This window comes from Impatiens glandulifera, chromosome 1, assembly GCF_907164915.1.
Source record: "Impatiens glandulifera chromosome 1, dImpGla2.1, whole genome shotgun sequence".
Classification (NCBI taxonomy): domain Eukaryota; kingdom Viridiplantae; phylum Streptophyta; class Magnoliopsida; order Ericales; family Balsaminaceae; genus Impatiens; species Impatiens glandulifera.
In genome coordinates, this window is record NC_061862.1 from 134,765,468 (window position 1) to 134,837,556 (window position 72,089).

Here is a 72,089-nt window from a genome sequence, read left to right on the forward strand (position 1 = left end):
ATTCTTCTTGTTCATGTTTAATCCTCTCGTTTCGCAAGTTGGATTATAGTTATTTAAAAAATTAAAACCTTAAATTAATTTTCTTATGAAACTTTAAAAAAATTATAATTTCAGTTTTAATAAAATATAAAACCATTATTTAAATTTTGTAAAAAATTCTAAACTAAATTTAAGAAAAAATCATAATTTAAATTATAAATTAAACATTTAAGCCTATTGGGTTAGAAGAACTGTACGATTAATATAAATATATTTTGATATATATTATATATTTATCCATTAACTAGTTAAAAATGTTATATGTTATTAAATTAGTGATATATATTTTATTTTATTTTATAAATAATGTCATAATAAACTAAAGGTATTAAAAATTGTTAAGATAAGAGGACAAAATTGTAAGGTTGAAAGAAAAATGTCTGAAATCCAAATTGGCCCAATAAGCAATCCATTATCAGACAATTTGACATATTAAAATTTCCACCAAATTTATATATATATAAAATGATGTTTAATTTTTAAAGTGTCCGGATTGCCGGGTCGAGAGTTGTGGTTAATTTGAATATTTATGTGAGAGTAAATGGATACTTGAGTCGGATTGTGGTTTGACCCGCCCATAAATTTAAAACGGTTAAAAATAAAATTAAAAATGCTATTTGTATGTTTCGAACTTGCAACCTAACAAAATAAGTACAACATTTTAACCAACTAGGGTAACAACATTTTATATTTAAGATTCAACACCAAATTTGATGAACGTGAGACATTTTAACAATAAAAGTTCAAATTTTTAACTAACTAATATATATATATATATATATATATATATATATATATATATATATATATATATATATATAATGATGCTTAATTTTTAAAGTGTCCGGATTGCCGGGTCGAGAGCTGTGGTTAATTTGAATATTTATGTGAGAGTAAATGAATACTTTAGTCGGATTATGGGTTGACCCGCCCATAAACTTAAAACTGTTAAAAATAAAATTAAAATTGTTATTTGTATGTTTCGAACTTACAACCTAACAAAACAAATATGATCTTTAACCAAGTATGATTGAGATGTTGTTTGCCTATGGATAATAGACCGGTATAATTTGAAAGTGGTTAAACAAATATAAATCAAATATTTGATTTACCAAAGTGTGAGGTCACGGTGCTAATTATTAAAAAATATGAATTAAATATTTGATTGACAAAGTGAAAATGTAAAATCGCGAAACGAGAGATTCATTCAGAAAAAATATGTGATGAAACATGTGAGAAAATAAGTTGTTTTATCGAAATGAATAAAATGTAGAATGAGAGCGTTATATTTTTATTTTAATAATTTTAAACATTGAATAAATATTATTATAATTTTTTAATTTATTTTATTTTTATTCTAATCAGTTTGAGAAAACTTTCTAGTACTTTCTAAAAATAAAATAAATAAAATAAATAATAATATTGAGTTAATAAAAATGAATATTAAATGATGATGTGTCATGTTTGGTTAATATATAAAACATTAGAGGTTAAATTATTGAAAATCAAACAAGAACTTGTAACTCTAGATTCTTTATCTTCATAATTCAAATAATTCAATATTTATCAACACTATACATGCTCTTAAATGAAAAAATTATCTTTTTATCAACACCAATACCAATCAATCAACATTATAATAATTCTCATATTTTTTTTATTTTCTGAAGGCATTTAACTTTTAACCCTTTCCAAAATTTCATTCCAAATAGTTTGCAACACCTCAAAAAGAATATAATCACAAAATTATTTTATTCATCTTAGTACTACCCAACACTGTCCAAACAATCTAATTATTTTTTATTTATTTAAATTCCTTACAAAGTTTGAATAACAAAAAGAAAATTGGCCCCATTTTTTGAAGTCTTTACATCTAAATAGAAAAGCCAAAGACAATCCTTTTGGGCATTATAATAACCAACCCAGCTGCAAAGGAGAACCCTATCAAGTCCTGTTTCAATGCTTATAAAACAAATCAACAAGAATTAAAACTAGCAAAATATCGTCAATATCAAAAAAAAAAAAAAATCACCGTTCATACTCAACCATAAAAAAAGTAGAAGTAAACTACAACCGAAATTTTCTTTTCAGGAAGCTAGCAATAATCCCCACATAATCATGAACCCAATTCAACTTGAGCGTTCTTAGTGGGAACCTGAGACTAAGCAAAAAAAAATGTCGTAGATGCATGATACAACACAAACAGCTTGAATCATGGAAAAATCTAACATATATAGTATGTTATGACGTGTGTAGTCATTACCATCTCTGCAAAGAAAATAACATCATACAAATTCATGAAACAACAACATAAAGATAAGATCTCAAACCTAACATCAAAGTGGCTAAAGAAGAAGCTTTAAAGTAAATATTAAACCAATAATGCCATTTTGACCAAACACAAAAACACTTTCCTTTAATCATAGAGCTTTTAGTGAGAATAGAACCTAAAACCTTTAGTTTAGTCTAAAAAGTAAGACCAGTTGGCATTGGCATTGCCAACTGATTTAGTGACAAACATAACTAAATATGTCATTTAGGGTCATGAATTTTTAATTGTGATTCAATGCCTACTATTTCATTGCTGCAAACCATACTACCATTACAGAAAACACTATCATCGTAATGGGATATCAGTATATCACTAAGCAATTAGCCCAAACAACCATAATTAAGATTATTACAACTATTATTAGACAGCTGCATCACATTGATTATGATGATAACCAGCAAAAAAGGTCTAGCATATGAGAGATAGATCAGATCATAATACATCCTGGACCATGTTTACTCTATACAAAGACAAATAACTGTGGACATGCCAGCCCTCTATACAAGGCTAACACAACATTCCACCAGTCATACCCCCACTTCAATAAAAACATGTTTTCAAAGAGAATCAAACACGAGTCTTAACATTTGAACTATACTGGGTGAGTTGGACCAACCTCATATCTCAAGAGCGAGTGGAAGTTACATCCCAAGTAATATTAGGTACAAGACCAATAGAAACACTAAAACTAAATGGAACCTATTTCTTGACTAAATTGATTCCTCTACATAAAATGATTTTAACAAATAAATTTGGTTGATATTGAAAATTAAAGAACTTAAATTAGCTGATTCTAATTCATTTTCTTAGACAGCCTCTACTTTTGAAGTTAGAAACAAATAAAGGAAAATAAAGTAAGTAGATGTCAGTTCAACAATGACGAAAAGAAGTACCAACTGCTGAAGGAGGAGGGATCTGGAAAAATACATAAATGTTTGACCTGCGAGGCTTCAACACATAAACTGTGGAAACTACAGCAAGCATGAGAATAAAAATATAAATCATTTTTTTCAAGAAAACAATACATTTAAAGGGATAAAGTCACCTTTAACATGCCTCTGTTTCAAGAGAATGTCATCTTGGATAAGGCAAGCCCCCATGCATTAAGCTTTGCTGCTACAAAGCATGATAACTAAGATACAACAAAGGTCATGTTGGGATGAGCAGTTCGTTAAATAAAATGATCCCCAAATCATTGTGTAATCAAGCAATAACAAAACAATAAATAGCAAATGACAAATAACAGTAATAACACATCCAGAAGGTTAAATAAAACATGACATCACATCAGGCTGCAAAACATCCCAGAAAACGTAAGTCCAAAAACATTAGCAATACTAAGAAGCTTTTGGCACCCCCACTCCGGCGTTGTACTAAATTATAACTGAATATTGAGCCCGATCTCTGCAAATGCAACAACACTACAGCAAGGTTAGAGAGGTGAGTCCAAACTTCAACCAAAGAGTCATTGCATGTGGTAAGAATTGCTCCAAGAAATCATGCCTGTCAAATGTTACAGTCATAACAAAGAAAGAAGTGTTAAGCATAGTTGAAACAACATATAAAATGTAATAAGATAGAAGTACATGTCTTCTACAAATAAAACAAATTATTATTCAGAATTTAATACAAGGAACACGTACATCCATATTCCATCCCCCAATTGCCACTAAGCTGATATTTGTATGACTTGATCTAAATAATTAAGTGCTTATTTGAATTAAGTTAGTTTGATACTAATATTTGAAATCACTTCTTTAGTATGATTCATCTCAAATTCTGCTAAAATATATGGCTTAATACGGTAAGTTATGAATGACTTAACACGGCAATATCTTTAATCCCTAAAATTAATTAAATTACATCACTATAAGAGAAAAATAGTCTAAAAATATTTTCGCAACATTCATTCCACATTTTATCAAATCAACTTACATACATTACTTAAATTTCCATTGGTTTTATTTAAGCATTTTTTAAATGACTTAACTTATTAGGCAGTTAAATTTAATATTTAACACTTAATTTCAGTTTTATCAAAAACACCCAAAGTGTCACCTACCTATGTACACATATGTAGACTATAGTTTTTCAAGTTACATATCCTTTCAAATGTAGGATAGAACACCCAAAAAGGAAAACAGGATTTTAGTGCCAATTTTGGATTAAGATTGCCTATCAGAAGAATAAATCAAAGAATGCCAGGTTACAAAAAAAAAGCCCATCAGAAAAGTATTTTCAATGGGATCACTTACTATTTAAGTACATCAAGAATGAATTGAATATACAAGCAAATATTTTCATCTAGAGTACAGACATATGTCAATGCAGAATATGTTGTATGGAGCAACTGTTGAAGGCAATACTAATCTTGAAAGGACCTGCAAGGTTCTTGAAAGGGATTGTTGTCAAATTGTTAATTACATTATATCCACCTATCTAAATATTCAAAACTATCCTCTACATCAAAATAAACACTCATCCATTTTTAAATGTTAAAGTTCGTATTAATATAGTTATCGTAAGAGCGACTTTCAATAATGGAAAAGGTGTTCATATGAAGTCCATTCAACAACTCAATCATCAAGTCATTTTTTTGTTAGAAAATATAGCTAAATGCAGCAAAAGGAAAAGTATTTTGTGCGCATACCTCTTTTATAGGGGAAGGTCATTAATAAATCCTCATTATTTAGTTTCCGACATAAATTTCTCATACTCAGCATCCGTACTATAATTCTTCGTTTCAGAACTTGCAGGCGGTGGAGCAATAGGACTTGGTGCCCACGGGACATTACCAACACCTTGTGCCATGTCAGCTGTCGGATGAGCAGCAGAAGGTAGTGATGGAGGTGGAGCTAGAGTATAATAAGATGGATAAGTATAAGGAGATGTTTGGTATGAAACTTGAATCAAAGGTGGTGGAGGTGTAGGGGCTACATTGTTTACACTACCAACATTTTGTAAAGATGTGCTAGTCTGAGATTGAACTCCAGGTGGATAACTTGGAGGTGCTTCACCAGAAGAAACCGCCGTCACTTGGGGAGGATACTGCACTCCATATTGAGGCATAGGTTGTGTAGGATACATGGTCAAACCGGGAGGAGGGGGTGGATAAGGAGCATAAGGAGGTGGAACGGGAACAGGTGGGCCCCATGGAACTGGATTACCAAAATAACCGCCTTGTGTAAACTGCTGAGATGGATAAATAGGAGGACCAGCCGGCTGATTGAAAGCAAGAGGAGGATATGCAGGTGTAGATGATGAAGTTGGTGGGCCTGGAGGAACACCAGCAACCGGCGGTTGAGGTGGTTTACCAGCAACTCGAACAGCAATAGTTCTTCCATCTAGACGATAGCCATTCATACCAGTAATAGCACTATTCGCCTGCTCCACACTAGAATACTTCACAAAACCGTAACCCTTGCTCAATCCAACAACACGGTCTTTGATAACCTTAGCCATCACAATCTCGCCAAAAGGTGAAAACAGTCTGATCAAGGCATCGTCATCAAAAGCAGGTGGCAAGTATCCAATGTATAAGTTTGTATCATCATATTCCTTTAAGAGCTTGACTCCATTAGAGCCCAAGCCAGATTGGGCAGCAGCTAAAGCAGTAGTGGTACCACTAGCCCAAGGAGGTGTAGTACCCACAGTAGTGCCTGGACCGAGTGCCAGAGTAGCTGAGCTTTGCTTAATAGAAGATTCAGGAGTATTCCCTCCCAACTCTGCTAAGAAGTTCTGATATTCATCATCCATCTTTTTACCTGTCGTTGCCTTCACTGGACAATCTATTGTTGGATGACCACCATCACCGCAAATTTTACACAAGACATCACTCTTAAAAGTTGTTAAACGGGAAGGACAAGCGAATTGTCGATGGCCTGGTTCACCACATAGTCTACAAAACTCTTCATCTCTAATGGTCCCATTTAATGTAGCAAGCTCTCTCAATTGTTGTCTTTTATGTTCATTAAGCACTTCATCAACTGGATGTAAGAGCTTTTCCACCATGCCAGCAGCAGCATCAAGTGATTCCTGATTCTCGGCTTCCACCAACACATGAAGATCCTCATTTTCAGATGGATCAGGTTTCAAGTCCCTTTTTTGCCCTAATCTACCTTCTTTCAATGACCCTTTACCCCTGATAACAATTTTAGCTCCAGTTTCTCTTTCCATTCTCTTTTGTGTATTCCCCCTAGGTCCAATAATTAACCCGATGAAATTGTAACCTGGGTATTCTTTCATTGGTATATACAACTTCTTCTGAAGCTTAGGGGGTCTGTAATCAGCTGGAGGCTTAAATGCAGGATTCCTTTTGATAATCTGCGATATAATTTCCTGTCTCTCCCTATTCAATCTTTCACGAGCACGGTACTCTCTAGTATTAATTCTAATCCCAAAGTTATCATAAACAGGCTCAGGCGAAGGTGATCTAGCACCTTCAGGTCGGTCATCTAATGGCAACCCAGATTGCAATTTTCTACTAATCTCAAGAAGTCTACTATTAAGTGCTTGAATTTCCGGATCAAATTCAATACCTCCAGTGAAATCTTTCATAAAATCGGGAAGTTGAATGGCTGGCTTCGGCTCGTCATCTGACCAACGCGATTTCCTCTTCTTAACACCTGTCCCAGACCCACCATCGCTACCAGCCCCATCGTTAGACTCGCTTGGCGGCGGATCCCACCTACTTCGTCGCTTCCTAGGTTTGCTGGTGTTATCATCGTCAGTGCCGCTATGGGTATTGGTTAAATTCTCGAACAAAAGAGGCCTTAGAGTCTCGGGTTTAGAACCGTTGGCATCATCATGATTATTTGAAATTTCAACTTTGGAAATGGAGTTATCCTGACCGTTTGCAGCTAGGGTTTCGAAATGAGCTTGTTCAGGTAAGTCGTGATTTATCAGGGGATGATGAAGATCAGAGACAGAAGATTCATATGAATAGCCGTGCTGGAGTTGAGTGTCGATTTCAGAGGAGGGCACGGATTCCATGTCCTCGCCAAGGTTGTTTCTTTGAGTAAGAAAGAGAAACGGAGAAGAAGGATTAGAAAAAAATTAAATTATCCAGAACCTTCTATTTTTTCTTTTTTTTTTTCTTTTTTTTCCATAAATTTAAAAATAATTAATATTATTTTTGAAATTAGGGATAACGAGAATTATTTAAAAAAAAAAACTCATAAAAGAAATTATCTTAACAATTAAGTTTGATTAACTCTATTCAAACTCGAGTTTATAAATTTGAGCTCAGGTTCGACTCGATTATTTACCTACAAACTCAACTTGACTCGAAAACTTGAACTAAAATTAAATTTTCAAATATTTGTGAAGAAAAAATATTTATTGTAAATTTTATGTTTTTATAATAAATTAAAATATATATATTATTTATTATCCGGCTCGAAAAAACTCGACAAGTTATTAAATAAGTATTATATGAGTTCGGGCTCGACTCGAACTAGGTCAAAGTCAAACTCCAGTCAAGTTTTAACCGAGCGGTTTGCGAGCGGCTCACGAGTAGCTTGACTCATTTGCAGCTCTATTACCAACTATACACATATCATCTTATTGATGATAAATGGATCAACAGTTGAGAGGTAGATGTTGAACAAAAGAAGATATAATTCCGATCATACTTCTAAAGCGAGGTGTTGTAAGTTTCATCTCAGCGTAGAAATCATCACCAACTTCTTTTCCATATTAGTCCTGAGGTTCGAACCTTCGTAGAAGAATTCGACGCTACAGTTTCTACAAAGTTATGACGGAGCACATGCATTGATGGCAGACACGGAGGACTGTCGAAGACATCGACGTAGTCAAGATCGAATCACCATGGTAAATAGAAAAGTAGAGGACTTCGTTTTTATTGTGGTACACAAAGATGTTGTCCCACCCTAGGACTGCACAGGGATGGATCCAGACATCTTAGTTGGGTGGGTTAGAAAAAAAATTATGATAAACTTTAAAAAAAAAATAACAAAAAAATTATGAATAAAAAATAGATAAATGTAAGTTTTATTATTTTTTTTTAAGAATTAGATAAACAAATATTGAGTTAGTCTCTACATAGAACTGCCCTTACAAGATAGCAAATTCAAACCCTTAACATGACACTTCACAATTATGATCATGCATTTACCCGTGACATTTTAGTCTCTTTTATCAAATTAAGAATGTACATTAATAGTCACCATAATCTCAAACTCATTTTGTATTTTTTTAAATTATAAATTAAGTTGATCAACATTCTTGTTATAGAAAAATGCCAAAACTTTGTATTTATTTAGGTGAACCGACCATAGATCATCGTTCAAGTGCAACTAACCAATCAGAAATACTTACCAAATCAAATAAAGTAAGTATTTATATTCTCAATTTTCATGTAATATTAGAGAATCTTGAGCTCCCCTCGTGATGTTTTAGCTAGAAGTTTAGGAATAGTTTGAGATTTGACAATTTATAGTATTGTAAACGAATTGTGATGTTTTGGGTGCATGTTATTTAATTCATACTCTTCCATTTACTTCTTAGGCATATTTTCTAGGATAATCAATTTATGCATTAACTTATTCTCTACTAATTATTTCTTCATTGACAATCATTCAAAGAAACTTGATTTAACATATTTAATTTATTGGAGAACCAATAATTTATTTTTTTCTCTTTATTAATGGTTGTCATTAGTCTCATTTGCATTTGGGCTGCAATGTGTTTCTTTATTCATCATATCCCTTTCGACCTCACATGTTCCTTCAAATTTGAGGAATAAATAAAGGATGAGGGTAGGGGCGGAACTAGGATGAAAAATTACCTGGGGCTGACTCCAACTCATCATGAAGGTATGAGGGTACTCTGAACAATGATTAAGTTGCAGTATCGATCTCATGTAACACTTTTTGGCGCCTACGCTATTGTCTACTTTTAACACTATATTTTGTTTATTTATATAAGTCTAACATTCGAGAAAAACATTATTAGACGAGGTGAGTCTTGCTTATAGCTCGATTCACTATTCATTAATTTTTATTAGACACACTTTCATAACTAATCTATACAACTTAGTCACACTAATCTATAGGAATGACAACGAGTACCCTACCCGTTGGGTAGTGAAGTACTCATCCCCGGACCCGGTTTTTATTTTATTACTCATTTCCGATCCTAAACCCGACGAGTATATCTATTTGTATCCACATCCCCGATTCGTTGGGTACTCGATACCCGACGGGTACCCCATTATCCGATTAAAATACGAATTTTTATTTATTATATTTTAAATATACTAAATATTAAATATTAAAAATACATATGAAAATATTACTTACTTATAATTATATTGTAGAAGTTGAACAATATACATATATGAATTTCAACACGAATTAAAGAAAAGTTCAACAAAAATCATAGAAAATGTTGAAACAAAAAAGAGATAAAAGATCTTGAAAATAAAAAATGAATAGAGATAGAAAATTTTTGTTATTAAAGAAAAGAAGATTAAGAGTTAATATGGAATATAAATTAAACTAATTATGGCTTAGGGAGTGGGTAGTTGAGTGTTGGTATAACTAATTAATTAATATATTTAATGTAAATTTATAATGATGCTATTGATTTGAAATTTGAAAAGTCAATTTAATTTTTAATATATATATATATATATTTAATATTAATATTTCGGGTATCGGGTATCGAGTTTGGGTTTTGCACACTCCCTATTCCCGAACCCGAACCCAATCGAATAATCATTTTCAGTCCTCATCCCCGATTTAAAATATCCGAACCCGACCATCGGGTACCTACGAATATCGAGTATACGGGTACCCATTACCATCCCTACTAATATGTATTTATAACCTAAGAAGTGATATATTCCCATTCAAAATCACACTCTCCCAAATTTAAAAGATACAGTAAAAATATTTATAAGCATTTAAGCTCACTTATAAAATTCTGTTTCAATTTAAAATAGATAACTATTTTTTTTATTTCAAAAATCACACTATTTTTTTTTTTCAAAAACTAAAACATAAATTTTCCACACCCTTGTGATAAAAATAAGATTAATTAACATTTAAAATTAAACCTAAATTTACAGACGATAAGATGGTATCACGTACTGTAATAATATACTAAACAAATAATCAAAACTTCATCCACAACTTAATTCACAATCCTTCTATCAACATTAAATTTTACTCTATTTACTCAAAACAAAAATTATATCATATAAATGCATGTGATTTTTAAGAATTAAATAGAAAAAATTGTTAACTATTTAAATTGAAACATAATTTTATAGAAAGAAAATGATAAAATATTTATAGAAAAATAAATACAATGAATAAATTTTATAGGCAAAGAACATAAAACAATATTAGTTAGTTATTCACACTGACTTTAATAATTAGTTTCTATACAATTTATCAAACTATGTGCTGAAAGGACCAGATGAAATTACATTAGGTGAAACAATCCTTATATTTATTTCAAGTTTCAACTAACTAATTAACTAATTCAAGGTTTTCTTGAATTTTGAAGTTATAGGTCTACTTGGATTTGGAGTCTGGATTCAGAGTCGTAGAGCAGCTAAAAAGAGATACACGACAAAGTAGTGAAAACCGATATTTTGGTGAAATATGATGTTCTTCCATTAATACTCTCCAATATCGGTTTAATGGAAGAGTAATTTGTTTTTAAGTTAATTTTGTATTGTTAGAATAGCTTGTTTACAATCCCACTCATTAGTAGTTGATCACCAGACATAGACTTTGGACTTGAGGTTGAGTTCTCAAAACACTTTTATTGAAAAACTTAGGATAATTATTTGGGTAGAATGAAATTAAACTAATCTCATTATTTCTTATTAGGTTTCTCAATTTGGGGAAAATATTTTTGAGGATCTAGGAATATTATGAAGTGGTCCTACTTGTTATGCAAAGAGATTTGTGTCGTGTCGAATTAATGGATACAAATTCAATATTGAGAGACACGATGGAGGTTTAACAACTCAAAATAGTGGTGTTGTTATATTGGGTAACAATGATACCAAAACATTGTCCTACTACGGAGTGTTGACGAAGATTATAGAAGTCGAATACTTTAGTGGAAGACGAGTGATTCTTTTTAAATGTAAATGGTTTGATGTTCATTCGGGAGATCGGGGAATAAAAATAGACAAACATAGTTTTATAAGTGTTAATGTGAACCACTCATGAGAAAATTGTAAGTGTACTTAATATTTCACTTACTTATTAATGTTATAATTATCTAATCAACTTTTGTTTTATTTTGTATAATGTGATGCACCAAACGCTTGAGATAAATCCTAATATGTCCGATTATGAGCTGACCGATAACGTTTTTGGACGACAATGGCACGGGAGGGTCATTGAAATGAGATCCAGGGTGAGACCCACCTAGTTTAGAGGAGATTTGCATTGGTGGAATTAATCGCAGCGGAGGGAGCAAGAGTATGAGCAATTGTGTACTAAATTACAAGAGGAGACTTCGAAAAAAGAAGAGCTGGAGTCTCTAGTACTTGAGTCAAAAAGACAAATGGAAATACAACAGAAAAAACAAAGACAGTTGAAAATACATTTGGCGGCGCTTATGGCGAGATTTCCTCCAACTCCACCTCTAGATCAGTCTAGTATATGATAGACTTATTTTTATCTTTCAATATTTTGACCGGTATTTTGGATGAATTGGGATTTAGGTTTATCTTTCAATACTTTGACTGTTATTGTGGATGAATTAAGATTTAGGTTGGATGATTGTATTTTGGATGAATTGGAATTTAGGTTGGATGATTGTATTTTGGATGAATTGGGATTTAGGTTGGATGAATGTATTTTGGATGAATTGGGATTTAGATTGTGGATAATTGTATATTAGATTAATGGGATTTTAGCATATGAAATGTGTGTATGATTGTTGTCTGAACTTGTTTGGTTGAAATATATATTATTTGGTTTAAATAAGGATTATTCAATTTTCAATCATATTATTTAAAAAATAATTAAATATAGCCGAGAGCAATAGGTTACTACTTTCGTTAATTATTTGAAATTATATCCGAGAGCCTTTGAAAGCTCTCGTTAATAAAAGAAAATAATCTCCGAGAGCAATGGGAAAGCTCTCGTTTATAATGTAAAATGATTTCCGAGAGCATTTGAATACTCTCGGTGACAATTATCTCCGAGAGATACTTATGCTTTCGCAAATATCCTTTTATTTTTCACCGACAGTTTCATCACCGAGAATCTGCGAGGGCATTTATCTTTCTCAGTGAGGTCTTTCACCGAAGGCAGATAGACTTTCTCCGAGAGTTTCTACCCTCACTTTTTTACTAGTACTGCAATTATAATAGAAAATTCGCCTGTAAAATAAACTAGAAGAAACCAAAATTAACAGTTTTAACTTACCTAACAATGTAATTTCCATCAATTGACCACAATCCAATTTGTGGACATTTTCTCAAGTTATGCATATTAAAAGTTCAGACAACATTATTAGAATTTGTATATCTAAAACAAAGCATATATCAACAACAAGAATAACATCTACTAAAAGTATGTTAAAAAAGATTTGCCCAAATTCTCCGATCATAGACTTGTATTCACTAATAGTAGCTACAATTTTATGATTTATCATGATAATCACAACTTTCACTTAAGAAACACATTAATTGTTTTTCGTGCATTGTAAGAACAATAAAATAAAACTTTTTTTTCAATTTCGCATATAATTGGAACTGCCAACAAAGATGTTTCAGAATCCGCAATTGCAAAACAACCAAATCTGCAAATGACTGATAAATGAATTCCATAATCATAAATGATATGTTCTACCTTTTTCTTTTTATCATCCCACCACCAATTTAAGAAATGAAAGATTCTTTTATCAATTACCGGAGAAAGTGCATAGATCACTGGTAAAAAATGGATCTTTACCAAAAGATTTTACCGAGGATTTTATAGAACTCTCGGTAATGGTCCCGAGAGGAAGAAAACTTTCGTTAATAAAAATAGATTCTGAGAGTCGTGTAAAACCTTCGAGTTTACTAATTAGTACCTAAATTTCTTCAAAGAACTTTCGGTTTTGACCTTCCCAAAAAAACCAAAATAATTCTAAGTGTTGGAAGTGGGGTAATTGCGAAGGTTATTCAAAAAACTTTCGGTTTTACCTTTCCTAAAAATTTTAATTGTGAAGGTTTTCCAATAAACCTTCGGTTTTGACTCATCCCAAAAAAAATAAAAAATATTCTAAGTTTGAGAATGATTAATTGCGAAGATTATTCAAAGAACCTTCGGTTTTTACCTTTCTTGAAATTGTTAATTGCGAAGATTTTCCAATAAACATTTGGTTTTGACTCATCCCAAAAAAATGAAAAATTTAATTTTCGTGATGCTTATTTCCGAAGGTTTATTGGAAAACCTTCGGTTTTAAGGAGGGGTCAAAACCAAAAGTTATATAAAGAACTTTCGGTAATGACCTTTATAAGAACAAAACCCTACCCCTTCTCTTCTTATTTTCACCTCTCTCTTTTTCCCTCTCTCTCTCTTCCTCCTGCGCCGTCGCCCACTCATTTTCTTCCTCTCTTCTCCTTTCTCTTCTCCTTTCTCGCCTTTGCCGTCGCCCATTCTCGTCTTCGCCGCCGCCACCATTTCCACGTTAGATTTAAATTATGTGGTTATGTTAATTAGATTTAGGTTTTTTATTTGTTAGTTTTAGGTTAGCTAGATTTAGGCTAGTTTAGATTGTTTTTTGTTTGATATGTTATATATTAGGTTAAATGTAAATATAATTTTGTTTGATATATATTTGGATTAAGTTATAATTTGGTTGTGTTAGATTATTTGTTTGGTAATTATATGTTAGATTTATATTCAGGATGAGTAGTTGGAAGCGTATTCAGAAAACACCAGAGAAACTGTTCCGATCATTCCCAAATTTGCTAGCACAATCAAGTTCTGACCGAGGGTCTGTCGCGGCTGACCCAATGACTACTGCGAATGTTAAACGTGAGGAGGATGCGAGACACCTAGCATCGACATTAGAGCAAATTCAATTAAGAGATGCGGAAAGAGCTCAATTGCTTACTGAAATCAAAGCGGACAGAGATGAAATTGCTCGAAAATTGGAGAATCTTGAACAAAAAATTGAATTCTTCATGAGGCAGAATCAACCACCACCTCCTCCCCCACCTATTAACTAGATTATAGTATTTGGATAATTATTTGTAATCGTTTTCGTTGATTGAAAACATGTTTTGGATAATTTGGTACGTTTTGACATTTGTTTAGATCTACTTATGAATTATAATTATCTTTTGGTTTATTAATATGGTTTATGAATGTTTTTTCTATATGTATTGGGTTGCCTTTATTTGAGAAATTTATTGAACATTTTCGATTACATTGTTGTCAAAAAATGGGGAAATATGGTAATTACGAAGGTTATTAAAAGAACCACCACTTTTAACTATCCAGAATTGGTAACTGCGAAAGTTTTGTAATAAACTTTTGCTTTTGACCCTTCATTAAGAAAATATGAGGAAGGGTATTTGCGAAAGTTTTATAATAAATTTTCGGTTTTGACCCTTCCTTAAAAAAAGCTGAGAAGGTTCAAAACCGAAAGTTTATTATAAAACTTTCGGTTTTGACCATTCCTTAAAAATAGCTGGAAAAATTCTAAGTGTAGGGAAGGGTCAAAACCAAAAGTTTTCTAATAAACTTTCGGTTTTGACCCTTCCTTAAAAATAGCTGAAAAAATTCTAAGTGTTGGGAAGGGTCAAAACCGAAAGTTTTTTAATAAACTTTTGGTTTTGACCATTCCTTAAAAATAGCTGAAAAAATTCTAAGTGTGTGAAGGTTTAAAACCAAAAGTTTATTAGTAAACTTTTGGTTTTGACCCTTCCTTAAAAAAACCTGAAAAAATTCTAAGTGTTGGGAAGAGTCAAAACCGAAAGTTTATTAGAAAACTTTCGCTTTTGATCCTTCCTTTAAAAATCCTAAAAATTTTATGTTGGGAAGGGGTATTTGCGAAAGTTTATTAGAAAACTTTCGCTTTTGACCCTTTTTTTAAAAATTCTGGAAGGGGTATTTGCGAAAGTTTTTTACTTTCCAATCTAGACTCCTAACTAATCTAATCAAGTGTGTGTTATATTTTAAAAATGAAGATTATGTTTAATGTTAAAATGTTTATGATTGTGTTTGATTATATAGAGAAGTGTATATATGTATGTTTTTGTTTGATGATCATATGAATGTGTGTAAAGTTTGATCACATGAATTGTGTAATGTTATAAGGATATCAAATGTGTTAAATTAATGTTGTTCAAAGTAATTAGAATGTGGAAAACCAATTAATTTAACAATTTATGAAGTGTTAATTCTGAAAGATAATGGTATATCTTTCGGTAATAATCATCAAAATCGAGAGATATACACAAATCTCTCGGAATTATAAAATTGATCAAAACCGAAAGGTGTATGAAAAACCTTCGAAATTAATTAATTGATCAAAACCGAAAATTTTCATATAACTTTCGGTTCTGACCTTATTTAAAAAACCATTTTCCTTTCTTATTTTCCCCGATTCCACTCTCTTTCCCCGATCGCCTCTCTCGCCTGCACCGCCTTCCTCCTTCGATCAGACGACGCCGTCGCCGCCGACTTGCTCCTCCGATTAGACAACGACGACGCCGACTTGCTCCTTCGATCAAACAACGACGCTGAAACCTTCCTCTTCGAAGACGCTCTGCCAACACAACACTCTAGAGTCCGCTGCCGCCGCTCCAGAGTCCTCTATCGCCGCTCCAGCCGCTCCCGCCGCCGCCTCAAGCTCTCCTTCAACTACAGCCACTACTTCCACCGCCTCCTTACAGGTTAGAATATATATTGTTTATATAATTTTATATTATTAGATTAAGGTTCTTGTTGATTAGATTTAGGGTTTGATTTTGGTTAGTTTAGGTTCTTCTGGATTAGATTTAGGGTTTAATTTGGTTATTTGGATTGATTTAGGTTAGATTAGGTTGGAATTATGTTTGATTTTGGTTAGTTTAGGTTTTTATTAGGTTATATTTTATTTTGATATATGTATGATTTGGATTGATTTAGGTTAGATTAGATTGGAACTATGTTTAATTTTGGTTAGTTTAGGTTCATGTTGATTAGATTTAGGGTTTAATTTGGTTATTTGGATTGATTTAGGTTAGATTATGTTGGAATTGTGTTTGATTTTGGTTAGTTTATGTTTTGATTAGGTTATATTTTAATATGATATATGTATGATTTGGATTGATTTAGATTAGATTAAGTTGGAACTATGTTTGATTTTGGTTAGTTTAAGTTTTGATTATGTTATATTTTAATTTGATATATGTATGATTAGGTCAATGAAGAACGTTATATGCACGATTTTATAAACAATATGTTCCCCAACGTTAATGATGTTCCGAACAACCATGAACCAGTCGAAGGTACGCAGAGATTTTATAAATTGTTTGATGATTCCAAACAGCCATTGTATGAAGGTGCTCGAATAACGAAATCATCAGTACTGCTGAAACTACTTCACATAAAGAATATTTGTCAATGGACAAATGCTTCGTTCGATATGTTGTTACGTCTTCTTAAAGATTATATATTACCGATGGACGCTCAATTGCCATACTCCTACTACAAAAGTAGAAAATTTATTACTGATATTGGGCTTAAGTATGAGAAGATAGACGCATGTAAGAACAATTGTATATTATTTTGGAAAGACGACAAAAATGTAGAGTCTTGTAGAGTTTGCAGACTATCTAGATGGAAAGTCGGCCAAGTAAGTGGGTAGTTCGAAAGAAGCAAAATGGAAAATTCATGCCAACTAAGGTGTTAAGATATTTCTCTCTAATACCAAGACTACAAACACTATACATGTCCTCAAAAACGGCTCCAATGATGAGATGACATAAGGAAGAAAGAGTTTATAGTGATACGTTGAGACATCCGGCTGATTCATTAACTTGGAAAACTTTTGATGAAAATTATAAGGATTTTGCGTCGGATTCACGAAACATGAGACTGGGTGTATCAAGCGATGGGTTTCAACCATTTGCTAATGGGAAAAATTCATATAATGTATGGTCGGTTATTCTCGTTCCTTATAATGTGTCACCCACTACTTGCATAGATTCTAGCAATTTCATTATATCTATGTTAACTCCAGGTCCTAAGAGTCCGGGAGATGAAATTGACATATTTCTCCAGCCATTGATCGACGAGTTGACTGAACTGTGGCAAACGGGTGTGAGAACGTTTGATGCACACACCTCGCAATAATTTAACATGCGAGCGACGTTGCTATGGACCATTAACGACTTTCCCGCGTACGCGAATTTGTCAGGCTGAAGTACGAAAGGGAAATTCGTTTGTCCCTATTGTAACAACGACATGGTATTTCTTCGATTAGTTCATGGTTTCAAATAATGTTACATGGGTCACAGACGCTTCCTCCCACTAAAGCACAAATACAGAAGGGATAAAGAGTCGTTTGATGATCGAACAGATTATAGAGAGTCCTCTACATTGTTAACGGGGCAATAATGTTACGATCAAGCACGAGACCTAGAATACACAATTCTTACTAATGATCTAAGCAAGAAAACCAAGATATATCATGAAACGCAGCGAGACAATTGGAACAAACTTAGCATTTTATTCTGTTTGCCTTATTGGAAATCACTATTATTAAGACATAATTTGGATGTGATGCATATTGAGAAAAATATTTGTGATAGCGTGTTGGGAACAATAATGAATGTGAAAGAGAAGATTAAGGATGGTCCTAAAGCTCGTAAAGACTTACAACTCTTAGGCATAAAATAATGGTTACATCCTATAAATGATGAAGAAGTGGTTCATTATCCAGAAGCGCCTTTCATTTTGACATCCGATCATAAAAAACGTCTTTGTAAATTTTTGAAAGATCTGAAGTTGCCTGATGGTTTTTGTTCAAATATCGGTGGTTGTGTGAATTTGGAGAGAAAAAGATTACTGAATTAAAGAGACATGATTGTCACATTTTATTGGAATATCTTATTCCTTTAACAACCCGTGGATTACTGTCAGATCATGTGTATGATGCGTTAGTAAATTTGTCTCGGTTCTTTCGGTTGTTGTGCTCCAAAGAGTTGATTGCAGTGGACCTCGAACAATTATACATGGATATTATATTGACACTTTGCAAATTTGAAATAATTTTTCCACCGTCAATCTTCGACATCATGATGCATCTCCCGGTTCACTTGTCATTTGAGGCTTTACTTGGGGGACCTGTCCAGTATCGATGAATGTATCCGTTTGAACATTACATGGGTACAATGAAAAGATATTTGCGGAATAAAAACCACCCAAAAGCCTCAATAAGCGAGAGCTATCTTATAAATGAGAATATTATTAGTTTATGTGGCAGGTATATGGAGGAAGAAGATCAAGAAAATGCACAAACTGAAATCTTGGGCATTTCAATATTTTTATCGTTGAAAGACCTATCCAACGGAAAAAATATACAACTTGGATTATAGCGATCGAGTGACAACGCATTCATACATTTTGAAAATTTTCCCCAAAGCAAACTTTTTTACATGTAAGATTCAATATTTTGCAGTTATGATACGTCTTATTAATTAGCATTAAAGAGTATGCTATTTAATATTCGATCTATTTCCAGTGATTATATGTAGTATTGCAATAACGTGTGACACCTATTTCAAGCATAGAGTGAGTAAATTCAAAACCATATCTAATAACTTTAAATTCATTTTAACGACTAAATTTTGGGAATATATATATATATATATATATATGTCGCTCAATTAGCAGAACATAACGACATATCAAGAGACCTCAAGATCTTAAGAGAAGGTCCAAGTATGTACTCGTCTACGTATGTTTGGTGTAAAATAAACGGATACAAATTTTATACAGAAAAACACGACAAAAGTTTGACAACTCAAAATAGTGGGGTGATTGTTGAAGGGTACAATGGGTCAGATACTATGTCATACTACGTCATACTACGGAGTTTTAAAGGATATAATCGAAGTACAACATTTTTCTCACAAATGAGTTGTCTTATTCAAGTGTAAGTGGTTTGATACACACTCGGGGGAACTAGGAGTGAAAATGGATAAATATGGCTTCGTAAGTATAAATGTAAACCGAATTTTAAAATCCCAAAGTTAGGACCCGTATATATCGGCGAGTCAAGCAATCCAAGTATTCTACGCTCCTGATATGTCAGACCGACCCGATTGGAAGATTGTGACAAAAATAAAACCGTGGTTTACAAATATATAGTTCAGATTAATTAATTAGGTAGATTTATGTTTTTTACTTTACATTCATTCTTATTACTACTTTATTTCAATTATTCGCTCATTTATTAATGGTGCATTAAGAATGTCTGAAAGTCGTAAAGAAACTTGGAAGAGTATGAGGAAAACATCCAGCAAACTGTCTAAACCATACCAAAACCTACTTGCACAATCAGAAAACTTAAGGCTCCGAGAAGAGTCTTCTAGAGATCAAGAATCTATTGCAGTGAACCCAATAGCTACTGTTCCCCCAGTAAACGAGGATATTGATGATGAGGTTCAAGAGTTTGTTGAGAGTACGTTTATTGATATGGGAGATGACGATGAGGCTGACGAAGAGGCTCACGAGGAGGCTCGCGAGGAGGAGCACGGTTCCACTCCCAACCCATCATCGACAGGTAACATGTTTACACTTAGTGATTGTTTGTATTTATTTACATCTAATTATGAATTTGATAATTTTGAAGAATCTTCCGCCTGCAAGAGACGGGGAAAGAACAAGAATATTGCGCTATCGAGGAGGCCACCGGGGACAAAGATTGCTCTGACTTTTAGAGCGATAGATGGGAGGCCCGGCGGTGTCTGCGAGGGAAGAACAATGTGGTCTAGACATTTGGGGTCGGTTGTGCGGGACCCCTCAGCCGTCTCACACCGCCTCCATAAGTGGAAGGCATTAAGTGTTAATTAATTGGATTCGATTTGGATTGCTATGACGGTAATCATTACTTAATTATACATTAATAATTCAATACTTATTTATAACATTTGAATGATTTATTTTTCAGTATCCGTTCGAGTGTATTAATGGTTCTATTGATGATTATCGAAGGTTCGGATTGGCACACACCAAACAGATATAGGATAGATGGCGCTCAGATTTGAATAGAGATTATATCTGAATTCATCAAGGAGACGAGGCTACGATACTTTCCAATCCTCCATGAGACTACAACTGAGATGATTGGGAGTTTGTGTGTCGAAATCATTACTTCACGGAAAAATTTAAAGTACGGTTTCATAATTCAAATAAAATATGATATTGATAATTCTAACTTCATTTTTTATTTCAAATTTAGAAAAACAGTCGTACAAATGTTGTTAACAGAAATAAACTAAAATTCCCACATAATACGGGAAATAGACCGTTTGCTCAAGTGGAAGAAGAGTTGGTAAGTACATTATTTTTAATAACTTAATATAAAAATTGTTATTAATTATATAAATCATTTATTTCAACATGCGCTTAAAATGGGACGGACACTCTATGTCGTTGAAGTATTCAAGAGGACCCGTACCCAAAACCTACCAAAGAAAACTCAACCCCATCCCAGACGAACTAGCACAAGAGAAAATTGTAAGTGAATTGAATTTAAATAAATTACTTATAGCTAGTTTATTTATTATATAAATGAAATTTTATTTTAAATGTGCAGGTTGAGATGGAGGAAGTAAGAAGTAACGAACCAGAAATATCTGACTTTGAGTTGACGGAGAGGGTGTTCGGACGCCAAAAGCATGGGGGAGTGATCGGTATGGGATCCGGCATCCGACCCACACTTTCAAGAGGATCGTCGAAGTGGCAACAATTCACAACGATCGACTGATCAGTTGTTTGAGGAGAATCAAAGATTGTCGATGAAAGTGGAGGAATTGGTAAAGAAGGATGAAGAAACTACTAGAACAATTCAAGAACTGGAAGCGGAAAAGTTAGAAATGAGTACAAGAATGGAGGATTTTGAAATGTTTATGAGGCAATATTGACCACATCCCCCTCCCCCACCAGCTAATTCTAGTACGTTTCTCATTGGTTGTTTCTACGTTTTAATTCAAATGATAACAAGTTGTTTGGATGATTGGTTTGGAATGATAATGGTTATTTGGTTTATGAATGTTATTTGTATGAATGTTATTTGTATATTGGTTTGGCTGAACAGGTTTTGGTTGCGTACAAAATAATCGGCCTATTTTGTACATTTTGTAGGGAAAAACCAAAAGTTTAATGAAAATCTTTCGGTTTTTCTTTAAAGGAAAAACCGAGAGTTATATGGAAACCTTTCGGTTTTTACTTTGAAGAAAAAGCGAGAGTTAATTGGAAAACTTTCGGATTTTCCCTCTGAGGAAAAACCAAAAGTTAATTGAAAAACTTTCGATTTTTCCCTCTAAAGAAAAACCGAAAGTTAATTGGAAAACTTTCGGTTTTTTCCTCTGAAGAAAAACCGAAAGTTAATTGGAAAAATTTCGGTTTTACCCCTGAAGAAAAACCGAAAGTTAATTGGAAAACTTTCGGGTTTTCCCTCAGGAGAAAAACCAAAAGTTTATTGGAAAATTTTCGGTTTTCCCTTTGGAGAAAACCCGAAAGTTTTCCAATTAACTCTCGGTTTTTCTCTTGGGTGTCTAAGCCAAAAACTGTACGATATCTCTCGGTAAATGCACAATTATATTTATCAAAAGAGTCGATACCGAGGAATGGCGAGAGTCACCCAAAATTTCGGTATTAGGTCAATATTGAAGTATATAGGATCATTACCGAGAGTTTTTACTCTCGGTTTTGACCCCTTTTTTACCAGTGGATGTTAGTTTACCCTTGAAAATAAAGATTAATTCTTAATTTGATCCTAAGTTGTGCTTGACAAAGGAGTAGTAACATTGAGTAATGAGCAAAGGGATACTAAGAAGTTCAAAAGAACATAAATCTAATTGATTTGAAATGTATAAGGAGTTGAGTTGGTTAAAAACATAAATAAAACAAAACCCATATATAACTAATGAATAGAGATATTTATTTCACAGGATTTGAATTTGACGGAATAACAATGCTTAATTGGTGCATAGAGACAAACTACTGCAATTCTAAAAATATAGGCAAATCAAAAAAAAAATATTGTATATCTTTTGTTTGTTTTTGCATAATGTATATAGGTATAATTTTTAATATGCCTCCTGCATTTAATTTGACAACTTTATAAGAAAATAATAAATTACTAACTTGAATAAACCATAAAATTCTAATGACTTTTATTTATATTTTATTTATATATACACATAATGGGTTTTAGAGAGTTCTATAAAACCACGTGCATAAAACCATGTGTGATCCTCGTCGAGACATCGAGTGCCTTGAAATGGCTCATTGAGAAGCATATGTGTCTCTACTAGAGCTAATCCTGAAATTTCATGATGTCCTCCTCCCAAAGTGTGAGCAACCTCGAATACCTTCAAAGAAAGTTTACCGTCGTTAAGTACTAATAAGTAGCGATGAGGATTGTCATCACTACTAGATAGACGTTCTAAACATTCAGAACGATATCATCTTTAATCACGAGGTCATGCCACTTTTGAAAGTCGATGAAATTGCCTTTGAGTATCGTGTATGCATCGATCTTAGAGTAGTCGAGTTTTTCTCGCATGACCTTTAGGAATATTGATTCCGCGAGAGGCTTTATAACTAATAAAGAGTTTGGTCTGAGCATCATTTTTGTACAGAATTCCTCCATAGTTGGGCACATTTGTCTATCACTCAGGTGGAACGTTCTAGTGATATGACTCAATCTCCTACGCATATCGATCATGAGTCGACATGTGCTCGTGTATTCCGAAGTCAAAGGATATTGTCAATCCGTACATGCTACAATATAGTCTTCCTTCCTCAAACTTTCTCGACCATGTGCTAATCATTTTGGTGTCTAGCATTGACATGATAATCTATGTAATAAGAATACAAAGACGAGAAACTAGTTAGGTTTAGGCCTTGATTTTTTTATATTTAAATTGTTTAGAACGTACTAATGAGTGCCTACTTGCACATATTTAATATATATAGTAGGATTTAAAGAGCTTTCGGCGTTGTTTTGTTACTTGGGCACAATGAGTCAACGGCCAGTAGAAATGACATAAGGATTTTTGTTTTATGGCTTCCATTACTTTTAAAGAGGGGTTCTATCACAAGGGTGGTCTGAAGGTCATCAATGTAAGGAGTGCTCCCAATTGGGTGTACCTCTAGCTTCCAATCACGGTCCTTCATTTTCAAAAGTCGGAGAGTCATTGAATGGAAGAAAGAGTTAACCCAGGTTTTTCCTATGTTCATACTCATCGAACAAATAACACTTAGAATGCCTAAAGTCGGGTGGAGATCGTCATTCATCATCGAAAAATCTTAGCACATAATCAATAAATGTAAAGACTTCGTCCGACAACGTATACCTTATACTATCTCAACATCGGAGCCCCGATGATACTCATGTATTTAGGAAGATAACAAAAATCAGGCGATAAAACATTAAAGTGTGAATTCGTATTTTCTAAAAGTATGGCCAAAATTATTTTTCAAAAGTATCTACGTACTTCCAAACAGAATCACCACAAACTGTAACACAAAAATCGTGCTACTAACTTTTTATAATCGAGTCACAAAAATTTATTATTAATTTTGATAAATCAATATTGTCTCGTGAATAAATTAGTCTTTATATCGCAAAAATAGAAAAAAAAAATTAGTGTGAGAAAACTATTAAAGATTCGTTCAGTTCGGTATTTAGTTACGTGTGAAAAATGACATTAACTTTAAATAATACTATTCAAACCTCCATTTATATGATATTTTCCCTCATTCCAATTTCAATATTTTTTTTAAAATATTTGACTCACAATTATAATTGAAAAAATCTACAAAATTTCATTTTAAGTTGAGTCATTTTTTCAATATAATTTATGTTTGAACTCAACTTCTGCATTTACACTTGTTTTTTAATTTTTATGACTTTGTTCTTGAAACTAATTTGATTGTCTTTGTTTATTATTTAAGTTATAATGTATTTTATTTTATATAAAATTTACTTTTTTAAATTATATATGATCAAAATTATTTTGTACTATTGTAAATTGTAATTCACATAAATAACTCACTATTAGTCTAAGAGACCAAGCTTTCTTTGATTTTGAGTTATTTTAGAATATTTTCTCTGAAAAACCTGTTTGATTAAAAAATTGTTGTTTTAAGATTAGAATATCTTTAATATTTTTTCTCTCTTAAATTATAAATAATTAAATATAATGTATTTTTGTTATTTTAATAAATAAATAATTAAATAGCTAAAGTAATTGTTAGGTTTTAGGTAACAATTAAAAAAAAACCTTGAAAAACCCAAATATCAAACAAATTCACTTACCCGTTTAATTTCACTTAAAATAATTTAAATTAAAAAAAATTCATAATGATAAAATAAAATACTAGTTTCTTAACTTAAAAGAAAATTATAAAAAAAAATTATAATTCTAAATATATTTTAATAAATAAGTTAATAAATACAAAATTAATATTCAAACAAAAACAAAATAAAATAATGCATGAGTGGGATTGATCGTAATATTAGTGTATAAGCATGAACCGTTATATCCGTTTGAAAAGTCCATTATTGTGGGCCCACTCTACTAAATATCCCACATCTATTTTGTTGACCAAGGCCTGGTTTGGTTTAGACTTATTCAAGATTATTTTCAAATAAACCATACTTCATATAAGTCATTAAATATTTAATTATTTATATTATTTGAATAAAAATATAATAGAAAATATATTTTGTATGATTAAAATAATGAATTACCAGGATTCAGATTATATCTAAAATAATACAAATCAAACAAGGCCTTAATATACATTTGACTTGCAATTTTATCGTATTAGGTCTTCTTTCCATCTCTCTCTCTCTCTTTGAAATTCGTTCTGTCAGTGGCGAATCCTGAAGGTAAAGTTTCCGATTGTTTTTTCTAGCGAATTAGGGTTTTTCTTTACCATTTCTACTGATTCTGTACGATCTATTGATGCTTTTATATGATCAAAGTGGAAAGATAAGTTGTTTGATTGCCTAATCACATATAGAAACGAATCAACTGGTGGGCATAGTTTATTTCTGATCATCCTGCACTATAAACGAAAGTGATTTGTACTTTACAGGTTGATCAAGGGAAAATAGGGATTAGTTGTTTAACTGTACTAATTGAAATTTTGATTATTCATTGTGCTTTTATTGATATAGGGTTGATAGACTCTGTAAAGAACAGATTGATCCTAGTCTTTAATCCAATGCCTTCAGTTGCTTCACCCCAGTGGCAAGAAAAAGCTTCTGAATTTTTGAATACTTCAGGTAGTTTTTTTCATTTAATTTTTTGTAGTATTGATTCATGTTCTACTGCATCTTTGTTTTAAAAAAAATGCATTTTTGAGTGCAGGGGTGAAGATAAAAGAAGCGGGGCAAACTGCTGGTACATTTGTTGGGGAGGTTGCAAAAGATGCAAAAGGGAATGTTTCTGATGTTGCTGGAAAAGTAGGGTCAATTGTCAAAAGTCGTTGGTCACTCCTACATCGGCCTTCGACAAGACAAGCTGTGCAAGAGCGGCTTATTTCTGCAGCTGCTACAACAGGATTCTTCATAAGGAAGGGTTATTCAGAAACAAAGGAAAAGGTTGTGGTAGGAACAACAAAAGTTGAAGAGGTTAGTTGGCAATAATTTGTTTGTTTCTTCTGCTTCATTTACTAAACATGCTGTTGAGTTTGAATGCAAAGTAAATTAGTTGGGTGGTATTCGTTAATTTGATATTTCCTGTAAAAATTAAGAACCGATGACGAGATTGTGGATGTTTGTTTTATCTAGTCTTTACTATGATATTCCGAGGCAGAAGTGGTTATTACACGACAAATTTGGATATGGGCCTTTCTTTCTTCTCTTTTTGAAGGGAAGAACCTTTTCATAGTCCACGGTACACAAAAACCGTGGTGAACCATCCAAATTAAGTTTATACAAGTCATGACAAAATATCAAGTAATAAATGCTCATCTTGAGATCTTATCTAATACTATGCTTGTGTGGGAAAACTATACAACTTGTGGAAAGTCTTTGTATCTTTTCCATTGCTTGATTAGACCCCACTCAAAATAGCCCAAGTGGTAATATTCTTGAATTAATAAGCTGAGTTCTCAGGTTCGATTTTCACTAAAAGTACCTTGATTGAATTGGGGGTTATGTTGTTGAGATGTTGTGCTATCCTCCTTAAAGGGAAAAAACCCTGCTCTCAAAAGAAAAAGAAATTGCAGCTTCGTTAGGTTTTTGAACAATATACAAGGTTCTGTAGTAAAGTATTGTTTATTATTGTTATCATTCGTGTGCTTACCAGCAGTTACTAGAGCTGTAGTGAAGTAAAATCTGGTAAGAATTCCAGTTTCTGGTGTGTAAGCTAAGTTTAATTTTCTCACCTATGAATATACTTCTCTGCAGTAGCATGAATGCTATGTTTACCTTAAGGAATATTGGTTTTACAGAGAATTGAGAACATGTTTGGTAATTCTTCAGGTAGCCAAGAAGACTGCACAAAAAAGCAAGACTATTTTGACCGACATTGAGAGATGGCAAAAGGTGCGACTTGCAAATTTCATTACCTCAGAATAAAGTTGACAATTAGTTTCTCACACTTCTTTTTTCTTCTTAACTTTCAGGGAGTTGCAAGCACTGATGGTAAGTTTTTTTTTTTACTCAAACAATGAAAGTACCTAGATTACTTTAGGACTTGTATTACCAAAATTATAAAAGCATCTTCTTCAATAAGGAAAATAATTCAATGTTGTTATGGCATCAATTATTTAATATTCCATAAGGAAAAGTATTTTGTTCTATTGATACATTAGCATTTGAGTACATATTAAAATATGACTAGGAGGCAGAGCCATACTCTTTGATTATCCGAAATAAACTGCTTTCTTTTGGAAAACAAAATAGTTTGATGAAAATGTGGTTTATTTGGTCAAATAATCAAAATATCTTTAGTATCTAATATTTTAAAATGTTATAAAAAAACAAAGCAAGGGTACTTTGGCATTTTATTAGATTATTTGATGGAAGAAGTGATTGTTGATAGGATATTGGTTTATTTGGATTTAATCCAAATATTCCAGATAAAACAAGGCCTAAGTTATTCAAATGGATGTGTATAAATTGGAAAATAATCCCTTGTGTTAAGGTTAGTGGTTCATTCTTTATTGTAGGGCTTTTTGGTTACCATCCTATCTAGAATTGCAATTCTTTACAGCTAGAAATACAATTCTAGTGATTCTTTCAAACACCATCTCCAATTCTAAAAAAAAAATGGAATTTGAATTTTTATCATTTCAAATTAAACAGTCACCTCCTTAGGGAATTTATAAATCAACATAGGTTCTTATATATAGGGATTAAATTCCTTCCTAATTGTAGTCTCATTTGTTGAACTAGCCCTTATTATACTAGTATAAGCTCTGCAGCTACTAAACAGTATTATTATTTCTCTCAGTGTTTGGAGTTCCTATTGAAATCACTGTCCAGCGGCAACAATCCAGCAGGCCCATTCCCCATATTTTGGTCAGATGTGCAGACTTTCTCATATTATCTGGTATAGGCTTTAATTTCTAATATTGTAGTAGATGTTCTATGCAGATTTTATTAACATACCTTTTCTTTTGGTAGGACTAAATTCACCTGAATTGTTTAGATCTGAAGGAGACAAGAAGGTTATTCAGCAACTGGTTTCAATTTATAATCAAGGTCTCTAAACATTTTTACTTCATTGATAATGCATTCAGTATTACAAATTTTTTTTCACTTAACCATATAAGCATATACATTTTTTTTTGTCTAGATCCGAATGCATCTTTCTCTGAAGGTGTAAGTGACACTGATGGGGCAGCTCTGATAAAGTGTTATCTTGCCAGTCTTCCTGAGCCATTAACTACATTTGAGCTTTACAATGAAATCAAGGGTGCTCGTTCCAGCATACATCAAATGCGAGATATATTGAAGAAGCTTCCAACAGTTAATTACATGACACTAGAACTTGTGACGGCTCTGCTTCTTCGCGTTAGTCAAAAGTCACTTGTCAACAAGATGGATGCTCGAAGTCTTTCCATGGAGATGGCTCCCATCATTATGTGGCAGAAGGGACATGAATCAGAATACTGTAGACAACTATGGAATCACCAAGTTAAAACAACTAACAAGAACTCAGACCCCCCTTCACCAAAATATAATTCTTGGGACATATTGGGAGGTAAGTAATTTAACTTTTTCTCCTCACCCATTCCAACATGTATATGCTTCACAATTTTACTTCATATGTTTTGTTTCTTGGTTACGGTATGTTAGTTTATTTATCATTTGGTCCTATATGAGCTAGTTGTTGATTCCTGCCCATCCAGGTATCTCAAGTGATTACATGTTGAACTTTAGAGATTGAGGTCTAAAGTTCGATTCTCACTTAAAACACTTTGATTGAAGTTGGGGGTCGGGATGGTGGGACAATATGTAAGCCTCCTCCAGGAAAAAGAACCTGGTCGGAAAAAGGTTGTTGATTCAGTAGTGGCCCCATATGGAAACACTTCTTATTTTTTTTCTATATATGGATATAGATACAAAAACCCTTGGAAACTAACTTACTTAAATAAATAGTTTTTTTTCTTTAATGGAAATTAAGAGTGACGAAATGGGGCCACTAGTGTATAGGAAAATGACAAGAGGGCTTCAACTAAGTGGTTTACCACCCTCTAAGGTCCAATTCTGATTGAAAACACTTGGATTGAAGTGGGCGTATCATGGAAGTGTGTTGTTGTGCTAGCTTCCCCTTGTAATTAGCTGAGGTGCGGGCATAATGGCCAACAACAACAAAAAAAGAGAAAAATTGTATACAAAAATGAGAAAATTTGTGTTTTCCCTTCAAACTTTCAGATTTGATTTTTTTCTAAAACTCAAGTGATTTAGCTCATGTGTCAATTCACTGCTTTTAATGGTTGCCCTTAGTAGAGGAAATAAACCATAGAGATAAGTTGGTTTGAGGGGCAAAAGCAAGACAACATGAGTTCAAGTGGAAATTTTAGAACTGGTAAAATCTCCAAGGGGTAAAATACTAATGTTAGGCTGATGTTTTTCTAGTTCTTTATCATTGACTTGTACTAATATAGTAGAATTTCCTGAATCGTGTACGTTTTTCACATGTTCAATGCTGTAACATTTTGCCATTACTTTTTTTTTGTGAAATCTACTTTGGACAGATTTTCACCCTAAAGTATGGCAATCTGTTCCATATGCCTGTGTCATTTTACCAGGTAGATTTTTGTCATGATTTCCCAGGCTATAATATCCTTTTCTTTATACAAGAGACCCTTATTGAGGAATTGCTCTAGATTCTTACCTTTTATTTTAGCACAAGAATTGTGCTAATTAAGTTACTTCAGGTTGTCGTTGTCTGCTTTTCCCTATATTTTGTTACTAAAACTCACTATCATTATTACCTTTTATTTGTGAATAAACTAGTTTTATGTGTATTTTTAAGTGAATCATGTTAGCTCTGTATTAGGTTTGCATCCCATCCATCCCTACACTCAAAATGCAACTATTGTATGCTAAAGCCCCAATTTAAGCCTGAACTGAAAAGTGGACAGTTGTGATAAAAAAAAATCTCAGATTTTTGGTGAAATGCTACTTATTTTGTGGAGTATTTACTGTCACCATTGTGATTGGAGCTAATTTGGAAACTAGGATTCATCCAAAAAAATTTGGTTGCATGTCGATTCAATTAAGATGTCGTCAATTTAGTTCATTTGGCTAGAATTTTCATTAATTTTGATAATATATTAAAGTGTATCTACTGTTTGCAGAAGAAGATGAAGATGAAGATGCATCCTCCCCTATTCCTTTGGATGATGGGATGCCAATTGACTTTGGTGCAATTGAAGTTGTTCAATGTTTAATCGAACATCATAATGCCATTTTCACAGATGCTAATGAAACCGTCTGGAGATAAATTGTTCTTCTTTATGGTCATCGGTTTCTTCCATAATACCAGGCTGGTCTACTACTGTGACTGCCATATGTTCATATTCTTTTGGTTTGTTTAAAAGGATTTCAACATGAGAATAATATACAGTGAAGAATTCATGACTGGTTTGAGCTTTAAGAAATATTTTTTTTATAGAGATGTGCATGAAATATTTGTCCCCAACCTTTTTGTTATATCAAGGTTTAGTTGTGCATGAAATATACAAATATTTGGTGGTTTTCCTGAACATAATAATTGATGGATGAAACTAGTTCTTTTTTAGAATCTTTGAAGACTTTTCATTACACATCCTGTTAACAATTTGTTAGACAATCCACAATGCAATTCGTCAAGCAAAGTTGCAATAATAATAGGATTTGAAAAACAATTTGATAGAATAAAACTCAATACAAATATTAATAGTCTTGTCTCTAAAGAGGGTAAAAGTTTCGGGTTCGATTTCTATTATAATTTGTATTAACTTAAAATAAGAGACATGATTATAGGAAGGCGTGAGTTTCCTAAATTCAGGGGATTTCGTGTTTTAGTTATCTTTCGATAAAAGTCTTCCTTATATTAAAGTCAAAGTTGGAGTTGTTTATTGAATTTAACTATTGAGTTGGCATGTATCAAAATTGATCAAGTGGTGGTATAAAAAGAAAATGAGATCCAAAATTAAAGAATCCTAATATTGATTAACTAACTTCAACCTAATAAAGGAGGGACTCTCAAAGGTGGTCACCTAATCTATGATGATTAGGATATTTTGTTGGTATAATAAGAATAAAGGAAACTAAGGGTGTTTTGGTAACCTTAGAACTTATATCAATTCCAATTCTAAAATTTTGATAAAGCCTTTAATATTAAGAATTTAGTATAATTTTATAGTTCTCAATTCCACTCTTTATAAGTTGGAATTATAATTATAATTTTATTTTTATATTTTTCAAACAAAATAATCTATTATTTTATCATTTACAACACATTAAAATTTTCAATCGATAATTTTTTCTTTTTTGAAATTTATGATATTAAAATATTGAACCGCTGTTTTTTTTATAAGTTATAACATTTTAATAATATATATATATATATATATATTAATTTAATAAATTAACATGTTGAACCGATATTTTGGTTTTGAATTTAGGAAGTTAAAATGTTGAACCAATATTTTTTTAATATATGAAGTTAACATGTTAAACATATATTTTTTTAATAAAAATTAAAACTTATAAAAATTTATTGAACTTTGAGTTATCATAATTGTTGTTGGGTCAAACTAATATTTTAATAAAATAGATAATATATATTAAAATTATTTTTATTATATTCTTTTTTACAAATATAATAATTATGATTAAATTACCATTATAATTTTTCCAAACATTGAATTATAATTAAATATCAATTTTTATAAAATTTTAATTTTAATTTTAATTCCAATTTAATCCACCAAGGTAGTTCAATGGTAAGAATCGGTTAAGAGACCAAAATATCACGGGTTCAATTTCATCTGTAAGCGCTTTGAATTTAAGTGGATGGTCATAGCTGTAGGATGTCATGCTAGTTTTCGTCTATTAAAAAAAATCAATTTTAATTTCAATAATGATAACATACTTTAAAAGATATTCAACCAAATTCTCACTTAAATTGGTTACTCTGGTTATAAAAGGGAGTGATTGAAACATTGCATCTGAATATAAAACTAATCAAATAAAATGAGGAATATATATATATATATATATATATATATATATATATATATATAATAAACTTGTTTTTTTTCTTATTTGATTGACTTTTAAAACCTCCTGCATTGTATGACAGTGGTTAAGACCCACCAAATTTGACCAAATCCAAAGGGAAATTTGATGGAATAACCCTCATAAGAGGGGAAATTTGATGAAATGGCCCTCATAAGTGGCTTAATTCCAAAAAAGGCCCGCGTCTGCTAATGTTTGCAAAATGGGCCTGTTTGTCCTGCGAAATGTCCATTTTACCCCTGTAATTGCACTTACTCGAATTACACTTACGCGAATTACACTTACGCGAATTACACTTACGCGTATTACATTTACGCGAATTACACTTACGCGTATTACACTTACGCGTATTACACTTACGCGTATTACACTTACGCGAATTACACTTACGCGTAATATGTAATATGCGTACATTGAAAGACGCATATTACATATACGCGCATTATGTAATATGCGTCTTTCATACTATATAAAGCCTAATTTTGACCCTCATTTTAAATCTCCAATTTTTAGGGTTCTGACTCTCTCTCAAACTCTATCCCCTTCGATCCCGCTGCTCCTCTAAGGTAAGACATTCTCGTCTCAATGCCTTTTATGTATTCTAGGATTTTGAATATTATCCAAGTGCTATTATGTTGGATGAGGATTTAGGGTTTTAAGTAAATCTTACAAGTTTATCTATGTAAATGACAATCAACAACACATGGGTTTGTACTTCATTGATCTATGGAAGTAGAAGTTAAACATTTCGACGGATATGGAAATTGAAGAGGAGAATCCGACGGAGCTTAACACTCTCAACATCGGTAGAGGATTCGCTAGCGTAGGCAGATTGATGGATGGAGTAGGCAGAAAGTCAGATTGGACGATGAACCATGAATTCAATGCTCATTTATATTAAAAACATGCTCTTTCATTTTGTCTTCCATCTTCCATTGATGATGAACCTATTCCTATTTTGATCTTCTAGAAGGTGCATCCATATATTTTCTGCCAAATTTTTCTTTTGCTGCAATTAAGTAAATAACTTAACATATGGATTAATTACTATGGTACACATTTTCCATTTCCTGGTTTTTTGAAATAAACATAATTTTCAATTTGTTTGAACATTATTTTCCATTATTGCAGGAGATTCTTGATGGAATTGAGTTTGCTAGGGGTGACTCCAAATCAACCTGGGGTTCTATGCGTGCAGCAATGGGGCACCCATAACCTTTTGACTTGAAATATGTTGCTATTGGGAATGAAGACTTTGTTACTATTCAATGATATTTTTTTATTGAAAAAGATCCATATTTTATGAATAGTAATAAAATATGTTAGTATTCAATGATCTGCGAATGTGAAACCATCAAATGGCAAAATTCTGAAATGAAATGCATAATCTATTTGAAATTGCGAAAACCTATGTTGTTTCAGGGAATTACCTCCAGTTCTATTCTGCCATAAAACACGCTTATCCAGACATCCAGATAATCACAATTTATGACGGTTCTTCTCAACCATTGGATCATCCAGATGATTTTTATGATTTTCATGTAAGATAAGTAATTTTGTATAGATTAGAATTTGAACTGAATATTCTTACAATCTTCCTTCCTATTATTAGATTTTTTTGTTAATAAATTGATTTTCTCAACAAATTTATAACAATGCAGATGATGTCTTCTCTAAGACTTATAAGTTTGATCAAACATCACGAAATGGCCCAAAGGTACGCGCTAAATCTTGTCTTATATTTACTTAATTCCATAAATATATATTAACAAAAAGATAACTGTTGCAAGAAACATTTAGATGGTTCTGAGGCCGACTCTATTATTTCAGGCTTTCGTTAGTGAATACGTTGTGACAGGAAAAGATGTTGGTCAAGGAAGCCTTCTAGCAGCATTAGCTGAAGCTGGATTCCTTATTGGTGTAGAAAAGAACAGTTTTTTTTTTATATAACTCTAAAAAAAGATCATTAAAAGCTTGCCTATAGATGATAATACTTGGTTATATGTAAATATAGTTTTTTTCCACTAATATGCAAAAAAATGAACAAGGAGGCAATTATATATCTTCTTTGCTTTTTCGGATTTTTAACCTTTCTTTGCTCGCCTTTGATACTTGAATGCAATGATGTTGTGTCAATGGTCAGTTATGCACCTCTGTTTGTTAACTCCAATGATAAAAGGTGCATATGTTTTATTTGACTCTTGTCTACTATAATACTATTACACTAATGATGGTGTTTATATCAAAATGATAACTCTATTTTTTTTATATGATCCCAATGAAGAGTCAACATATTTTGTGAATGTAGTACATAATGGAACACATAATCTGGAACAACAGATTTAAGGAGGATTTCACCCATATATAAGTTCGTTGCAATGTGCAGCTGGCTCCAATCCAGAGTGTGTTTGATAACATAGACACGAAAATAGATGTAATGATCTCCCCGAATTCGTTTACATGTTTAGACTTGACAATTGATCAGTTTAACCATCTGCATACAATATTAGACAACGTCACTGCAGTCAATGCTTTTAACATGAGAAAGACTCAATCTATCTTACTCGAAATACATTAATAAAATTGTGGGGATGTATAACTATGATCACTACAAAGTAGTTAATTAATTATATATATGTTTGACTTCTTTATTATTGATTGTGCCTCTTGGACTGCACTGCACAGATGCATGTTTATTTTATTCTATGGCTGTTGTTTATGTTTGAATTTGAGAAAAATATCTCATACTAATTTAAAGGTCAAAATTAATCTGGTTTCTTTTAGTACTTCCACTTAAAAGGCAAAAAATATGTAGAAATGATCTCAAACCAGTCATTCTGGAAAATATAAAGGCAAACAAGAAAATAGAATTAAGTCACAAGTTTAAAGAAAAGATATCACTGTCATAGTAACATTTTTAACAAAAGATCACAAACCAAATGAACATTATCTCACATTATGATTGTCTAATGTAACATTTTTAACAATGTTATTATTACAAATATCATATGACAGAAATTACTTGGTCGGTCGGTGTCTTATGAGTTCACACAGCTAATAAGTAACTTCATAAAGTCTTAGCCTGGTGGCCAGTTCATTTGACGTCCCCCAAGGAGATGGACATGAAGGTGTTGATTTACATTCTGCTAGTCCATCATTAATCACAACTCTAAAGCCATCTTCAAGGCCTTCCTGCTTGGCAACAATTTTGGCAGTGCACATTAGTCGGCCAAGAATCCCACAGTGCCTCTCCTCAGCCTGACAATAATATTAAGCAGCTATCTATTAGTTTTTCGTAGACTTCTGTTATTATGCAGCTTTCCATCTAGAAGGGTTAAGGTTTCGAACAAATTCTTTTTTTCTTATATAAAAATACAATTTTTTAGCTTGTCCAAGTTATATGCCCATTTATTCTTCTGAATTTCTTTGGGAGTGAATGAAGCAACTAGGTTCAAAAGAAAATATAGTCAACCAAACCAATCCTTGGATTTGCACTGAAAAATGAGAATTCTCCATCAAATAATTGGTTTAGTTTAGTTATGTTGTCATAGGACCACAAATGGAAAGTTCTCAGGGTCATGTGGGCTAGCCTAAAAGACCCCAAAAAACTAACAAAATAGTTAGTTCAGTAAATTTATGAATTTTTTAACCAAAATAGTTAGTTACTGAAGCAAAAACGACTTCATCACATTAACATCATAGACGTTCTTAGCAATCAGCCCCTCGATAAAAGCCACGCCAAGGCCTTGGAACCTTTCTTGTCCTGCTGTGTTCCATATCTGCAGGGATTGATTACTATACTAAGAATATTGAGAATATAAATATATAACAACTTGTGTAATGAAAATTGGAAGTAGAAGTGAGACATTTAGTCCATCACCAAACTGACATTTCCATGTTCAACTTATTAAAAAATGAAAAATGAATATAAATTATCATCTAGCCATTATATCAAGTATATAGGACCATATTGGCATATTCAACATAAACATTTTGTTCATTACAAATCATTAGGTGTTTGAATCCCGTTGTTAAACCCTAAAGAAAATGGCACAAAATTTAACCTCATTATCCTTTTGTGACTACCAAATACATTTTTTTAATGTGTTTAAGGATTTAAAAAAAAAGAATCTAGTGCTGACATTACATACCAATTAAATAATCCAATCAAAATCTAATAGTGAAGAAAGCTGACCTGCAAAGTGAAGGCTCTGTCTTCAAACTTTAAATTGCTGAACTTCTTTACTAAGGAAATTAACTCCAATGGTAGCCTTATACTGATTGCTAAACTTACGATTCACATACTTACAGAGTCGAAGCAATAAATAAAACACTAGACAAAGAAATACATCAAAGAACTTCAACAAAATAAATCATTATCAGAATGTAGGGTACCACATGATTCTTATTGATTCATCAATGACGTCTTCCCAACCTACCAGAAGAAGATGAAAGATATATCCATGTCAGCAAATCAAAACCTCGAACCTTAATATACAAACGAAATCAAAAGTTGAAATTCTACAGAAGGGCATGTTTTGACCAAATTCAGAAAATAATGTTTCAGATCTACGAGCAGACAACATGATATCTCAAGTAAATGATTCGAATAACAACATATTTCAAGTCAAAAGGTTATGGGTGCCCCATTACTGCACGCATAGAACCCCAGGTTGATTTGGAGTCACCCCTAGCAAACTCAATTCCATCAAGAATCTTCTGCAATAATGGAAAATAATGTTCAAACAAACTAAAAATTATATTTATTTCAAAAAACCAGGAAATGGAAAATGTGTACCATAGTAATTAATCCATATGTTAAGTTATTTACTTAATTGCAGCAAAAGAAAAATTTGGCAGAAAATATATGGATGCACCTTCTAGAAGATCAAAATAGGAATAGGTTCATCATCAATGGAAGATGGAAGACAAAATGAAAGAGCATGTTTTTAATATAAATGAGCATTGAATTCATGGTTCATCGTCCAATCTGACTTTCTGCCTACTCCATCTATCAATCTGCCTACGCTAGCGAATACTCTACCGATGTTGAGAGTGTTAAGCTCCGTCGGATTCTCCTCTTCAATTTCCATATCCGTCAAAATGTTTAACTTCTACTTCCATAGATCAATGAAGTACAAACCCATGTGTTGTTGATTGTCATTTTACATAGATAAACTTATAAGATTTACTTAAAACCCTAAATCCTCATCCAACATAATAGCACTTGGATAATATTCAAAATCCTAGAATACATAAAAGGCATTGAGACGAGAATGTCTTACCTTAGAGGAGCAGCGGGATCGAAGGGGATAGAGCTTGAGAGAGAGTCAGAACCCTAAAAATTGGAGATTTAAAATGAGGGTCAAAATTAGGCGTTATATAGTATGAAAGACGCATATTACATAATGCGCGTATATGTAATATGCGTCTTTCAATGTACGCATATTACATATTACGCGTAAGTGTAATTCGCGTAAGTGTAATACGCGTAAGTGTAATTCGCGTAAATGTAATACGCGTAAGTGTAATTCGCGTAAGTGTAATTCGCGTAAGTGTAATTCGAGTAAGTGTAATTCGAGTAAGTGCAATTACAGGGGTAAAATGGACATTTCGCAGGGCAAAAAGGCCCATTTTGCAAACATTAGCAGACGCGGGCCTTTTTTGGAATTAAGCCACTTATGAGGGCCATTTCATCAAATTTCCCCATAAGAGGGGAATTTCCACTATTAACAGGTCATTAATAAATTTTTCATTTTTGACCTTTTGTCAAGGCAAAAGGTCAGTTTTACCCTTTATTAAAAAAAAAAAATAAAAAAATTTGATTTTCATTCTCCCCCGTCTTCCTTTCCCTCGAACCCAGTTCTCCTTTCACTCCCCCGTCTTCCTTTCCCAGTTCTCCTTTCACTCCCTCTCTCTCGTTTCCAACTTCGACGACGTCCTCTCCCTCGAACCCTCCCCGACGAGCTCCGACGACAAACAAGAGCCCCCGACAAATACGTCGAATGTGAGTTTATCTTCTTTCTATCCTAGTTCTCCGTTTTATTGTTTAGGTTTAGTTTTGGGTTTAAAATGCTTCTGTCGATGGCTGTTGCAGGGTTTTGGGTTTATTGTCGATGGCGACGATGCATTTTCGCAGACGACAGTGCATCTGTCGCAGACGACAGTGCATCTGTCGCAGACGACAGATGCATCTGTCGCAGGAAGAATACACTATTCGCCTGCGACAGATGCATCTGTCGTCTGCGACAGATGCACTGTCGTCTGCGACAGATGCACTGTCGTCTGCGACAGATGCACTGTCGTCTGCGAAAAATGTCATATTTCCTTTAAATTAGTGGTATTTACTTTCATTATTCTGACTTATTGATTTTTTGCAGATGGCACCAACCAAATGCAAAAACAAAACTGTAATTGAGAACTTTCCTGGACGTGTTTCATGGAAATCTACTTGCACCTGCTTGTTAAAGACCAAGGACAAGTTTAATCACTTTGGTCTTATGGAAAGGGCTATGAAGAGTCAAGTTTAATTATTCTGACTTGAATGTAAACCTTATGTATTTATTTTTGAATGTAAACCTTATGTATTTATTTTTGAATGTAATGTAGTTTGCTATTTTGAATTCAAATATAATATAGTATATATATATATAATTAAGCACAAAACATAAATGAAATGCATCTGTCGCATGCGACGGTGCATCTGTCGCAGGCGGGAAATGCATCTGGTGCATGCGCCAGATGCATTTCCCGCCTGCGACAGATGCACCGTCGCCTGCGACAGATGCACCGTCGCATGCGATAAATGCATCCCTGCTACTTCTATTTGTCCTGCGACAGATGCATTCCTGCATTCCTGAAATCAATCCTGCTATTTCTCTTTGACAACACAATAGATGACAACACTTAAACAGATGAAATATGAAGATGATCAAAACCCTACCCAAAAAACAGTTTGATCAACACCCTACCCCAAAAACAGATGATCAAAACCATACCCAAAAAACAGTTTGATCAACACCCTACCCAAAAAACAGTTTGATCAACACCCTACCCCAAAAACAGATGATCAAAACCCTACCCAAAAACAGTTTGATGTACATACAAAAACGGTTTGATCAAAACTCTAAAACAGTTTCATGCCAAAGATTGGGCACTTGATTGTGAAGGTTGTGTAGATTGGGCACTTGATTGTGAAGGTCTTGCAGTAGATGGTGCAGGCATCACTGCTGAGCATGTTGCTCTGTTATGACCTAGACCGCCACATGAGCCGCACCGTCTCCGTTCTTTACGAACCTCACCTTGTGATGATCTACGTTTTGTTGTTGGTCGTCCTTTCTTAATCTTCACGGGGGGTTTAGGCAGACTCGTTTCTTGATATGTTCGGGAATGTCCCAAGCTTCATTATGTTGAAAAACTGGATAACATGTTTCCGCATAAGCCATGCACCACGATTCAGTTGAGTAAAACCTGCAAAATTATACAGTGATAACATAAATTCAACATAACATATATTCAACACAACATAAATTGAACATAACTTATGGAACAAAAATTCTCTAACCTTGCGCACAACTCATATGGAACCGATTTCCGGAAACGGGCAGCAGCTAGGGCATGCGTACAAGGAAGACCGGATACATCAAATACCCTACAAGTACATGTTCGACCCTTGAAGTCAACTTGAAAATCAAATTCACCGTCATGCACATGGAACTGAAATCGATTAAGTGGATAAACACTGTAGAATCTAGCATTTTCACCTTCCTCACGTAATAACTTTTCATAATATGGAGATAAATGTTCGTTGTGGTTGGATGATTTTTCTCTTCTATGATAAAACCAATCTTGTATTGTGAATCTTAAATAGTCAGCTAATGTTGTAAATAGAACGCCACATCGCTATCTCCAATGATTGTTGCAGGAGGAGAATTGATCATTAGCATATTATACTTTACCTTGAACACTAAGTCATATCTTAGTTTGTCCACACCAATAGAATTATAGACAATTGAAGCTAACTCTTCATATGTAGCATTTCGGGGTACATTCACACCACGACACGAACTTGAGACAAAAGAACTAACCCCACAATCATCAGTTTTCCAGTCTCCATCAAAGAGTAGAAAAACACCAACATTCATGTGATCTGCAATTGAAAAAAATTCAAAGAAGTCAGTGACAGTGACCAGGTAAAGGAGGAAAATGCAAGGAGGAAAATGCAAGGAGGAAAATGCAAGGAGGAAAATGCATCTGTCGCAGGCGACAGTGCATCTGTCGCAGACGACAGTGCATCTGTCGCAGGCGGGAAATGCATCTGTCGCAGGCGGGAAATGCATCTTTCGCATGCGACAGATGAACTGTCGCATGCGACAGATGCATTTCCCGCCTGCGACAGATGCATTTCCCGCCTGCGACAGATGCACTGTCGCCTTCGTCACCTTCTTCGGATGTATATTTCACTGTAAAACATATCAGCCAAGCTCTAAAACCATTATTCCATGACCTAACCTAAATCCTAGACTCTAAACAACAAAACCCTAAAAGGACGAACGTCTAACCTGAATGTTGAAGACGATCGTCGATGATGAAGGAAGGAGCCGTAGGTGATGAAGGAAGCTTGATGATGAAGGAAGCTTGATGATGAAGAACCTTGATGAAGGAAGCTTGATGATGAAGAACCTTGATGATGGAAGGACGGGGAAAGGACGGTTGGTGGAGAGGAGGGAAATGGAGAAGAAAGTGGCATTTCATAACTGAAATGCGCACTCACTTTACTGATTTTTTTTTTTTTTTTTTTTTAATAAAGGGTAAAACTGACCTTTTGCCTTGGCAAAAGGTCAAAAATGAAAATTTTATTAATGACCTGTTAATAGTGGAAATTCCACTCTTATGAGGGTTATTCCATCAAATTTCCCAATCCAAATGGGTCAGATATTGTCACTATTAAGTCTCAACCGTGTTAGTGAAAAATTCAAAGGTTTTTATGCAATTCCTAAGAATGTTGATGAGGATCGGAAGGTAGGGTAGGATATTCATTTATAATTAAAAAAAAAAAAATCAATTACACTTTTTATATTAAATACAAATAAAATTAGAATGCAAGGATAATTGTAACAAAATATGACTATAGTAATCTAATAGAATAGCTTGAGTGAAAATAGTTTCATTTAAATCATTATATATAGATTTAGTTAATTATTTTCCGTATTATTAAAAAACATAAGTTCTAACATAGTATAACTTATTTCAAAGTTTGAACTAGTTTTAATTTATGTTAGATTCTTTTAAAACCATTTTAAATTTAAATAGAGGGAGCCACAACTTTACACATATTTTATATTTAAAAAAGAATTCAGTTACACATTTTATATTAAATACAAAATATTACATTTTAAAAGTACTCTAACCGAATAAAATAGCTTAAATGGAGATAAGTTTATGTAATATACAAATGTTTTATGTTTGAATTTTTTAAAAATATTTTAAATTTAAAAAGAGGGAGCCATATTTGAATTAAATTCCAAAATTAAAAATAAAATAAGAAGAATATAATGATGATCTATTGCAATTAATATGAAATTAAAGAAATAAACTAAAACTCAACTCCTATGAATATTTTTATTTTACTTATTCATTTAAATAATTAAGCTAGAAGATCCTCATTTTTACAAATAAGAATTATAGAATTAAATAAAGAATAGTCGGTGACCAAAGTGTCTCTGACCTTGCCCCCTCTTAAGGGTAAGAAAGTAGTTTTTATTTTTATTTTTATTTTTATTTTTTATTTTGTAATAATTACACCTCCCCATGAAACACAAAGTCAAACTGATAATAAAGAATCCCAGATAAAGAACCAAAAAAAATTAAAAAAATTCCTAATAAAATACCAACAAATGGTAGATAGGTTTATATTGAAATAATTATAAGATGTTATATTTTGAGAAATGCAAAATTATGCATTCGTATAGGATCATCCTTAAAGAACCATGAAAAAGTTTATACAACTTATGAAGAATATAACTAATCAATTAAGTTAAGTTATTTTTATTAATTTTAACATAAGAATATTATATCTCTTTATATTAATTTTAAAAAAATTAAAACCCACATAAAGCCTTTTACCGATACTCAACCTATTCCAATAAGACCCATCGTCCTCGGCGTGGATTGGATCGATTTGAAAAAATGTAATAGAAAAGTTCCGAACAAAATTTCTTGATGTACTATATAAAAAGAAATATCTCAAAAGAAAAAAAAGTGTTTTGTTCATACTACAATCTGGATCACTTTACCCTTTTGCTAATTTTGATTGTTTTCCCCTTCTTTAACTTAATTTGTATTGGCTATTTCGTTTGCTTACCGACATCATTGACCATTTATTAAGAAAAAATAATAATATATATATTATGAATCTGGCTTTGAAGTGTAGAAATGATATAAAGTTACAAAAATATGGGCAAGGAATGGATGAGGATTGCTGTCCCAAGCTTGCCAAATTAAGCTGTCCCTTACTTTTTTATTTATCAAAACAACGTAATTTTGATAAATTAGATAAATAAAAAATTATATATATGAAATAAACCATAAATCCTAAACTCTAAACCTTAAATTCTAATCTCTAAACCCTAAATTCTAAATCCTAAAAATTATATATATGATATTTTATTTTAATATTTTATTTTTTCTTTTCTATGAGATAGCAAGTGAGACATTATTTTAGGACAACAGATTCAATTTTAATTTCGGCAAGGAATTGGATGAGTACAAAAACATGAAATCAATGTCTCACTCAATTACAATTGTTGACAGGATTGTTCTCCTGTCTCATAAGGAAAATTCAACATTTATTTTTGGTCTCATTATAGAAGCTTCTAAGTGTACTTAAATGGGACCCTTTTGAATAATTTAAAACTTTCCATTGACTTCTTAATAACAACTGCAAGTCTGCAAATGGCAAGACAGTAAAATCAACACCAAATCTTTATTTTATGTTAAATTATCTTTAATTAGTAAATAAAATTTAGATAAATCTAATTTGAAATTAAAATTTTGTTTTCTACAACTTATAAACTTTTTTTTTTTATTTTCATTACACTTTAAAAACGAAATGTTATACCATTTTAAACATTTTAAAAAAAAAAAAAAATCACTATATTCAATACAAGGGACACCGCTCCTCATTACACACCTCATGGGTCTACTAGGGTTTGGGATTCAGTCCACCCAAACAAAATAAATTAAGATAAAAATATAATATTACTTTTAAATTTTTAATTTTGTAATTAAATTCATTAATTACTTTCTCACTAAAAAAAAATAGTAAAATTTATATTTATTCACTCGTTTTATTCATAATTTTCTCTCAACTCAAAAAAAAAAATTAAAAATTAAAATCCATCGTAAATCTAATTTCTTCATCCGTTAATATACATGCCCAAACCAAAGTTTTCTTTTCAAAATATTTGAATTGGAGGACTTATAGATTTGATATATAAACTTTGAAAATTGACACTATAATATTGTATATTTCATTTTTTTAAAATAATTATTAAAAAACTTTAAAATAAAGTAATTAGGGTTGTAATGGTCTAATTATATATCTATTAGAATGGCTTATTCTTTATTTTGAATGAAGCTTCTTTAATTTCAGCCAAAATATCTCAATCAATCTAATCTTATATATATATTATACAAATCTTTGTCACATTGAATGTTGCCCATTCAATCACTCTACTCTATATAATATACAATCCTTTGACATATTTTACTTATACGCGGATTTTTATTTGAAAACAATAATATAAGAGGTAATACTTCAGACATATTGGATTCTTTGTTTTTTTTTTAAATCATTACTGAAAATGACAAGTTTGTAAAAAAAAGGTCTGAAAATTAATTTAATAAAACAGTAGTCTTATTTTATTTGAATATTATTAAGGAGGCATGATTTATGCATTTCTCCGAATAATAATTATGATGGGACTTGTAATAAAAACATGATAATAAAAAAATAAAGAAGAAGAAGAGAAAGATAAGGTAGGCATGAAATTTTAATGGCATTCATTGTATTTGGATTTCCTGGGGTATTGTTTGGTCTGGTGTAGGGTAATTTAAAATAAATATTTTTAGAGTTTATGTAAAATTAATATTGTAGCATTCGAAAATTTCATGTCTCGAAAAAGGTTCGGGAAATTTCATTTCGATTTGTCTATTGAAATTTTTTAAATAAAATATTATTTGAAAGATTTATAAAAATGTATTTTGATATTTAAAATTAATTATAATAATAATTTATGATCAATTCTAGAAAATATTTTGATTTGTGTATTGAAATTTTTTAATAAAATATTATTTAAAAAATTTATAAAAATGTATTTTGATATTTAAAATTAATTATAATAATAATTTATGATATTCTAAAAAATCTTTGAATTTTAAAATAATCAAATAACAATTTATTTTAAAAAGAATTTAAAATTTAAATTAATTTAAAATATTATTCATTTGAGGAAAAGAGTCGTGAATTCATTTTTAATTTTAAAATTAATTAAATATTTTATATACATATATATAAACGTATATTTGATCAGAGATTATTTTGAGTTTGATGTTTAGTGATACTCGAAAAATGATTTTCGCACTATATTCTTCGTACCCGTTAAAAAACGGTCTCTAATTCATAAAATTTTGGCTATTCATTTGAAAGTTTAGTCTTTATTATGTTTTATTTAATTAATTATTTTTCAAATGCTAGACATTTATGATGTATGGATTTTTTTTGCATTTAAAATTATGAAATAATATTTAAATGTTGGTACTGCGATTGATGTCGAGAATTATTGAGAAAAACACTTGAAAAATATCAATTTAAGACATTAGAATTTAAAAATAAATTCAAATAGACCTTTATCAAAATGCTTTTTTTTAATGAAAATATCCTAAAAATATTTTGAAATCGTTTTATATTTTCCGGATTTTTTAAAATTAGTTTAGGGTATCTAATTGTTAAAAAATAATTATAAATTAAAAACCCCAAACAAACAATCCCTTAAGTAGGTGTTGTTGAGTTATGGAGCCTACACTTATAATAAATTCTACATTGTTAATTAAAGTTTATTAGGTTTTTTTTTTGGTTTTGGGCTTGGGCCTGACCAAAGTTATTTAGGTTTATTACCTGAATGTTTACCCTATAAATATGTGATTATTAAGGATTTACATTGTGAGACAGAATTCTAGAGAGATAAAGTGTGAGGCAAAAAACTTTGTATTCCTTCTTCTTCTTCATAGTAAATCTGGTGGTGGCTAAAGTGGATGTAGCTCAATTTGAGTGAACCACTATAAATCTGTGTGTTCTTATGTTCTTCTTTCTTGTGTTTTTACAGATTATTTTCAAGCAGGTCGTATTTGGGAGATACAAATCCTAACAACTGGTATCAGAGCAACTAGGCTAGATCTGAGCATTGGAAACAATGGCAAGTAAGAACAGTATAAGACATGAGATTGGAAGATTTGATGGGACAGATTATGCATTCTGGAGAATGCAGATTGAAGATTATCTCTATGGAAAGAAGCTTCATGTTCATTTGAGTGAGAAACCAGAGAAGATGGATGAAGCTGAATGAAAATTCCTTGATAGACAGGTTTTGGGAGTTATCCGATTGACGCTAGCCAAGACGGTTGCTCACAATGTAGCAAAGGAGAAGACCACCATGGGTCTGATGAAAGCTATTTCTGATATGTATGAGAAACCATCTACTAACAATAAGGTACACTTAATGAAAAGACTCTTTTACTTAAGAATGGTTGATAGTACTTCTGTCACTACTCATTTGAATGAATTCAATACAATTGTGAATCAATTGCTATCTGTTGAGATTGATTTTGGGGATGAAGTTAGTGCCCTGATTTTGTTAGCATTTCTACCAAATAGTTGGGAACCTATGAGGGCAACAATTAGTAATTCAGTTGGAAATGCTAAACTGAAATTTGTTGAAGTTAGAGATCGTATTCTTGCTGAAGAGGTTCGTAAAATTGATTCTGATGAAACATTCAAAGGTTCTACTCTGAATGTGGAAAACAGGGGAAGAGGTAATGATAGAAATTTCAACCGAGGTAAGAGCAGATCTATGTCAAGGAGCAGGAGGAGTCAGTCCAAGTCTGGGAGGACATTTGAGTGCTGGAATTGTGGTAAACAGGGTCATTTGAAGAGGAACTGCAAAGCACCGAAGAAAAACGGTGATGATAAAAATGATGCAGCCAACGTTGTTACAGAATCTGTCACTGATGTGTTACTTCTGTCTGTTGATAGCCCGATAGATTCATGGGTTTTGGACTCAGGAGCGTCTTTCCACACCACTGCTCACAAAGAATTAATGGAGAATTATGTGGCTGGAAACTGTGGGAAAGTTTATCTCGCAGATGGTGAGCCACTGGATATTGTTGGCATTGGTGACATCAAATTGAAGATGGCAAATGGTTCTGTTTGGAATATTAATAAGGTGAGACACATTACAGGTTTAATGCGCAATCTGATTTCTGCTACACAACTTGATGAAGAAGGTCACAATTTCAGTTGTGGAAATGGTGCGTGGAAGGTGACTAAAGGAGCAATTGTTGTTGCTCGAGGTCATAAAACTGGAACGTTATACACGACTTCAACTTGCAGAGAAACAATTGCTGCTGTAGTTGATGACTCGAAGAACAGTGAGTTGTGGCATTGCAGGTTGGGCCATATGAGTGAAAAAGGGATGAAAATTCTTTTGAAGAATGGACAGATTCCAGAACTGAAGTCTGTTGAACATCAGTTATGTGAAAACTGCATTCTTGGAAAACAGAAATGGGTGAGTTTCTTAAAGATTGGGAAGGAGCTCAAGAAAGAAAGACTAGAGTTGGTACACACTAATGTGTGGGGACCTGCACTTGTTTCTTCTATTGGCGGATCATACTACTATGTGACTTTAATAGATGATTCAACAAGAAAAGTATGAGTTTACTTTATGAAGCACAAGTCTGAAGTATTTGTTATTTTCAAGAAGTGGAAGGCTTTGGTTGAAAATGAAACAAATCAGAAAGTTAAGTGTTTGAGATCCGACAATGGAGGTGAATATATCAATCTAGATTTCAAAGAATATTGTGCTGTGAATGGGATCAGTATGGTGAAGACTGTTCCCCGAACGCCTCAAGAGAATGGAGTAGCTGAACGAATGAATCGAACATTGAACGAGCGTGCTAGAAGCATGAGATTGCATGTAGGGCTGCCTAAAACCTTCTGGGCAGAAGCTATTAATACTTCTGCCTATTTGATAAACATGGGACCCTCTATTCCTCTTGAATTCAGAATTCCTGAAGAAGCTTGGAGCAATAAAAAGGTAAATCTTTCTTATTTGAAAGTGTTTAGTTGTTTATCATATGTTCATATTAATGAATGTGATAGGAGCAAGCTTGATCCAAAGTCTAATAAATGTTTTTTCATTGGTTATGGTGATATCGAGTTTGGTTATCGTTTCTGGGATAATCAAAATCGGAAGATCATTCGTAGCAGAAATGTTATCTTCAATGAACAGGTTCTCTACAAAGATTGTGTTGGGAAGACATCAGATGGTGATTCCAAGTTGGAAGAGACTGGTACAGTCGATTTGACACAATTTTTAGCTGAATATATACCGGTTGTCGAAGAAGAACAATGTGTTGTTGAAGATGAAATCGTTGAGAACGTGGCCCCAGAGGTAAATCAGCAAACACCGGTTATACAGTTGAGAAGATCATCAAGGAATCGAAAACTAGTTGAGAGGTGGTCTCCATCTTTGAACTATATCTTGTTGACAGATAAAGGTGTACCTGAATGTTATGAGGAAGCAATACAATCTGATGAATCGATTAAGTGGGAGTCTGTTATGAAAGATGAGATGGACTCTTTGATGTTGAATTAGACTTGGGAGCTCACTGAGCTACCAAAGGGAAAGAAAGCACTTCACAACAAATGGATCTTCAGGATTAAAGAAGAACATGATAAAACCATGAGGTACAAGGCAAGGTTGGTTGTGAAAGGATTTCAACAGAAAGAAGGTATTGACTACAATGAGATCTTCTCTCCAGTAGTTAAATTGATGACAATCAGAACTATTTTGAGTTTGGTTGTGAAAGAAGACCTTCATCTTCAACAAATGGATGTCAAAACTGTTTTTCTTCATGGTGATTTAGATGAAGAGATTTATATGCGACAACCAGAAGGATTTGAAATCAAAGGAAAAGATGAGCTTGTGTGTAAACTTCAGAAGAGTCTGTATGGTTTGAAACAGGCTCCAAAGCAATGGTACAAGAAGTTCGATAGCTTCATGAAAAGTAACAATTTTTTGAGGTGTGAAGTTGATCATTGCTGCTATATCAAGAGGTTTGATAAATTGTACATTATTCTTCTTCTCTACGTTGATGACATGTTGATTGCTGGAGCAAGCTTGTATGAGATTAACAAGCTCAAGAAAGAGTTGTCTGAAAAGTTTGCAATGAAGGATTTGAGTGCTGCTAAACAAATCCTTGGGATGAGAATTTTCAGGGATGAAGAAGTTCTCAAGCTTTCACAAGAAGAATATGTGAAGAAAGTTCTTAGAAGGTTCAACTTGTATGATGCAAAACCAGTTACTACCCCTTAGCTAGTCACTTCAGACTATCTAAAGATCAGTCGCCTTCAACAGAGGAGGAGAAATTACATGGCCACTGTTCCGTATGCCTCTGCCATTGGTTGTATTATGTATGCGATGGTTTGCACAAGACCAGACATAGCACATGTAGTGGGAGTTGTTAGCAGATTCATGAGCAACCCGGGTAGACAACATTGGGAAGCAATAAAGTGGATACTACGATACTTAAGAGGAAGTACGGGTCTCGCTTTGTGTTTTCGAAAGTCTAATATGGGTTTAGAAGGATATGTTGATGCTGACAATGGTGGTGATGTTGATAGTAGGAAGAGCACAACATGGTACATTTATACTCTGGGAGGTACTGCAATCAGTTGGTTATCAAAATTGCAGAAGATTGTTGCTCTTTCTAGTTGTGAAGCAGAGTATGTTGCTGTGATAGAAGATGCTAAGGAGATGATGTGGTTACAACCCTTTTTGCGAGAATTGGGTCAAGACTACGAGGGAAGTGTGTTGCGATGCGACAGTCAGAGTTCCATTCATTTGGCAAAGAATCCTTTTTATCATGGCAGGACGAAGCATATACAGGTTCGTTATCATTTCATCCGGTCAGCTTTAGAAGATGGAGTATTAGCTCTTAAGAAGATTCCCGGGAGTGAGAATCCAACTGATATGTTGACGAAAGCTGTGACAAATGAGAAACTGAAGTTGTGTGCAACTTCAGTTGGTCTTCTTCGTTAAGACACCGAATGGAAAGCCACTGCCGATCGAGAGATGATGAAGTTAGTCTCCAAGTGAGAGATTGTTGAGTTATGGAGCCTACACTTATAATAAATTCTACATTGTTAATTAGAGTTTATTGGGTTTTTTTTTTTTTTTTTGGGCTTGGGCCTGACCAAAGTTATTTAGGTTTATTACCTGAATGTTTACCCTATAAATATGTGATTATTAAGGGTTTACATTGTGAGACAGAATTCTAGAGAGATAAAGTGTGAGGCAAAAAAATCTGTATTCCTTTTTCTTCTTCATAGTAAATCTGGTGGTGGCTAAAGTGGATGTAGCTCAATTTGAGTGAACCACTATAAATCTGTGTGTTCTTGTGTTCTTCTTTCTTGTGTTTTTACAGATTGTTTTCAAGCAGGTCATATTTGGGAGATACAAATCCTAATAGGTGTCCAGGTCGCAAATCGGATCAAATACGCGGGTTTGGGTCGGTTTTAACCCGGGTCAACAAATCGGGGCACCTGGTCAACATGGAGAAAGGATTCACGGTCATGCGTTATTCCTCGGTCGAGGGCAGTGTTTGGATAATTTCTTCGGTGGACACTAGAAGCTAGCTGGTTTTCTCGGTCAAAAACTAGGTCGAGATAAATTTCCTCAGTCGAGTGCAAGGGACGGTTGTACGCGTTTAAAAACGTTTGCCCCAAAAATGATTTTCTTGACTTTTAAGAAATAAATATAACATATAAAAATCTCTTAAACAAAATTGAAATAAAATCAAATTGGTGAATTGTTTAAAAACCAGTTTGTGACCTAAATTTTTATAAAACTAGGAAAATAAATTATTTGGCATGTAAAACAATAACGCCTTTGAAAAAGAAATTCTTTAAAGGTTCGGTGCTTGGTTACACGTGAAAAAGGGCTTTTGGCGCTATGTCTCACATGCCTGTTAAAAAACAGTCTCTACTTTAACAATTTTGGCCCTTAAAAAAAAATATTATTATACTTTACATTTTAGACATTTTGGATCCTATTATACTAAATCTTAATGCTAAGGATTATAAAATAAATAAAATAAAATAAAAATAAAAAATAAAATAAAATAAAATAAAAGCAGATTGCTTCTTTGTTTTGGCTTTGTGTTTTATATTTTTATTTTTGAAATGGCCAATTTAAGGGCCGGTTTTGGTTTTAAAGAAATTTTAGGTCAATGACCTTTATATACATTAAGTTTTTTTTATTTAGATTACATATTTACAACAAGAAAAGTAAAAATCCTAAACACCTATCAAAATAGAAAGCTTAAAGAAATAATATGGAATTAAAAAAAAAAAAAAAGCAAAAAAAGATTGAAATTCAAATTCAAGAAGAAAAAAAAAAAAAAAACAAAAGAGCTTACAATGGGGCTGCTCTTTTGATATTAACTTTTGATATTAAGGGTGGTATTTAATCTAAGATTTCCTAAGCAAATCTTGTGACCAACTTAACAAGAGTGGTGTTTGCTTAGAATTTTCAAGCAGCCTAGAGAGAGAAAGGTGAAGGTTGAGAGTTGAAGTCCTTCTTTGCTAAGGTGTTAAGAGGGGTATTTATAGGCAAAGCTATGAAACCCTAGGGCCCAAAGGCCCATTTAACAAACTTGACCGTTTGAAAGAAAACTATTTTAAACATTTACAAATGTTTAAAATAATGGAGCAATCTCCACTTGACATGTCACTAATTCAAGTTTTCAATCCAATGGGATTTAATCTTTATTCAATAATGAAGTATTACTTGGTCATTTTAATTTTATAATTAAAAAAAATAACCAAGTCTTCAATCTTTTCTTCTACGTTGAAACTTTCTCTCTTGCCACTTCCTCCTCTTTTTTAGCAACTTCTTTTATTTTCTTTTGACCGCACATGATAGAATTGTCATTTCAAGATTTGTGGTTGTCACCATCAAGAAGATGACCGTTGCCTTCACCTAACTCTTTTAACATTTGATTTCATGGGTCGAATCTTGGGCATGGGTCGGTCCATTAGTCGGGTGACCGGTCGGATCCGTCAATTGGATCCTTTTCTTGGCCTTACTTTGGGTTGATTTGTCTTTGATTTGGATCTTCCTATCTCTATTCACAAATCTGATCTGGATCTTTCATGTGGATCTTGGATTGACCCATTTCCCTTTATCCTACAAAAGAAATAAAATTAAAACAAACAATTAAAAAAAAGCAATTGTATTATTATTAATTATTCCTATTTTTAAGGAACAATTATAATTATAATAAAATACTAACTAACTTAATCAAATTGCAAAATCTAATCTAACTAATCTAACAAACTAATCTAATTAAAAGAAAACAAAATATACCTAACGAAATTTTATAAAAAACGCTAATATATATTTTGTAAATAATTTTTTTAATTTTTATTTTTTATAAATACCCAAGGTAATTAATTAAATAAAACCTTGAATATTTTAAGTATAATAACTTCTCTAAGTGTTGTAACATAGACAAATTACTACCTTAACTTTATTTAGGAATCCAAAATCAATTATTTTCAAAAACTCAATTGTTCTAAAAATAATCGTCTTTAATATAAATCATGCAATGAGTCCGTAAATGAATTCGAGAAAATTTTATAGACTCAGATTTATGAAAAGCATAAACTATAAAATTAGGTGTGAAAAATGAGTGTCTACAGAATGCCCCTCTTGGACAAAATTTGTAGAAAACACTCGGTTTAGAAAAATGCATGTCCAAGCTTGAAAATAGGCACTGCATTTTGAAAACACCCAATTTATAGTTTATTTTTGGCTTCCTTGAATGAAAAGAGAACAAACCTGACGAGTCTCTCGGGAGACCCGTGTAATTTACCCTTCATTCTTCAAAGTCGGTTTATCATCCACTCGTTGACGATTCACCTTTGTTTAGAATATGCATCGCTCCTGGTTTATCGATCGTGTAGATCGAGCCTGGTGGTTTCGACCATATTTCTACACACCTCGCGTAGTCTTTGGATTGTACATGAGTACACATCTTGACTTAGTGTGCTGATTGTATTTTTTAGCGAAATACTATTTAATCACAATTCTACTTAGTGATTATATAGATTTAAGTGTCGCTGGTCAGTTTAGCGAAACACTTTTTAATCACAATTCTGCTTAGTGATTATATAGGTTTAAGTATCGCTGGTCAGTTTAGCGAAATACTATTTCATCATAACTCTACTTAGTGATTATTATAGATTTAGGTATCGCTGGTCAGTTTAGCGAAATACTATTTAATCACAATTATGCTTAGTGATTATATAGATTTAAGTATCGCTGGTCAGTTTAGCGAAATACTATTTAATCACAATTCTGCTTAGTGATTATATAGATTTAAGTGCCGCTGGTCAGTTTAGCGAAACACTTTTTAATCACAATTCTGCTTAGTGATTATATGGATTTGAGTATCGCTGGTCAATTTAGCGAAATACTATTTAATCACAATTCTGCTTAGTGATTATATAGATTTAAGTATTCCTGGTCAGTTTAGCGAATACTATTTAATCACAATTCTGCTTAGTGATTATATAGATTTAAGTGTCGCTGGTCAGTTTAGCGAAACACTTTTTAATCACAATTCTGCTTAGTGATTATATGGATTTGAGTATCGCTGGTCAATTTAGCGAAATACTATTTAATCACAATTCTGCTTAGTGATTATATAGATTTAAGTATTGCTGGTCAGTTTAGCGAATACTATTTAATCACAATTCTGCTTAGTGATTATATAGATTTAAGTGCCGCTGGTCAGTTTAGCGAAACACTTTTTAATCACAATTCTGCTTAGTGATTATATGGATTTGAGTATCGCTGGTAAGTTTAGCGAAATACTTTTTAATCACAATTCTGATTAGTGATTAAGTTCGAAGTTAGACTTCCTTAATTTTCAAAGCACTAGCGTCTTCTTCAACGGTCTTGAAATACTTTCAAGAATCAGTTCCATACTTTCTTCCTTAGAGTGTGTCGAGAGGAAACCACATGTAATCGATGTTCTTCGAGATTCATGCTGTCACTTTTGGGGACTTGTCTTTCGCCGAGACGTTTTGCCCTGAGTTTTTCGAGGGATTTGTTCACTCGAATGCTTAATCTTTCAACCATGCGTCATGAGGTTGAGCCTCGCTTCTCGAATTCGGAGGTCAATGTGCTTAAGATTCTATGGCCTTGGGCTCTTTTATACTCAGGGTATATTTAATAGAATCGGTACATTCTTGTTCTTGCATTGGCAATTTAGACAAGAGTCTAGATGAACAACAAATGGTGATTTCAATATCTCAACCTCTACGAGTATTTTTCTATTTTATTCGGCCTCTTTTCTTTATGACCGGGGTGTATTTGATAGATTCAAACACTTTGTTCTTGCTTAGCAATTAGATAGAATCTAAATGAACAACAGTATTGTATTTCATATCTCAACCAACACAGTCTTTGTTTAATTGATTTTACTTTTCTTGAGGTCTTAGATCTTTGGCACTTGACCTCCAATTGAGACGAGACATCGCCTTGGTTGATGACATGGTTCCGAGTTTGGGCATTCATCTTTTATGAGCTCCCTCTTAAACATCAGTAGTTTAAGCTTTTGTCTAGGCTCGAGATAGATCCGTTTGCGAAGCGCTTTACTCGGATTCCACTAGTTACATTAGTTCGTCAAGAGACATCCATTGGGGAGAAACGTATTTTCCCGCATCCCTACTTATTTCTTGCACTCGCTCATCAGTTCGCTTGGCACTAGAAAAATTTAGGGGTTTATCTTGTTTTTATCTTCCACAAATGTCCCTAGTTTCGACACAAGAGGTTTAATTGTTTAGGATAGATTTGTGATCCCAATTTCTCGTTGGCTTTAACTCTTTGGGGATGTATTTTGTCCTACCTCAAGATTTGGCTTGCTGGGGATTTGGGACCGTACTTGTGAAAAGTTGCCTACGTATTCTCAAAAAAGGAGAAATTCGGTCCGAACGTAGTTCCGAAATTGTATCACGGATAGATCGTGATTCCGCATTTCGTTGAGGAATTTTTTGAAGTTTCTACTGGAGTTGCAATTGACTTAAGCTGAGGAAATTTTCTTAAGTATCTGCTGGATTGGCAATTGAATTAAGCTGAAAATATTTTGAGATCATAAGTCGAAGAGAAAAAATACTTTAGCTTTGGGCGTTATATTTTCTCAAGTGGGACTCTGTGAGGATCTTATGGTCATTTTTATTTTAATAAAAATGCCCCTAGTATTGACTAGGAGTTTGGTTTTTGAAAATGTTTAGGACCGGGCTTATACAAGCTGCCTACGTATCCCATAACTAGGGGAATTCAGGTCCAACGTAGTTCCATGCACATGCTTGTGAAAATGTTTGTTTGAATTCTTGTGAAAACGTTGAAATCCTAAGTCGAAGAGAAAAATACTTTAGCTTTGGGCGTTATATTTTCTCAAGTGGGACTCTGTGAGGATCTTATAGTCATTTTTATTTTAAAAAATGCCCCTAGTATTGACTAAGAGTTTTTGGTTTAGGAGTCAACTCAGAGTGTGATTAACTCTCTTTTTAATGTATATGCAAATGTGATGTGAAATGAAATGTCTATCAACTTCTTTCGATAATTGATAGTGGTGACCGCACCCTGGAAGGGTTGCCTACGTACTCTCGAGAGAGATCAGGTCTCACGTAGTTCACAACTTGTGAAGTTATGAACTTTGATGTATGTAATGAGCAATGAATGTATGTTATGTGAAATGAAATGTCTATCAACTTCTTTCGATAATTGATAGTGGTGACCGCACCCTGGATGGGTTGCCTACGTACTCTTGAGAGAGATCAGGTCTTACGTAGTTCACAACTTGTGAAGTTATGAACTTTGATGTATGTAATGAGCAATGAATGTATGTTATGTGAAATGAAATGTCTATCAACTTCTTTCGATAATTGATAGTGGTGACCGCACCCTGGATGGGTTGCCTACGTACTCTCGAGAGAGATCAGGTCTGACGTAGTTCACTGCTTATGAAGTTATGAACTTTGGTGTATGGGATTCAACACGCATGCTTTAGATGAAGTATCTTTTGAGCATGTCGACATTGAAGGGTGCTGAGAGTTCTTCTCCATCCAAGGTGGTCAATCTCATGGCGCCACCTGAAAAGACCTTCTTGACGAGGTAGGGTCCTTCCCATGGTGTTTGGAATTTCCCTCTAGGGTCTAGTATCCGTAAGTTCTTCTTTATAACTAAATCGCCTTCTTGAATGTTCCTAGGTTTCACCTTCTTGTTGAAAGCTCTGGTCATTCTTCTTTGGTATGCTTGCGTGTGACATAATGCGTCTAACCTCTTGTCTTCCATAAGGGCTAGCTAATTGTACCGTGACTTACACCAATCTTCCTCCACTACTTGTGTCTCGAGTAAAACTCTTAAAGTAGGAACTTCGATTTCGATAGGTTGCACTGCATCCATTCCGTAGACCAATGCAAATGGCGTTTCTCCCGTTGACGTTCGAATGGTTGTTCTATATCCCCATAAGGCATATGGAAGCTTCTCGTACCAATCCTTGTATGTCTGAGTCATCTTCTTGATGATAGTGATGATGTTCTTGTTCGCTGTCTCTACTGCGTCGTTCGTTTGAGGACGATAAGGTGAGGATTTGTGGTGTTCAATCATGTATTCATCTAGTACTTTGAGTACTTCTCCCCGGAAGTGTCCACCATTGTCTGAGATCAAAGCATGAGGAACTCCATAACGTGCAATGATGTTGTTTCGTATGAACTTGGCAACATGTGATGACTTGAGAACCTTATATGATTGAGCTTCGACCCACTTGGTGAAATAATCGATAGCCACCAGGATGAATTCGTGTCCGTTTGAAGCGTGAGGATAAATTTTCCCGATGATATCTATTCCCCATGTCGAGAATGGCCATGGTGAAGTCATGTTGTAAAGTAGAGATGTTGGGGTGTGCTTCAAGTTCGCGTAAACTTGACATTGATGAAACTTCTTAACATATTCTACACATTCTTGTTCCATGTTCTGCCAGTAATAGCCAAAGCGAAGGATCTTCTTAGCGAGTGCTGATCCGTTCATGTGTGGGCCACATGTTCCTGCATGTACTTCCTCCATGATCTGTGATGCTTGAGGTTGGTCGATGCATAACATGTTCTGACCGTCAAAGGAGCGTCGATATAGCTTTCCTGCGAGTAGCACATAGTTGGTTGCGTATTGGCGTAGAGCTCTCCTCTCATTCTTTTGGAAGTGTGAAGGATACTCTCCATGCTCAACGTACTTCTATAGAGGTTCGAACCAAGGTTTGGGCACCACTTCGGTGTTGGCAATCGTCCTCTTCTCGAAGTCTCGTTTCTGTTTCTGACGAATCTTCAAAGGCTTGATTTTGATTCCTTCCGGAATTTGCGTCATTGCTGCTAACGTGGCCAAAGCGTCTGCGAATCGATTTTGACTTCTCGGAGCATGTGTGAATGTTACATGTTCAAACTTTTCTATTAGAGTCGATAAGTGTTGATGGTAAGGTTTGAGGTTGTCTCCTTTGACTTGCCATTCACCATTAGCTTGTGAAATGACTAAGTTTGAGTCTCCTACTACTTCTAGACGTCTCGCTCCTTTTTCATGAGCAATCTTCAAGCCAGAGATGCACGCTTCATACTCTACCTCATTGTTAGTCACTTGATATTCGAGCTTGACTGAGATTGGGTTGTATGTTCCCATAGGATCGATGAGTAGTATCCCGATGCCATAACCTTGTTTTCCTGAAGCTCCATCGAATAATAGCTTCCATGTTGTAGGGTTAATAGTCATCACTTCGTCGTCTGGGAATGCTAACTCCTCTTCGTCTTCAACTTCGATTGGTTGGTCTGCGAGAAAATCTGCTACAACGCTCCCCTTGATAGATTTCTGAATTGTGTATACGATGTCGTACTCTGATATCATCATCATCCACTTAGCTAACCTCGGAGACAAAAGCGTTTTCTGGAATAAATGACGAATTGGATCGAGTCTTGATACTAACTTGACTGTGTGGGCTTGCATGTAATGCCTTAGCCTCTTAGTGACCCAAGCTAGAGCCCAACACACCTTTTCTACTGGCGAGTAATTAAGTTTGTAGCCCGTCATGCGCTTGCTTATGTAGTAGACTGCGACTTCCATCTTTTCCTCATTTTCTTGGGCTAGTAGACTACCCATTGCGTTTTCCGTGACTGTTAAGTATAGGATTAGCGGTATGCCTGGTCTTGGCGGCATAAGAATGGGAGGATTCTTGAGGTATCCCTTTATCTTCTCGAATGCGTTCTAACAAGCATCATCCCAAACAAATCTTTCATTTTTCCTTAAAAGTTTAAACAAAGGATCACATGTCATAGTCAACTTGTTTATGAATCGACTTATATACTGGATCTTTCCTAGAAAGCCTCGCACTTCTTTCTCGCTTCGTGGAGGTGGAATTGTTGTGATCGCTTCTATCTTGCTCGGATCAACCTCAATTCCTCTTTGCGTGATTAAGAAGCCTAACATCTTTTCTACTGTCACTCCAAATGTGCACTTCTTTGGGTTGAGCCTAAGTTGGAACTTCCTGATGCGTTGTAAGAATTTGTCAAGATTTTGGATGTGCCCTTCTCGATCTTTTGATTTGACAATCATATCATCGACATAGACTTCTACCTCCTTGTGGATCATATCGTGAAGAATCATTGTGGCAGCTCGTTGATACGTTGCTCCTGCGTTCTTCATCCTGAAAGGCATGACTCCATAACAAAATGTTCCGACTTCTGTGATGAACGTTGTCTTCTCTTTGTCTTCAGGAGCCATTAGTACTTGGTTGTAGCCTGAGAATCCGTCCATGAATGATAGGAGTTGATGGCCTGCTGCATGATCCACTAGCACGTCGATGTGTGGTAGTGGAAAGCTGTCTTTAGGGCTTGCTTTGTTGAGATCTCGATAGTCTACACACACTCGGAACTTTCCATCTTTCTTTGCGACTGGGACTATATTGGCGATCCATTCTGGGTAATCTACCACTTCGAGAAATCCTGCGTCGAGCTGTTTCTGAACTTCCTCTTGAATCTTGTCCACGATGTATGCCTTCATTCTTCGGAGCTTCTACTTCACTGGTTCTGCGTCTTCATAAAGTGGTATGTGGTGTTGGATGATTTATGGATCAATTCCTGGCATATCTTTATAAGACCATGCAAAAACATCTTTGTTTGCTTTTTAAAGTTTAGTCATATTTTCTCGTTCTAAATCGTTTAAACTTTTTTTCGATTAAAGCAATCTGAGGATCTTCTTCTGTGGATAAATTCTCCTCTTGTTTATCTAGATAATGCCTCATCTCATAGGTCATTTTTGATTTAAATGTTTCATCGGAGGACATATAATCAAAAGTTTCTTTTTCACTGTTAAAAACATTTTTCAAGGTGCCTAGAGACTCAGAATTATCAAGATAATGTTCTACATGTGAATGAAATTCAGAAATGATAAATTTTAAGTTCAAATTGTTTTTAGCGAATGCATGTTTCGTCAAGTACGGATCTTCCTCCTCGTTGTCTGTGACGTCATCAATTGGTTTTAACCTTAGGTACTGGGATGATCTTAGCGTCGATCAGATCTTAAAACTTTTGTTTGAGAGGGAAACAACAATTAGTGGAATGCCCTCTAGTCTAGTGATATCCGCACCACTCATTTGTGAACTTGTCCATTACTTCTCTCCCATGTTCCGATGTTAACGTTTGAATCAAGTTCTTCTGCAACAAGTTCCTTAAGGCTTTCGACATGACATCCCCAAGTTGTCAAATTTTCTAAGAGATGGAGCAGTAGTGGCACTCCTTGCTCGTGATGATTGTTGACTTTGTTTAGGCGAAATGGGTTCTTTTGATGAGTATTTTGTCCTCGAGTTTGACGTGCTTGCATGACTCTTGTTTTGAATAGACCTTTCTACAGCTTTCCAACCGTCCATGAATGTCCTACATTCCCTTTCCATTTCTTGTCGCATGATCTTCGGATTAAGGGGTTCGATTGTCGCATAAGTTTCGATTTCTACAATGATGTCTTCAAGCTGTTGTCGCAATTGTATCAGTGTATCACGAAGATCGTCTAGCTTTAGATGAACTGACTCATTGAACCTTCTTGATGGGTTAGTCATTGTAAATTATGATGAATATGTGTATGTTGTGTTCAAGAGAACAAAGTCAGTTTGAACCCCTTTATCAAGTAAAACAAGCAATGCGTTGCTCGTATGCACATAATCTCTAACACGCAATAGACGCTCAATTTACCCATTCACAATGTATAACATGTAGAAAAGGAAGAGTAAAATAAGAATGAGTTATTTTATTAAAATCCTAAGTGTGGATAAAATCGCAAACTCAAGTCATAAAATAAAATAAGAAAAGAAAGCAAGCACCCCTCATCCTTTCGTTACAATGTTGCTCATGTATCTTCATAAAGAGATTTACATTTCAAGCATAAAGAAATCTAGTCTAAGTCTTTGAATCTTTAAGTCTTTTCGTCTTTCTTGATCGTCTTTGCGCCTCATGCGTTTCTCTTGATCGTCTTTATGTCTCACGCGTCTTTGTTGACTACATCTTACGCTGAGAGGCTGAGTAGTAAAGACACAAAGAAAGAAAACTAGTTACATTAGATTCTTCTTTTAGCTTTTCTAGGTTTCCTCGATTTTACTCCTTTAAAACTATTAAGTTTAGCCTCAAATTTTCGAAATTGTTCACATGTTTAATGACATTTTAAAACTTTGAATGGATAAACTGAGCGCCTAGAAATATCTATATGCATACATGTATTTATCATATATAGTAGTCAAGTAAAGGGCTTCGTGACGTGGCTTTGTTGCTCGACAGGACGAGACGAGGCAACGGCTTGGTAGAATTGGCTTTTTGGATTTTTGTTCTAAAGTTGGAAATGGCTTAAGATAGAGTTGTTCCACCGACAAGATACTATCCCAAAAGGGATCTCTCGATGTAAGGGGAGCTCTCAATTGGACATCCCCCTCACCTCTATTTCAAAATCCCTCATTTTCAATAGTAGGGGATATTTGAAAAGAAGAGAGGGTTAATCCGTGTTTTTTTCCTGTTGTTTTTCTCAACTCTCAAATCACACAAAAGCCTTCAAGGCATATGTTGAGGGTGTCATTCACATTGACAATCCTAGCACATAATCAATAGATGTATAGGCTTCGTCCAATGACGTATACCTTATACTATCTTCACATCGGAGCACCAGAGCTCATGCACATTAAGAAAACAAATTATTTTTTCCCGGGGAATAACATTAAAGTGTAAAATATATTTTTTAAATTGGCCAAAATTGTTTTTTTCAAGTTAAGCATCAAAATGTCCCCAGCAGAGTCGCCAGAAAACTGTACGCGTTTAAAAACGTTTGCCCCAAAAATGATTTTCTTGACTTTTAAGAAATAAATATAACATATAAAAATCTCTTAAACAAAATTGAAATAAAATCAAATTGGTGAATTGTTTAAAAACCAGTTTGTGACCAAAGAGTCGCCACCTAAATTTTTATAAAACTAGGAAAATAAATTATTTGGCATGTAAAACAATAACGCCTTTGAAAAAGAAATTCTTTAAAGGTTCGGTGCTTGGTTACACGTGAAAAAGGGCTTTTGGCGCTATGTCTCACATGCCTGTTAAAAAACAGTCTCTACTTTAACAATTTTGGCCCTTAAAAAAAAATATTATTATACTTTACATTTTAGACATTTTGGATCCTACTATACTAAATCTTAATGCTAAGGATTATAAAATAAATAAAATAAAATAAAAGCAGATTGCTTCTTTGTTTTGGCTTTGTGTTTTATATTTTTATTTTTGAAATGGCCAATTTAAGGGCTGGTTTTGGTTTTAAAGAAATTTTAGGTCAATGACCTTTATATACATTAAGTTTTTTTATTTAGATTACATATTTACAACAAGAAAAGTAAAAATCCTAAACACCTATCAAAATAGAAAGCTTAAAGAAACAATATATGGAATTAAAAAAAAAAGCAAAAAAAGATTGAAATTCAAATTCAAGAAGAAAAAAAAAAAGACAAAAGAGCTTACAATGGGGCTGCTCTTTTGATATTAAGGGTGGTATTTAATCTAAGATTTCTTTTGATATTAAGGGTGGTATTTAATCTAAGATTTCCTAAGCAAATCTTGTGACCAACTTAACAAGAGTGGTGTTTGCTTAGAATTTTCAAGCAGCCTAGAGAGAGAAAGGTGAAGGTCGAGAGTTGAAGTCCTTCTTTGCTAGGGTGTTAAGAGGGGTATTTATAGGCAAAGCTATGAAACCCTAGGGCACAAAGGCCCATTTAACAAACTTGACCGTTGAAAAGAAAACTATTTTAAACATTTACATGTTTAAAATAATGGAGCAATCTCCACTTGACCCACTTGACATGTCACTAAATCAAGTTTTCAATCCAATGGGATTTAATCTTTATTCAATAATGATGTATTACTTGGTCATTTTAATTTTATAATTAAAAAAATAACCAAGTCTTCAATCTTTTCTTCTACGTTGAAACTTTCTCTCTTGCCACTTCCTCCTCTTTTTTAGCAACTTCTTTTATTTTCTTTTGACCGCACATGATAGAATCGTCATTTCAAGATTTGTGGTTGTCACCATCAAGAAGATGACCGTTGCCTTCACCTAACTCTTTTAACATTTGATTTCATGGGTCGAATCTTGGGCATGGGTCGGTCCATTAGTCGGGTGACCGGTTGGATCCGTCAATTGGATCCTTTCCTTGGCCTTACTTTGGGTTGATTTGTCTTTGATTTGGATCTTCCTATCTCTATTCACAAATCTGATCTGGATCTTTCATGTGGATCTTGGATTGACCCATTTCCCTTTATCCTACAAAAGAAATAAAATTAAAACAAATAATTAAAAAAAAGCAATTGTATTATTATTAATTATTCCTATTTCTAAGGAACAATTATAATTATAATAAAATACTAACTAACTTAATCAAATTGCAAAATCTAATCTAACTAATCTAACAAACTAATCTAATTAAAAGAAAACAAAATATACCTAACGAAATTTTATAAAAAACGCTAATATATATTTTGTAAATAATTTTTTTTATTTTTATTTTTTCTAAATACCCAAGGTAATTAATTAAATAAAACCTTGAATATTTTAAGTATAATAATTTCTCTAAGTGTTGTAACATAGACAAATTACTACCTTAACTTTATTTAGGAATCCAAAATCAATTATTTTCAAAAACTCAATTGTTCTAAAAATAATCGTCTTTAATATAAATCATGCAATGAGTCCGTAAATGAATTCGAGAAAATTTTATAGACTCAGATTTATGAAAAGCATAAACTATAAAATTAGGTGTGAAAAATGAGTGTCTACAACGGTTAGTTTTCTCCGTCGAAAACCAGACTCAGGCTAAGAACCTCGGTCGGGTGTAGGGGACAATTAGTTTTCTCAGTCAAAAACTAGACTCAAGCTAAGATCCTTGGTCGGATGGTTGGAATTCTCGGTTGAACGTCAAGAACACCAACTGCAAGTTTTGGGATTCTGATTGGAGTTTCCATTACTCAATCTGAATGTATGGGAAGCTTCGTCTAATCCCCTAGAACATTTTTAACATCATCTTGATGCATCAATCAATTAGGATGATGTTGAATTTGATTCAAATAAGTTTTGGGTAGAAATATGATTTTTTTATTTTTAAGCTTGTCTTAACAATTAAAGTTACCAATGTTAGAATCAAAGAAGACCAAAACATGAATAATGACTATCAGTTTTAACAAATTCAAGAACTGAATTTTCTATATTTTTGGAGATTTCGGTTTATGTGTAAACATACTCTAAACCGGCTAGAATTGATCCAAAATTAGTCCTAACATCTTTTAAAATGTGTTAGGAAGCTTTTTAAAACCGTAATTCTTGAGCTAGAGCTCAAGAACAAGAAAAACCCGATTTTGAAAATTTTCAAAATCGAATTTGGGTACTTTTGATTTAGTTTGAATTGAATTCAGCAGAAAGCTTTGAAATGATCTTAGGATCAAATTCAAATAAAGAAAATGGATAATCAAGCAATATTCGAGACTAGTCGAGCTGAAATTTAAATATTTCAATTTGAATCTATAACTTGAATTACAACATGAATTAAAGCTTATTGTGAGTTGAAGAACACTCTTAAACTCTTTATGAAGATTTGTGATGATCCAGAAATAAACCTTAGAGCCTTACATAAAATTTCGAAAATTTTCAAAAGTTTAAGAAAAATTTAATGGTAGATTAATTCTATGAAGTTTGGATTGGAGGGTCGGGGTTGTGTTTCTTGCTTTTGTTTTGCCTGAAGAGGGCTATTTATAGCTAACCAATGTTAGTTGGATGAGCAAGTGGATCAAATTTTAGACAAAAGACCATTAATGACTTTTGTTTACATTTGATTATTTTTATCCAATTAGGGCATCATTGCCCCTATGATCGTAGACAAAATGATCACCATATTAGGGTGATCATTTCAGTTTTTGAGTTATCAGATTTTTTTAAGTATCAGCTGAGTTTCACTTTTGAAAAATCAAAACTTTCGACCAATGTTCATCCTGTTCTTTGTGATGAAGACGACGATTTGAGGCTAAAAACATCGTCGTTTCAAGCCAAAATGCGAATGCGCGTCTGGGCGCAGTGGTCCATTGTGTTTGGGCGTTCCGTCTACATTTGGGCTAACGACGTTGAGGCGTATGTTAGATGATCATGTGCTACGTGGAACTTAGGGATGACAATGGGGCGATTCGGTTCGGTGAATGACAATACCATCACCGCTCCGAATTTACCCACCCCGCCCCGATTCCCAACTTGGTTTTTAAATATAAACCATCACTGCCCCGATCGGAGACAGGGTTTCCCCGCAGTGCACCGAAACCGAATAATAATTTAAATTTAAAATATAAATAATAAAATAAAATAATTAATATATTTAGAGTTATAAATTATCAAAATATTAAATATCAAACAAAAACAACATTCAATAATAATAATTTTAAAGTATTAAATACAAAACAAATAAACTTCCAATAATAATAATGTTTCAAAATATAACATAAACGACTAAATCTTCATTCTTCATCTTCAATGATTAGGATCATATTTTGTATTAATAAAAAAAATATTAATAAATAAAATGAAGTATTATTATATATTTAATTATATACATATTCAATAAAGAAATCTAACATTCTTCTTCTTATTTTCATCATCTCTTACTACATTAAAAAAACGATCTAGTAGGCTAGTACCAATGTACCATGTTCAATTGGCACTAATAACATTAGATTCTAATGTCATAAAAAAGAATAATAATAAATAACAAAGACAAAACAATTTTCTTGATTAATAACATCATAAAAATTCATAACCTCTTTCTTCATCTTCCACTTTAACATTTTCATCAACATCTAATAAAAAGTAATTTGAGGACAAAATAATTTGTAACACGGTTTTTTATTTGAGGAACAATAAAATATTATACATGAATATAATAGCAAAATAAAATGATCGAACACAAATATTATACAAATTAAATAATAGCGATCTAAACTAATTGTTTATAATGGAAATAAAATAACTAAACTGACCTGAAATCAAAAATATCGTCGTTAAGTCGAGAGAAGATGTAACAAAGATTGTGAAAGACAAAGACGAAGATATAAAAACTCTACAGAAAAGATGTGATGCCATATTGTTTATATTAATTAGTAAGAAAACAGTAAAATAATATACAAAATAATATTAGCAAAGAGTTCAACTAACTTTCAATCTGAAAATACTCTCAAGATTCAAAAGAGAATTAACCTTTAATATGAAAACACTCTCAAGATTTAAGAGATAATCATGTACGTAGAAGAAAGAATATGTAACTAAAATTATAACTAGAGGGGAAATTTGATCAAATGACCCTCAAAAGAGGGTCATTCTCATATTTAACCTCAAAAATATCAAATTTTATTTTTAACCTTTTTTATAAAAATTTCCCCTTTTTACCCTTACTAACCTTTTTCCTTTTTTTTCTTTTTTTTTCTTTTTCTTTTCTTCCTTTTCCTTTTCCTTTTCCTTTTCCCCCATTTCTCCTTCTCGTTTTCTCTTTTCTCCCCTTTCTTCCCTGGCGACTCTCCAGGCGACATTACTCCAGCCCCAGCCGCCGTCCCCTATCTTTCCCGACGACCTTGTTCCAGCCCCAGCCGCCATTACTCCCTGTAATTATAAACAGGCCGACTCCCGACGATCGCCAAGCCCTGGAGACGCTGAGCCCGACGTTCGCCCAGCATTACTGAGGTTAGTAATGCTTAGTTAGTTCTACTCCCCAATGATTTTTCCGTTTTTTGCATGTTGAGTATGAAGTTTTATTGTTTTAGGGTTTTAGTTTACGACGATATGTGGGTGAGGCGTGGGCTTGGGCTTGGGCGTGGGCTTGGGTGTGGGTGAGGCGTGGATTTAATTGCAATTCAGTTGCGTATCACGCAATATGTAAAAAGAATTGAATAAATTTATTAATAAACGGGGATAAATCAGTTGGGAGAGCGTCAGACTGAAGATCTGAAGGTCAAGTGTTCGATCCACCTTCACCGCAAATATTTTTTTTCTATTGGAAAATTTAAACAAACCATGTGACATCCCTGATAAAACAAAGTTGTTATACATCCCATAATTGAGATGCATGAAAACTGCACATGTCAAGTGTGTTTTTTTTCTTTTCTAAATTCAAATAATACAAGTAATATGATTCTTGGTTAAGTTTAATTTCTTAAAATAGTGTAGTTAGTTAGCAAAGAATGTAGGTTATACTAAAACTCTGCTTCTGGTTTGGTTCATTGCAGGTCTTAGATCTTAGTGTGAATCTAAGTGCAGCCAGTGCTGCAGAAGAATGAATGAGCAAGCACACTCTTATCCGGTTTTTAATTTCACTGTCATTTGTATTCTATACTTTTTTTTTTAAAAAATGCTTAGAATTCATATTTGTGGATCTATCTATCCCGATAAATTAAAGCACAAGACTCTCTGTTTAAAAGAGTTCAAATGTTAGTCGGAGTGGAATCTCAACCAAATTATTATCATCACAAGAATAGATTATGGATCACCAAGAGAGCTTGAAATAATATATACTGCAATTTTAACTGGACAATCAATGAACAAAATGAGAAAAAAATACACTCCCTACTTAAAACACATACAACTTTGAACTTGTAGCATCTGCATCTTCTTCAACCTTGGGTTTCATACTGTCCTAATTTAGTGGTGAAATTGGCAACTCATAACCGACAATTTCAGACGATACCCGAGAACTCGGAAAGCCCGTCGCTGTATCGATCCTTCTTCTAGAGGAAACTCCTGTGAAGTAAAAGGATAATCACGTATGATGATTTTGTTTATGTAGTACATATTGAAGAAGGAAATAAATTGAAAGGAAAGCAGCCAATTTTACAAACCTTGGAAGATGAGGACGACACAGAAGAGGATTGTGCATATCATGGCAAAGAGATTGCCATTAACCGATGTTGAAGCAGCTTTGACAGATTTAACCTTGAGTGCTTTGATTCTCTCAACTCTAGCCCGTTTCAAGATTATAAGTTGAGAAATCTCTATGATTAGCTTCTGATCAGCAACATCAAGTGACAAAGGTTTTGAAGATCGAGGAGGCCTTGGAGGTTTTTTAGACGATTTTTTCTCCTTAACTACTTTAGTTCTTGTCTCAAACAATTTCACATCATCCAAAACATGAACGTTGCTACTGCTGTTCATAGTTGTTTCAATGGATCCATCAGTTCTTACCAGAGACCTGTAGCAAGTCTTGGAATAAACAGCCCTTTGTTCTTCTTCTTCATCTTCTTCCTCACTAATACACCCACTAACACCAGTCTCAATATCTGCAGTTTTAGATAAGGAATCCATTACAGCATAACAACTCTGTTTTACCAGGGATGTCACATGGTTTGTTTAAAATTTCCAATAGAAAAAAAAAATTGCGGTGAAGGTGGATCGAACACCTGACCTTCAGATCTTCAGTCTGACGCTCTCCCAACTGAGCTATCCCCGCTTATTAATAAATTTATTAAATTCGTTTTACATATTGCGTGGTACGCAATTGAATTGCAATTAAATCCACGCCCACCCACGCCCAAACCCACGCCCACGCACCCGCCCACGCACCCGCCCACGCCCACGCCCACGCACCCGCCCCCGCCCACGCCCACGCCCACGCCCACGCCCCACGCCCCACGCCCCACGCCCCACGCCCCACGCCCCACGCCCCACGCCCCACGCCCCACGTCCCACGCCCCACGTCCCACGTCCCACGTCCCACGTCCCACGTCCCACGTCCCACGTCCCACGCCCCATTCACAAATCATTCAGATTAAACTACATTTCTCGGATCAAAGCATTTCAAACCAAAACAATAGAACTAACTAAGCATTTCAACCTTAAAACCTAACTAAAGCCTAAATCCTAAACTAAAACCCTAAAACCATAAAACTTCATACTCAACATGCAAAAAACGGAAAAATCATTGGGGAGTAGAATTAACTAAGCATTACTAACATCAGTAATGTTGGGCGAACGTCGGGCTCAGCGTCTTCAGGGCTTGGCGATCGTCGGGAGTCGGCCTGTTTGTGATTCCAGGGAGCAACGGCGGCTGGGGCTGGAGCAAGGTCGCCGGGAAAGATAGGGGGACGACGGCTGTGGCTGGAGCAATGTCGCCTGGGGAGTCGTCGGGGAAAAGAGGGGGAGAAAAGAGAAAACAGGAAGGAGAAAGGGGGGAAAAGGAAAAGGAAGAGTAAGAAAAAAAAGAAAAAAAAAGGTTATTAAGGGTAAAAATGGAAAAAAGTTAAAAATAAAAATTGATTTTTTTGAGGTTAAAAATGAGAATGACCCTCTTTGAGGGTTTTGAGAAAGAGAAATGATAATGAGAAAGATGAGAGGAATAGGAAGAGGTAAAAAGTAAAAGATAAAATTGGGTTAACGTGTGTAGAGAGAAGGAATTTACAGAGGTTTTCAATTAAAAAGATGAAAAATAATGATGGCATTAAATAATGATGTCATTAATTAATATATTTTTATTAAATAAATATAATTATATTTTATCGGTGGTTCGGGGATCGGTTCGATGCATGTAAATACCATCCCCGCCTCGAATCCCGGTCAATATATTTCGGGTTTTCCCCGATCCGCTCCGATCCCCAGTTAAAGCGGGAAAAACTATACCAATCGGTTCGGTTCGTCTCGGTTTCAGCGGAACGGTTTTAAATTGTCACCCCTAGTGAAAATGTCTTCTTTTTGTTGCAGCGGGCGATGCAACTTGCTGATGTGCGTTGGATGAGACTCAATCACTCATCTGTTGGTCATGCGATATGTTGTAGTCGTTTCTCTTATTCCCGACGGTACTAAATCACAACCCTTTTCCAGCCTTAGAGTTTATTTAAATTTGATTTTTTTTTACTCTTTTCTGTCTTTATTTTCAACCTATAAAATATATAAAATATTTAAATAAACACAAATATTAATTTTGTCTATTTATTCCAATTTTTTATATTTTTAGGACTCTATAAATATTTTATTTGTGATTTAAATGAATATAACATTCATATAAACTATATATTTAATTTATTTGAGCCCTTTTAAAATTAATTTGAGATAACATTTATCTAAAATTATTTTATTTTTCTTGATCATTGTGTTAATTAGTTGAGATTTAAGTAGGATAATGGTTAATAAATTAATTGTTAAATTTTAGTTTGACTTTAATTTTTGATTATATTTAATTTATTTATGTAAAATAATTATTTTAATATTATATTGAGTAACTAAAATTATAGTGTTTAATAATATATAACATAATATTTATTATAAAAAAATTATAGTATATTGAGTTTTTTTTTAACAATTTATACATTTTTGTTTATTCTAATAATTTTATTATTATTATTATTATGATTTAAAAAATAATATACTTTTAATAATCTATAAAATAATGTTTTATATCTAATAAAGAAAAATCATACTAAGTTTTATATATAATTCAAAAGGTATTTTCCCAAACAAAACAAATAACTCAAAAGGTATATGATCTAAAATAATATATATATATATATATATATATACTTTAGAAAATTAACCTAAGAAAACTATTCCCTGTTCTATTTGGATTATTTGAATAATCCAAAAAAATAAAATATCACTTGTCTCTATTGAATCAATTATTTTTTATTTTATTTATATATATCAATACTTTTTAATACTTTTTATTAAAAAAATATATATATATTTTAACTTTCTCAAAATCATTATAAAACAATTGTTTTTTTCTCTAAATTATTTAAATAACATATACAAAATGTCTAAATTTAAATATTAATCATTTAACACTTCAATATGATATTTTTTAGTTGTTATAAAAGTGATTTGAGTACTTTTGCTGCCATGCCAACTCCACCAAGACAAAACTCCACTTTTGAGGGATTTTCCTAGTCTTGTCCGTTTTCCAGATTTTTCTACTTTTTATTTACCAATGAAGATGATTTAGGACTTGTTTGATGTTGATTATTGGGAGGTTTTAATTGAGTTTTCTTTTTTTTTTAATTGTTGAATATTTTTTATTAGTAATTTATAAAAAACTTATGTGTCAAATCTTATTTTATTTCAGTTTAATCTTTCATTTTATTAACCAAGATATATTTATTTTATTTTTATAAATATTAAATTTAAAAAAATTATAATAATTCAACTAATTAAAAACTCAAATAATTTATATTTTCATTAAATAATATTTATTTTCTAAAAACTCAATACAAATCTTAAATAACCCAATATCAAACATGACTTTTTAAGTTATTTGGGATTTTTTTATGTTTTTTTAAATTATGTTAATGAAAAATAAGTTATTTGAATATTTAATTAAATAATTATAATAATATTTTTTTATTAAATTTATAAGAATAAAGTAAAAATATTTTAAAATAAATTAAGTGTTAGAAATAGTTAAAAGAAAATAAGATGTGATAGACATATTTAAAAAAAAAAATAGCACAACTCTCTTTTATATTCATGACATTCACTTAATAGTAAAAAAAACAATACTAATTAAAATAATTTAAAAGACTAACAAATAATTAAAAAACTCAACTCAATAAATAAATTTTAAAAAAATCAGATGGAAAACCTAGTCCATTGACAATCCTTACCTACAAATATTTCAGCTTATAACTTAAAATTTAAAATTCAATAAATCTTTTTGGTCTTTGATCAAATTGAAGCTAAATGTCAGCTTTAAAATTGTGTTTTTTAAAAAACCAATAGTTTATTATGATTTCACAGGATGACCCACAAAATATAAATTCTCAATGACATGATAAATTGTGACATATGACAATAATTGATTATTATTATTATTATCATTAATAAATTGAGTTAGAAAATGTCTCTTGGACTTCATTGTTTACTTCTCATTATTTAATCCACCAAGTTGCATTTTATGATTTATTAAACTAATAAATAAATAAAAACTGCATTTTCTACCTAAGAAAACATGCTTATTTTTATCTTCTTAATGCTCATACCAACCGAAATTTCTCAACGATAACCCTCAAATGGTCTCTCTCTCTCTCACACACACACACACAATCTAATCTTCTTCTCTTGAGAGAGACAGAGAGAAAGAGAATTGTGGGTGAGAGATTTTGCAGAATTTCCATTTCCATTTCAGTTCTACTTCTGACTTTTGAGTTAAATAGAATTCCCAATTCTTCAAAGAGAAGCAAATTTTGCCAATTCTCAACTGGTCTGGATTCTGGTTTTGGTTTTGGTCCTGGTTCGTGTGTGAAAATGAGCTTCTGAATCGACAAAATCTCGCAGATTGAGATTATGGGTATCAAAAACATATCGGGATAAGCCTTAATCATCAACTTAAAGGGTATTTGGTACAGTTTGACTAGCTCACACCCATTCTCCTTATTTGATTTATTTCAAATTGGATTTCTTTGAATTCGCGATTCTGACATTTGGGTATCCTCTCTGTGTGTGTTCTTATTGATTTTGACTGTAAATTTCGTGATGATTTTGGATTCTGAATGATGGGTTTGTTTTATTACACAGACAGTAATGGAGGGTAGTGAAGATAGAGACTTAATCGTAGCGATTGCTATCAATGGAAGTAAGAAAAGCAAATATATAGTGAAATGGGCATTGGAGAAGTTCATCCTTGAGAGCAATTTCATGGTGAAACTTTTACACGTTCGGCCAAAGATAACCGGAGTTCCTACACCCAGTAAGGAAATCATCTTAATTTTATTTTTATTTTTTTCGATCTGATTTGGGTTTTTTGCAGTGGGAAATTTGATTCCGGTTTCAAGTGTTCGTGATGA

The 72,089-nt window shown here is 33.2% G+C and overlaps 4 protein-coding genes and 1 non-coding gene across 12 annotated transcripts in view; 2 read left to right on the plus strand and 3 right to left on the minus strand.

Moving 5' to 3' along the window:
- Positions 1 to 3,354: 3,354 nt before the first annotated feature.
- LOC124919842 (splicing factor-like protein 1) lies at positions 3,355 to 7,393 on the minus strand. Of its 3 annotated transcripts, none has more exons than XR_007097611.1 (3): positions 5,022 to 7,393; positions 4,627 to 4,752; positions 3,355 to 3,874 (listed from the first exon to the last, which is right to left on the minus strand). XR_007097611.1 is itself a non-coding variant. In XM_047460192.1 (2 exons), the coding sequence occupies exon 1, from the start codon at positions 7,361 to 7,363 to the stop codon at positions 5,057 to 5,059; it is 2,307 nt and encodes a 768-aa protein (XP_047316148.1). In that variant the 5' UTR covers positions 7,364 to 7,393; the 3' UTR covers positions 3,355 to 3,874; positions 5,022 to 5,056. The 3 variants fall into 3 exon arrangements, 1 of the variants encoding a protein (XP_047316148.1); XR_007097610.1 differs by having other exon boundaries at positions 4,627 to 4,762; XM_047460192.1 differs by lacking the exon at positions 4,627 to 4,752.
- Positions 7,394 to 25,429: 18,036 nt separating this feature from the next.
- LOC124919843 (uncharacterized Rho GTPase-activating protein At5g61530) lies at positions 25,430 to 30,851 on the plus strand. Of its 3 annotated transcripts, XM_047460194.1 has the most exons (11): positions 25,430 to 25,477; positions 25,769 to 25,876; positions 25,962 to 26,224; positions 27,080 to 27,142; positions 27,223 to 27,241; positions 28,053 to 28,151; positions 28,226 to 28,303; positions 28,398 to 28,805; positions 29,803 to 29,856; positions 30,409 to 30,589; positions 30,623 to 30,851. In XM_047460194.1, the coding sequence occupies exons 2-10, from the start codon at positions 25,816 to 25,818 to the stop codon at positions 30,552 to 30,554; spliced, it is 1,191 nt and encodes a 396-aa protein (XP_047316150.1). In that variant the 5' UTR covers positions 25,430 to 25,477; positions 25,769 to 25,815; the 3' UTR covers positions 30,555 to 30,589; positions 30,623 to 30,851. The 3 variants fall into 3 exon arrangements, with proteins under 3 accessions (XP_047316150.1, XP_047316149.1, XP_047316151.1); XM_047460193.1 differs by having other exon boundaries at positions 30,409 to 30,851; XM_047460195.1 differs by lacking the exon at positions 29,803 to 29,856 and having other exon boundaries at positions 25,431 to 25,477; positions 30,409 to 30,851.
- Positions 30,852 to 66,958: 36,107 nt separating this feature from the next.
- LOC124944112 lies at positions 66,959 to 67,623 on the minus strand. Its single transcript, XM_047484588.1, has 2 exons — positions 67,161 to 67,623; positions 66,959 to 67,062 (listed from the first exon to the last, which is right to left on the minus strand). The coding sequence occupies exons 1-2, from the start codon at positions 67,621 to 67,623 to the stop codon at positions 66,959 to 66,961; spliced, it is 567 nt and encodes a 188-aa protein (XP_047340544.1).
- Positions 67,624 to 67,695: 72 nt separating this feature from the next.
- On the minus strand, positions 67,696 to 67,768 carry TRNAF-GAA. The gene has a single exon. It is a non-coding gene; the product is annotated as a tRNA-Phe (tRNA).
- A 3,549-nt stretch (positions 67,769 to 71,317) lies between these two features.
- Positions 71,318 to 72,089, plus strand: part of LOC124919845 (U-box domain-containing protein 35-like) — a 5,695-nt gene continuing 4,923 nt past the window's right edge. Inside the window, exons 1-3 of one of the 4 annotated variants that reach the window (XM_047460199.1) lie at positions 71,318 to 71,645; positions 71,821 to 71,992; positions 72,053 to 72,089. The exon at positions 72,053 to 72,089 is cut by the window's right edge and continues 85 nt beyond it. In XM_047460199.1, coding sequence (XP_047316155.1) covers positions 71,827 to 71,992; positions 72,053 to 72,089 — 203 coding nt within the window. In that variant the 5' untranslated portion in view covers positions 71,318 to 71,645; positions 71,821 to 71,826. Of the gene's footprint in view, positions 71,731 to 71,820; positions 71,993 to 72,052 lie in introns of all 4 variants that reach the window. The other 3 variants (XM_047460197.1, XM_047460196.1, XM_047460198.1) reach the window with 3 other exon arrangements.

What these genes read in the sequence shown, in the direction of transcription:
- LOC124919842 (XM_047460192.1), bottom strand. Translation starts at nt 7,363, where the DNA reads ATGGAATCCGTGCCCTCCTCTGAAATCGACACTCAACTCCAGCACGGC.
- LOC124919843 (XM_047460193.1), top strand. Translation starts at nt 25,816, where the DNA reads ATGCCTTCAGTTGCTTCACCCCAGTGGCAAGAAAAAGCTTCTGAATTT. An exon ending in TGAATTTTTGAATACTTCAG is followed by an intron (nt 25,877 to 25,961) that starts GTAGTTTTTTTC and finishes TTTTGAGTGCAG; the next exon opens with GGGTGAAGATAAAAGAAGCG. An exon ending in TGCCTGTGTCATTTTACCAG is followed by an intron (nt 29,857 to 30,408) that starts GTAGATTTTTGT and finishes TACTGTTTGCAG; the next exon opens with AAGAAGATGAAGATGAAGAT.
- LOC124944112 (XM_047484588.1), bottom strand. Translation starts at nt 67,623, where the DNA reads ATGGATTCCTTATCTAAAACTGCAGATATTGAGACTGGTGTTAGTGGG. An exon ending in TGTCGTCCTCATCTTCCAAG is followed by an intron (nt 67,063 to 67,160) that starts GTTTGTAAAATT and finishes TTTACTTCACAG; the next exon opens with GAGTTTCCTCTAGAAGAAGG.